The sequence below is a fragment of the Harpia harpyja genome, chromosome 12 (genome assembly GCF_026419915.1).
Source record: "Harpia harpyja isolate bHarHar1 chromosome 12, bHarHar1 primary haplotype, whole genome shotgun sequence".
Classification (NCBI taxonomy): domain Eukaryota; kingdom Metazoa; phylum Chordata; class Aves; order Accipitriformes; family Accipitridae; genus Harpia; species Harpia harpyja.
The window spans coordinates 21,014,253-21,072,745 of NC_068951.1; the positions used below are offsets into that span (position 1 = coordinate 21,014,253).

A 58,493-nucleotide genomic window follows, 5' to 3' on the forward strand; every position below is an offset into this window, starting at 1 on the left:
AAAGAGTCGGCTGTGTTTAGGCACCAAGTTACGCGAAACACAAAATGCGCCTAGCTGTAGCGCTAAGTGATGTATGTCTCAGCTCGGCCAGAAAGAGCCTGTCAGAGTAAAGCTGTGGAGAGCACGGGCCGATCCCGATGCTCCGGTCACTAAAAGAAGGGGTAAAGCTTGAACTGCCAACCAGCTGCAGAATAAATCATTACTTATCGATTAAAATCTCTTAAAATCTATAGGGTACTTCCTACAACCCAGCCAGGTTCTGGCCATATCACACCCCTCGGAAAGGAGAGCATGGTCTGGTGTTTTAATGTGCTGTCCTGGAGGAAAAAAAAAAAATCACACTGTTTGACTTGTAAGGGGATTTTTCTCTGTGTTTGCAAATAAAAAGGGGATTTGTCTAATTTCCTGCAGCTTGGTTGCTAGGAGCAATTAGTACTGAAAAGGAGCGTGTAAAGGGTGATTTTTTTTTTTTCCCCATCTCCTTTTTTCTCTTTTGTTTATTATGGGGAGGAAGCAGTTCAGAGTATCTCTGCTTTTAATGGCCTTTCAAGTTATTTTTTAAAAAAGCAAAAATCTGGGCTTTGGGAAAGCTGGCTGCTCCTTGCCTTCCCTCTGGGATGCTAAGGGTATGTCGGGGTAAGGACAGACACGGTCCAGCAGAGTGTTGTTGTGTTCTCATGAGCATTTCTGAAGACCAAGAATGTAACTGGGCAGGTAACACACGCAGTCGGTTACCTAAGAGTATGCATTTAGATAAAAAATGATGGAAAGTATCTGATCCTCAAACTTAATTGAAAAAAGAAATCTCTGTCTGTATGATTTTATTGTGCTTACATGGCTAGGATTATACAACTCTAGTTATTCCATCAGATACACAAGGCCAAACTCAAGTCCTGACAAGGTAAGGTATAGTCTATAGCATTTATCTCTGTCCCTGAGGGTGCAGCCTCCCAAAGGCTGATACTGGGAAATGGCTGTGCTAGAGGAGATAGGGTGATAATATCCTGCCACCCTGCTTCAGATTGCTTTCAATAATTATTGCTTGATGGGTCTACTTTTTGGGGCCCATAGAAAGTAAGTTTCTGTCTGCTTTTTTAAAAAGTGTCTGATTCATTTCAAGATTTTCATGCCCCCATCTGCGTAGGTAAGATGCAGCACTCAGGGTGAGCTGCTTACAGAGGGGACTGCCTGCACAGGCAGATAAAGGGCTTTGCAAGCAAAAATGAAGATGACAGGCAGAGTTCACGTGTGGTTGGCTTGTTGGATGCTCAAGAACACTAGATAATCTGCATGACCTGCGTGGAAATTATAGTATAAATATTAACAGAAGTAAAATAAATATTAATATAAGTAAAAATCAGGACTAGTGTGTTTCTCAAAGGGAACTTTGATTAGACATGAAAAGAAGCTGCAGCCTCCGATGGCAATAAAGCCAAAAGGTAGTTTCCACTGGCTTGAGACGTTTCAGACCATTTACTGAAAATGTGTCAAATAATCCTTTTGATAATACAAAATTGCTTTAAACTGACCATTTCGTTTTAAAAGTGATGTGATTTTCTAGGTGAATATTGTGGAGTAGGAATTTTCACACCCTACTACAACAAAGCCCAATGAGAGAATATATTGGATGTGAAATTGTATTCTGAAAAGTAAATCCATTAAAAATATCTCTTGAGATTTCATATTTATTTCTAGGTAATTCCTACTGATTTTTCAGAGGAGAAACAAGTTTCCCCAGCAACTGTGTAATTTCAGCCAAGTTCCCAGATGATCAAATAAACAAACGTGCTGCTGCGCAGCACCTTCCCTGCAAATGAGATGCCAAGTGCCTTTGCTGCATTAAATAGTAAGTGAAGAGGAAAGCAAGGGAATGAGATATTTCGGCAAGGCAGAAAGATAGCGAAGGAGCATTTTGCACTTTGCAGAGGTGGAAAACTGGGCTGCCTGTGTAGGACCTGTGGCCGAGCATCCTCGGTTGCTCTCGATTTGGGGGTCTAGTCTGCATCCCTGGCTATTCCAATCCCCTGATGACATCCCACTGTGATACAGCCTGTGGGACTTATTTTCCTAAATTCCAATCTCGTCATTGACTTGGGAGCTTAACGGCACAGAAATCTATTTGCGGATGCTCCCTAAGAGCCTGCAGCTTATTAATTTTCAGCTGGTTGGAAATACTAAGGTGCTGAAGTTCCTTTGAGGAGCAGGCCTTGGATTTCAAAGGCAGAAGAAAGATACTAGCAATGTTAAATGTATTTATCTCGATGACAGCTCTTCGGGGATGTTTCAGGAAGGGTAAATTCTCGTTAAAAAAATTGTGATAGGAACAGTCAAGAGGGAAATGTCATTTGTTCAAAAAAACCAGCTTCTGCTTCTGGCTTAACAGCACAGTTTCACCAGTTGAGGCGTGAAGGATGGGCTGCAGCCTGGAAGAGCTGCTTGCAAAAACGGTAACTTTTGCAGCCCTAAATTCAGTAAGATGCGGGGATTTCTCAGCGCCAGGGCCAGCAGCAGCTCTCTGTGGCACTGTGCAAGGATGACTCGTCCTATAGGACCTTCTGCCAGGGTGGGAGTGGGCCCCAGAGAGGGCAAGCAGGGTGGGGGGCACAGCTGGCTGGGGGGCCAGCCCTGCTGCTGCTGCCAGCGGTCCCTTCCCCAGGGTGGCCGTGCCAGAGGAGATGCGAACATGGGACGATTCATCCCTTTTCCAGGTCTCCCCTGCTCTGCAGAGACAGTGGAATATATAATTTTTAACAATGCATATTTATGTCTTAGAAGGTTTCTGAGCTGGTCTAGAGCTGGTACCTGGTGAGAAGCAGGGTGCCGTTTGGGCACTGGGGGAGCAGTAGAAGTGCCTGCTGAGAGTGTCAAAAACATTTTCCACTAGTCTTTGCTGGGAGAAAAAAACAACATAAATGCATATAGTCCCGATGGTTTCCCTCTCTGCTTCATTGCTGATCTTCTGCTAGAGATCTTTTCCATCCTTCCTGACACGGCTAAAGAAACAATACACTTGTCCTGAGTTCTTCGCACCTCCCCACCTTAATTTAGGATTAATTTCTGTACGACGAGAGCTCTGTTACGCGTGTGATGTGATGATTTGCGAATTTTTGCTGGCAATGCCCCTGCCTTCTGGGTTGGCCCAGGACCTCATGCCCTGGGTCGGAGCAGCTCTCGCCCTGCCTGGCGCAGGGGGGCTGCGGTGCGGGTGTGGGTGTCAGGGGCACCCCGGGGATATGCTCGCCCCTTCTTGTATGGCATCTGGCATACATTTTGGGGGCTAAGTCAGAGGTAAATTTAGGACATATTTTCAAGCAGAAGCACATCTGATTTCACTTCAATTCTCTTTTCCATTTTATTAAAAAAAAGCCTATTTTGCTGCCGAGCTGCCGCAGCAGTGGCATGTCCGGAGGTGGGTGCCAGGGGCTGGGGCTGGGGCAGGGGCTGCAGCCAGCAGCAGGTTTTTTTCTTAAGTTTGGTTAAGTTTTCCTCTATTTTAGCAATGGCCACAAGATGGCACAGGTCCCCTCCTAGTAAAATATGAATGTGATCACCGGAGAAATGGGTTTTTCAGGTAGCCTGAATCCAGGCTGAGCGAAAGCTGACTGAAAATAAAACACAAGCATATGATGCTCATGACACTTGGACTTCAAGCCGTTCCTGGGACGTGCCAGCCAAGCAGAGGGTAAGCCTGCGCCCCATCTTGCTTGGGCATGTACAGAGCAGCCCTGTGATGGAGGGCGGTGGCGATGCTGAAGGGCTGGCGGGAGCTGGGAGAATGTGGTTTCCAGATCAATATCTTGTTCAATGGTTTTCTGTTGTGGTGCCCTGGGTTATACGTCGGGATTGGCAAATTGTTGATCAGGCTGGAAGATGCTTGTATTTGCTCTTGCAGGCTGGCTGACACGGATGGCGTGGTCAGCATCCCTGTGGTCGCCCTGCGGCAGCTCTCGTGGCTGATCGTGGTGGCACGGGGAGTACAGGGCACGCAGCCACCCAGGGAACCAGCAGGAGAGTTTTGCAGGGCGGCAGAAAAGGCAGTCCTCGAGGGTTCTGCAGTGGGTTCAAGGGCAGGATCCCGGGCCACCCAAGAAGATGACATTTCTGTTGGTGGACGCATGAGTGACTGCACTGCAGCTGCAAACGCGGCATTAGCAGCCGGGCAATGCGCAGGCAGCATGTACATGGGTGCTGGGTCGCTGCCACCACAGCTTTGCTGTTGCGCTGCTGTGTTGAATAATGAATATGAAAGTCAAGCTAGTATCCAAAAATGCATTTCCTACACAAAGATTTTGATAATGTCTGGAAAGGGGCAGGGAAGGGATCCAGCCAATTCCTACTGGGTTTCAATACCGTCCGGTTTGTGGTTCCCACTGGTGCATGTCCTGTAAATACCTTGTCCTGTCGTGGAAATACAGCCTGTGTTGTGCGGGCCCTTGGCTGGTACTTGTGGGTCATTAACTAGATAGCGAAGGTGGTGAACGGGTTTCACCCAGAGCGGGGAAAGCTGTCAGGGAGATGTGCTGGCAGGATGTAGGTGGCTGTATGGGAGTCGGGGCTGTTTGCTGGGAGGTGTACAGGGGGGTTGGCTGGAGGAAACCCAGAGTAACCCCTTGCACAGCTATTTTTCAGGTATTTAACACAACAGCACACAGCGAGTCCTGCAGAGATGATGTGGTGGCAGTACACGGTACAGCATGGGGACCGTGTGCGCTGGAGAGCGGTCGTGGGCAGTCCCCGAGGGCCATCCTCTCCCCGAGGGACCCCCCACGGCGTTCGGCCCGAGGGGGTGAGTGAAACCCTTGCAACCCCAGTGACTCCCAACGGCCCTGAACAGCAACAGGAGCCTTCAATGGCAGTGAAGTCAGCAACGTTGTGGCAAACTATCTTTTCCCTGAGTGGTAAGAGAGGTCATAATCCTCCTACTGGACTAATTACAGCCAGTGAAAATATGGTAATGAAAATAACTCCTATTGCCAGTATTTGAAGAGTTACGTTTTACATGAAAAAAGAGGCTTATGTGAATAACGGTTATTGTTTTGTACATGGCTCTCTTTTGTCCCATCTATTCTCATCTCGGCAGATCATGGTGTAATTAATCATATAGGATTAAATGCTGCAGGGAAAGGACTGGGAAATTATGGAGAGGCAAAACTCTAGAAGTTTGTGACTTAAACTTGCGTTATCTGTCACAAAGAACATACTGCCTGCTCTGCTTCCTACCTGCCAGCTCTTTCTCGCTGCTGCCAGAAATCAGTGTGATTTCCCCAAAGGTTTAGCAGTCTGACTGCTTTCTGAGTGTCTCCCTGGGATTGCATGGCTGGATCTGTCTGGATTTGGAGGCAGCTCCCCAGTTCTTTGAGATATGTGTTGGGAAGGCTGGGGTACTCGCCTGCCTTGTCCAGCCTTGCTTGCAAAACATGAGTAGGGGTCAACCAACGAGATGCAGGTTATGGCCAGGCATCTGCTGGAAGGTCATCACCCTGACTGTGCTGGGGTCAGTGATCCCAACGCCTACCAGTATTTCCCTTGCCTGAACTGCACGGGGTTGTCTGCCGATAACGTGTATAAACTCCTCTCACCATTAATTTACCTTGTCCTGGATGCCTGGACTCCGTAATTCCAATTACTGCACCAAAATCCAGCATTTCTTGCCCTTCACCCTTTGGGTTTGGCCAAAGATGGTAATGAAGATGTGTTTTTGCTGGCAGATCAGCCTAAGGTCCTCTGAAAGCCACTCCTCTAACTGCTCGTGGTTGAACATTTGATATGTGTGAAGGATTGTATTGGTTTTGTGTGGCAAGGTTTTGGTAGCGGGGGGGGGGGCGGGTTACAGGGGTGGCTTCTGTAAGAAGCTGCTGGAAGCTTCCCCTGTGTTCGAGAGAGCCCATACCAGCCGGCCCTAAGACGGACCCGCCGCCGGCCAAGGCCGAGCCAATCAGCGATAGTGGTAACGCCTCTGTGATAACATTTTTAAGAAAGAAAAAAGTTGGGACAGACGGTATTCGGCAGCCGGCGAGAGGAGTGAGAACATGTAAGAGAAACAACCCTGCGGACACCAAGGTCAGTGAAGAAGGAGGGGGAGGAGATGCTCCAGGCGCCGGAGCAGAGATTCCCCTGCAGCCCGTGGGGAAGACCATGGTGAGGCAGGCTGTCCCCCTGCAGCCCAGGGAGGTCCACGGTGGAGCAGATATCCACCTGCAGCCCGTGGAGGACCCCACGCCGGAGCAGGTGGGTTCCCGAAGGAGGCTGTGACCCCGTGGGAACCCCGCGCTGGAGCAGGCTCCTGGCAGGACCTGCAGATCTGTGGAGAGAGGAACCCACGGAGCAGGTTTTCTGGCAGGACTTTTGACCCCGTGGGGGGCCCACGCTGGAGCAGTCTGTGCCTGAAGGACTGCACACCGTGGAAAGGACCCATGCTGGAGCAGTTCGTGAAGAACTGCAGCCCGTGGGAAGGACCCATGTTGGAGAAGTTCGTGGAGGACTGTCTCCCGTGGGTGGGACCCCACGCTGGAGCAGGGGAAGAGTGTGACGAGTCCTGCCCCTGAGGAGGATGAAGCGGCAGAAAATAACGTGTGATGAACTGACCGTAAACCCCATCCCCGTCCCCCTGTGCCGCTGGGGGGTTGGTAGAGAATCCGGGAGTGAAGTTGTGCCCAGGAAGAAGGGAGGGGTGGAGGGAAGGTGTTCTGAGATTTGGTTTTATTTCTCATTACCCTACTCCGGTTGATTTGTAATAAATCGAGCTAATTTTCCCCAAACTGAGTCTGTTTTGCCCGTGACGGTAATTGGTGAGTGATCTCTCCTATCCTTATCTCGACCCGCAAGCTCTTTGTTATATTTTCTCTCCCCTGTCCAGCTGAGAAGGAGGGGGAGTGATAGAATGGCTCTGGTGGGCACTTGGCGTCCAGCCAGGGTTAACCCATCACAAGGATCATTTGATATTATCTGTCTTTTTGCTATTGCAGTCCATGATGATATCTCATCTTTATTCCCCACAATAAAGCCTGTTAGCTAATGATTTTCCTGATGGTTGTGTGAGTAATTCTCTCATGTGAACAATCACTACTCTTTGCTATAAATAGGCAGGCTTAGAACAGACTTTTCTATTTGGTCCTTCTTATTCTTGTTTCAAATTTTGGGCTTGTATTTTTTGTTTCTTAAAGATTTTTTTTTTTAATTCTTTATAAATCATCATCTCCTTGTAGGGCTGGTAGCCCCAAAGTATCTTAAAGGGACTTGGTGAGTTTGAACAGTGGTTATGCCTGCAATGAGTTGCTGTCTTCTCTTTATTTTGGTATAGATTGTTATAAATATTAGTGATTGCCATTAGGGAACACCATTAGGATTTTAGTGAGGTGCTGAGTGCCTAGAATGACCTGGTTTTTTAAGCACTCAAATGCTTCCTGTGGGATCCCTTCAGGTTGTCCCATCGAATATATTTTGCTGGTCCTCTCCAGAGAACTTTGTTTCCAAACTTTTTGCTGCTGTGACTGCAGCAGCTTTGGTCTATTTACCCTTTTCTAGCCAGTAATAGTTATCAAATTAGAATGGTTTTAACTAAAACTCAAGCAACAGTAGCCATGGATAGTAACGAAGCCTTTAGGAGCCCTATTAATTAGCAGCCAGTTCCCCCCAAGTTAGCAGGAAGTTAGCAGTGTGTGGACAAATGGCAATAGCTGAAAACATTGACAGGCAGCGGAGATTTAATTAGACGCTCGGGACAAGCTTTGCCTGCGGTAGTGCTGTCCTGGGACACAGCTACAGCGATGCTGCTCCCAAGGATGTCTGTGGGGAGGCAAAGTGCTGGCAAGGTGAAGGTGGGGGGGAGGCAGGAGCAAGCATGTGTGCCTGTCCTGGAGGTCCCCAGCTGGCACAGCTTGCACCGAGCCATCCTGCTGCCCAAGAGCGTGCATGCACATACGCACACACACAGAGTTTATCTGATTCTCAGAAATACTGTCCCATTAAAATGAGACCTCCCCTGGGCTGCAAGTCCCTGTGCCACCCCTTTTCTTTGCCCATTGCTGGTTTGGTGGTTGTTCTCTGTTGTAGTTTAACCCCAGCTGGCAACTCGCTCATTCCCCAACCTTGGCTGGGATGGGGGAGAGAATCAGAAGAGTAAAAATGAGAAAACTTCTGGGTTGAGATAATGACAGTTTAATACGTAAAACAAAAGCCACACACACAAGCAAAGCAAACCAAGGAATTCATTCACTGCTTCCCATAGGCAGGCAGATGTTCAGCCATCTCCAGGAAAGCAGGGCTCCATCACGCGTAATGGTTACTTGCGAAGACACACACCATCACTCCGAACGTCCCCCCTTCCTTCTTCTTCCCCCAGCTTTATATACTGAGCATGACGTCATACGGTCTGGAATATCCCTTGGGTCAGTTGGGGTCGGCTGTCCTGGCTGTGTCCCCTCCCAACTGCTTGTACCCCCCCAGCCTGCTCGCTGGTGGGGTGGGATGAGAAGCAGAAAAGGCCTTGGCTCTGTGTAAGCACTGCTCAGCAGTACCGAAAACATCCCTGTGTTATCAACACTGTTTCCAGCACAAATCCAAAACATAGCCCCCTACCAGCTACTGTGAAGAAAATTAACTCTACCCCAGCCAAAACTGTCACATTCTCTAAATAGCCCCCATGCTACATGAAATCTATGTGGCTTCCAGTAATGTCTCTGGTCTGAGCGTGGTCAGGAAGAGAAATGAGAAAGTAACATACTCTAGCAAGGAAATATTTTGAGGTCTGCTTGATTATACTGAGTTTAGAGAAGCCTAGTGTACCTTAGCCCCGAGCTGCAGGCTCAGCTCTCGCAACAAGCTGCGAGCAGCCTGGATCACTTTGCTTCCCAGACAGTAGCGTTTCAGATGTCCTTGAAAAATCTTGCTCTTGGTGTTTTTTATTAGTGCAGATGTGTAGTCTGTACTCCTCTTTAGGCTTTCAGCTTCACAAGAAGACAGGGTGTTGTGAAAAGGGTGAGCACAGCACTGTCATCCTTATGGAGCCAGCAGAGTCAAGAGATAGCATCCTTCTCCATGCAGGGAAGGGGTCTGGAGAGGAAAGTGTGACTCAGGGAGCCTGGAAATTAAAACTGATGGATACCAAGCCGGAAAGAAGGTTTTAATTTAGCACTGAGAGCAACTAGACACCAAAAAGACAAAGAAAAAGCAAAATAAATTTTTCATTGCTTGAGATCAGCCTGAAAGAGGACCTGGTACAGGAACAGGGTGTTCCCCATGCGGAAACCTCAACAGGAGTCAGGGAAGGGCTTTGGCTGATTGGAGTCACTGACTTCTTTCCTTGCCCTGTGGCCCAGGCAGGTGGGTGCACGGCAGGTGAAGCTCCCCCAGCACAGCTTGAAGGCTACAGCAGAGCGGTGACATGAAAGGGATACCTAGGATGCACTGCTGTAAAAAACCTATCCTATAAAATTGATCACTGACACATAGATTCACAAATGTTGTTGTCTCATATGTTAAAAGGGTTAAATCTTACTTTCTCCTGTTTTTTTTCTTGTTTTCCTTCTTATGTGCCTGTTTTTTCTGTGCAGGAGTAGAAAAATCATGTTCCCCCCAAAATTTCTGTTCCACAACCAGCCTTCAAAGCAAGAGGTCCCCAAAGAGCCTCTCCGGTCTGTCCTGTCTCCCAGTGCCCTGGCGGGACTTCACATAGCAAAGCATTTGTCTGCCCTCAAGCCACAAGTCAGGTCTTTGCAGTGACAGCTGTATATGTTTTGGGATGCAGAAAATGTCAATACTCCCCTCTCGGGGGGGCTGGAAGACCCTGGCTTGTGCAACAAGGCTGGATTCGCATGCAGCCCCCCACGGCAGCCAGGGCAGCATCGGGCAGCGCAGGAAGATTACTGGCATTTAAGGCAGGTTATTGCATTATTAGCCCTATGATGGTCATGAAAGAGATTGTCAAAGAAGAGGGTAGATAAATAGGCTCTGAAAACAAAAAAAAAGCTTAATGACTTTTTCTTTGCCTCTTTTTTCAAGGCCTATTAAGGCTGCTGGAAGTGTGCTAAAAGCCAAAGAGGTCCCTGCACTCTGAGTGTTACAGACATTTCCAGAAATTATTTTTTCAGAACGGGGAAAGGGCAAATAGAGAGGGAGTCTCTCCCTTTCAGCCATCTGATGCTGCTGGGTGCACACGAAGCTGCCCCACTCCCATGGCCATGAGCATCCCCTGTGCAGGGTGGTGCTTGGAGCTTGGGGCAGGGGGGGCACTGGCTGTGGATGTGGCTTGCTAAAAAACTCCCAGCTGAGAGTTAGACAAGGCCGTTTAATAGGTTACCAGATTACTTGCTCGCCTCTTTGCACTTGGCTGCAAAACGCAGGTGAACATGCTGAGCCTGGTGTCAGCTGCCACATTCCCCTTTGAAGGGGGCACACGTGCCATGGCCACAGCGCTAGGCAAAGGTTTAGGGGTAGGTGATGTACAACCAGGGTGTCCTGGGGCACTGCAGCTACACACAGCTGGACCCCAAGAGTAATTCTGGAGCTGCTGATTAACTTTTTTTTGTCCAACTGCAAGTATTTAAAACGTCCTCCAGCACATCCGCACTCCCCAGCAGTTCAGTCTAAACGTCTTTCAGTATGGAAAGGTGAATGTGGTCCTGCGATAATTCTTTGATTTTTCAGGACAACTATTTACAGTGTGTAGGAATTTCGTTAAAAGCAGGAATCACCTCTTTACATTTATATAGACTTTTCTGCTGGGGAGTTTTGAAACTTTGCAGTGGTCACTAAAGCTGTTAGAAGCAGCTGTGCAAAGGGAGTGCTTTCCCTGGGGCGAGCTGTTGAGCAGTGATCTATTACAGCCACTCCTCAATATTAGCTGTGCGGTGGCACTAATGCCATCGACAGAGTAAGCTCTGTCAGCAGCCACCGAACAGGAGGGGATGCTGCGTGTGCGGGGAATGCACAGGCAGGTTCCCAAGGTGCTCGCTGGGTGTGTGCTAAGTTGCAACTTCAGGAGTTTTTCATTGCCATCCCCAGCGGCCTTATCTTGTCCTCCCACGCCACTTTGCCACGCTTCACTGCAGGATCCAAGGACCTTGTCCCCGTATGGCTGGGTTCAGTGGCACACTTCCCTGCACAGCGTGTAGCATCTGCAGGGCTGGGCTTCCCTGAGGCTCAGGCGTCACCAGGGTGTGACAGAGGTGTCAGTAAGAGAGGGGTCTCTGGAAACACAGCGTCTGCCTGCATGCACTGCTCTGTTATGACATTTTCTTAAAATTAGGGGGCTAAATATGTGGCCATCTCTGGGAGTGGCGCCAGGGGCTGCCAGGAAAGGGAGTCAGTGGAAATGACTGTGTGTGTTATGGTCTATAAGCCTCTGTCAGATAAGGTACCTTTGAAGTCTTATAAGTGTAGAATGTCTAGCAGATAATACCCTTTACTGTACTAGAATCTGCAGTATTGCTGCATGCCTGGCAGGCTAGGAAATGTAGATAAATTGTGGTTTACGCACATGAAACACTATACATCCCGCTGTGGTTCAGGTGTCATTTTTCTTATAGGTAAATGGCAAAACAGCCTTAGGCCTCCTGCAGAGCTGGGGGGTTCCTGCCATCAGCTGCACCAGAGGAGCCTCACTTTCAAGATGTGACGCTCGCTACTCTGATAAATGACCAGTTCAAATAGGTCAAAATAAAAGAGTGAATTTCCCCAGAGCCTGGTGTTATTCACACCTAATAGTCGTGGTATTGATGGGAACATCTGCAGACAGACCTCAGTATCTCAGATGAGCCAGTTTCCCCTCTTTGGCTGCATTAAAATTAATTTGAGCCTCTGTTCCCCCAGATGAATTTAACCTTGGTGTCAGCAAAGCACTTTTTAGCTCAAGGTACCAAAGATGGGCACAAACTCACCAGACACATCAAAGAGCATGAGGGCAAGAAGCCCATCCCATAAAACAGAGTGATAATTGTGGAGTTTGGGGTTTGTTTACGAAGAGCTGAAGAGACTCTCAGCAGCTGTAAGTAAATGCCTGCATTTGCTGGGGTTACAATGGGGCAAACCTGCAGTTTCTGGTTCTCCCTCCCTGCACTACACCAGCCCTTGCCGTCTGCTCAGCAGTGCAGCTCAGCTGCCGCAGAGCTGGGCTTGCTCGCAGGAAAATCAACTCTTCTCAGCCCTGAAACTGCCCTGCCAACCCCCTGCTTGATCTCACAAGCAGATCAAGATGGCAAAGCTTTATTAATTTGCGTGTGTCCCCTAGGCAGGAGACATAAACAACAAGGTTCACACACCGTGAGTACCACGGCAGATTCCCGTTGGGTTGGAAATGCTGCACGGGTACTGATTCAACAAGACCCAGGGCTGTAAGCTCTGGCATTTCAAACTTTATAAGTACAGAGTGCTGGCTGGAAAGACCTATCCTGAAATATCAAAAAAAAATACAGCAAAAGCTCTGTCCTGGATGCCAACGCTTCGGTGGGGCCATTGGCTGTAGCAGCTAGGGCTCATCACGTGGCATTGCTTTGGGCACGTGTACAACGCCAGGCGCTGCTCACTGGTAGGGCTGCTTGTGCTGTGTTTTGACTCATGCCAGTCATGCCAGTGTTTTCAGAACTGGGGATTTTAAACCCCAAGTTGTTTTGGGCAGGAACGACTTTTATTGTGTATATGTGTAGGACCTAAAAATAGCCCCAACTGGGTTTAGGACTTCAGGTGCTCCTGCATTGGTACAGATGATTGCCTCCCTCTCAGGTATGGGCTGAACCTTTGCTTGGAGAGAGGCTTGAGGCCGTGGGAGCTGTAAGTACCCAAATGTCAAGAGGAAACATTGCTCTCACAAGGATCTGCCCACACACTGTGGGGCTAACCCGAATTTTGGAGAGGGTGCAAACTCTCACACTTAAAAACTCTGTCTAAGCTGCAAATGATGACACAAAGTTAAAAAATTACCTTTAGACACCTAGTTCAGACACTGTTTTCCCCTGAATATAACCTTCTGGTGACCTGTGTTGTTACAGCATCCAACAGGATGATTAGAAAAATAGTAGTATTAATTCCCCACAGAGCTACTGCAAAATAGCCTGCAAGCGAAATGAAGATTGATTGCTGTTTAGAGGAAAAGCAATGCAATGATCCAAAATCAGGAAAGCAAATCAAGCAGAGATTTCCTGTGACAAAAGGTTTTCAATGAAATGAGTGTAACCGAGAGGAAGAGAAAGGAGGAACCACGACTTTTTGAATTCAGCACATACATAAGCAAGTTGAACAAATAATTTCTTCCCTGTTCAAGCAGAGGACACCATTTTACTTGAATTTACTGGCCCCAGGTATTTCTATATGACGCTCTAGATCTGTCCAGCTGTTAAAGTGTCACTCTGGATTTATGCTAGTGTAAGAGGGAACAAAATACAGCCTGCATTTGGTGTGAGGTCCATGAATTTGGAAAAGTCAAAGGGAAAAGTGTGCTTGGAATAGTCCTGGAGAAGAGGGTTTCTCTCAGAGTGGTGGTTTCTGCTGGGGAGAGCAGTCCCCTGCCTTTGAGCTTGTGCATTAACCTTTAGCAGTAGTAAAAGGAAGCAATCCTCTGGGAAACTACAGTTTGACGGTGGGAAAAAAAGATGAACGGATGCAGGCGCTGTGGGGCAGCAGGTCGCAGCAGTGTGGGGTGCGACGGTGGGAGAGCTTGGGCCAGGGTTGGTGCTGGAGGTGCCTGTCACAGCTTTTCCACCCTGCTGTGCCCAGAGCCCCCCTCCAACCTCGCCCTGGTTTATTCGCTGCTGCTGGCTCCTCGGCACAGGGCATGGGCTTGCTCACACTGAAGGAAACCCTGTCTGTGTGGCTGGTGCCCCTTCAGCGGTGTGCTGAGCCCATGCAGTAGACCCTGCCACGGTGTCACTGCTGAGGGCCAGCTCACTGAATATACACACAGGTTTACATGGCTAAGGTGGACAGGTATGTGCTTGCAGCCACATAGGATCAACGTCCTTCTTCCTATGAGACTAAGGGTTATGGGCACACTAATAGTAACTGTGTTTTAGCAGCCCAGAGTTTCAATAAAACCAATTTATAACTCTGCCACCTTGTAGCAAGTTAGAAAATTGCTTTAAAAATTAATGTAATGTCATCCATGCAGAATTATTTCCTGTACCTGCAAGTTTTTAAACCTAAGGGGAGGCAAAAAATAAATACATCTGACTTTTTGTTGTATGCCTTCTGGCAATGTCAGCAGAAGAGTGTGATTTTTCCTTGACCTTTTACTTCAGGTAGGAGAGGAGATCTACTAGATGAGAGGTTTCATCTGTGTGTGAGACATACTCTACTGTGCTCAAGGCCATGGTGAGTAGAGTAACTGCACATCTTACTTGACATGCCAAAAAGATACTGATTCAGTGAAATGAATATAGCATGTTTGAGGGACTGTTGGAAAGAAGCAGTTGTCTGCAGTCACATCAGCAGTTTGCAGCAGCACAAGTGTCCCCAGAGGTTCCTGCTGCAGCATGACCCAAAGGTTCACAGGTTTGCTCTCTATAAAGTATTGCATTAGAGGATGAATTTTAAGAGTGCATTTTAGACAGTGCTAGCAGCAGATTTGCTGAGAAACCTCAGGTTTCAGGTGGGGATTTCTCATGAGCTTCTACAGGTGCAGCAGCGTTGACATCAGCAGCAGATGGAGACTCTCAGCAAGTAACCCCAAAATGTTATCTCATGAATGGTTAGCACTAATCTGCTAAGACAGGCCCATCGCTGGGAGAGATGTGGAGTGCTTTAACCCATCTCAGATCTCTTGAAGCAACTGGACAAGTGCTAGCAGAGTCGGTCACATCACTATGTTTCAGTGACAGGCCCTGTTGAATAAGAAAGTCAGGAGATACCTGTGATGTTTCCTGAGGACCAACCTCCCACAGGAGGGCTTTCCTTTTCCAAAACCACTAATACTTTGATAAATGAGCATTTTAAACTGTTAAAAGTATATAAACCATTAAAAATAGGGAGACGTAAAGGTGTAGGGGGGACCCAAATAAAAGGCTGTTGTGACTATTACAGCAAAACTTCGGCAGGTCTAGAAGTCACTTGACTAACACCAAGTGAAATCCTGCCCTGAATAGGCAGAAGATGGCATTGAAGTCGTAAGAAGGTCTGTGTTTGTTTATCTGCAGGCTCAGGGTCCGTATCACTAGCATCTGGAAAAATTCATTGTGGTCAGATCTTTGCACAAAGTTGCTGTGGGAAAATTTGCTGCTTTCCTGAGTAGGAAGCTGTGGTGACAGGCTATCACACAGAAGAAATGTAATGGAGCAAAGCAGACAAAACCCCAGCCACCAAATGAACTTTGTAGTTAAATGGGGTCCGGCACAACTTTATGGGTTTCTTGGGTTTGCCTTCCTCATGCACTCCCTGACGCCCACAGCACGCTGTTCTGCACAGCCCCATGCTGATGAGGGCTGCGAAGGAGAGCAGCCACCACCACTGGATGGTGTCTTTTTGGCCAAATTTCCTGCCCAAGTTTTGTTTCTAGACGACACGGAGGTCTTCAAGTGGGAGGCCCATGGAGGGCATGTGTATGCTGGCAAAGCCGTCCCATTTTCAGGGCTTGGGACAAAAGGCTGTCTGTGTCACAATATCAGGGGTTTTTAAGCTTCATGCCACATCATTGAATTCTCACCGGTGATGAGTAGCTGGATAGCACAGAGTAAATAAGCAATTAAGTAAGAGTGAAAAATGCCTTGGTGCAAATCAGTGGCTCTCTGTGGGTGCGTTGCTTTCAGCTCTGCTCCCTCACACATGTTTTAACTGTGAGATGCTGAAAGCCAAGATGTCCAAGCTCAAAATTAAACTCCAGTGGCAGAGTCTGGAGCTGAACTTCCCAAACTACATTTTTCCTTGCTTTGTGTCCATGCAAGGGGGAAATAGGCCCATCTCCCAGAACCTGTGCTCATCGGCCAAGTTCACCTTCTTTGCTCTTTTGCGTTATTCTCTGACCGTAATATGTCAGCACAGCTCCAGAAAAAGGAAATGTTGACATTTATAGATATGCTTATATGCTTCTCTGTCCTATAAAGCAAACAAACATGATCAACTTAATCTTTTAAGATAAAAGGCAGACCTGCAAAAGTTACCAATCAATCCAATCACTGATGTATTACATTTTCTATAAATGCACAGACAGGTCTATAGCTCACACCACCCAGCAGGCTCAGGGTAGCATCATTTGTTTTAAATCTTGTTATTCCAATTGCACAGTTTAATTATATTGAATGCTTGGTAGCATACACAGGAAGGAAAAACCCATTTGTCATCATTAGCTGGTGTGTCCTCTGGCCCCAGTACTTTGGAGCTGTGTAATGTTATTGATGGATCTGGTGTATCTCTGGTAGGAAACAAACAAGTATTTAGCCACTTAATCCTTGACAAGACATTGATCTTCACTGGGACAGGTGCTTACAGTGTTCATGTGTTGTAATGTTCATGCAGGAGGGATAAACACCATGCCTAAGTCCTTCAGCACAGTTCTGTCACATCCACCTTCTGCTGCCAGCTTCCTTGGTTAGGTGGGCACAGCTTATGCCTCACATATAGTTTGGAAATGGATGGTGTGCTTGAGCCCACACATGACTTCACGTGTTGGGTTTTGTAGTGACACTGGTAGGAATTCTGCTATAGATCACCTGTGGTGTTTGGGGGATCAGGTGGAGATCACCACCCAGTGACTCCTCCATGCCAGTCTGCCCTGGCGGCGGGGGCTGTCGCTGACTGCTGGTGCTTCAGGGACCCACCACCAAACGCTCTTTGCCGGGTTTCCACCTCCCATTTGGTGCAGCGTGTTGAGGACGCCGGCCCAAGCACTGCTGAGCAGCGGTGGCGGTATGCAGGCAGCACCCTGTGTGATTCTGTGATGCGGATGCTTTATCAGCCATCACCACTGTATCACTAGCAAGGCTGCCATGTTGTATTATTTAATGCGGTTCTGCAATTTTTTGCTTATCTATCTGCTCCCTTCCTGCGCATGGCTCACCTGTCCAGCAGCAACATGGGTGGTTTTTCTGGTATGCAGTAATGAAGAAGAGATTAAAATATAACTCCTTGGCACTAGTAATCTCTGCATAACCTCCCTCTCTAGAATCAGTTAGCTCCTTGGCCTTCTGAAAATATTGAATCAAAGGGTAAATGAGCTATTCCTAAATTTTCATTTATTAAACTGTATTCCTAAATTTGTTTTCCATTTCAGGAAATGGAAACAGAGCAGATGAAACAGCAGCTTTTTTTGGTACACAGGCATCATCACCTTTCACGACCCAGACTGGTCAGACCAGGGAGTTGTGTTTAATTCGAAATTCCCTCGGGCTAAATTAAGATGAAACGACACCAATCAGTTAAACATTTTATTCATGACAGAAGCAAACTGAACTGGAAGGTCGTGGTAGTAGGTGGCAGGGTTTCTCACAACAGGAATTGGGATAAGACTACTTCTGTAAACCGTGTAACCCAGGGTAACCATATACATCAATTCAGGGAATAAGGAGATCCCTCCCGTTGAGTCATGAGGTTTGGAGCAGACCCCCTTGCTTTCTAGAGTCCTCCTCAGAGAAGGGCCCAGGGGCGGCTGGATCCACTCTTAGTCTCAGATTTGGTCAACGGTTTTATGTCTTAAAGGAATGAGGTGTAGAGATTGTGGAAAAGGAAAGAGAGAAGAAGACAGAGAGAGAAAAAGGAAGAGAGAAAGATTTCACCGGTCCTGGGTCCAGCATTGGTTCAGTCAGCTGAGGGGTCCAGTCCCGGTGGGCTTGTGCACCTGGGGCTTCAGTTTGTGTCCTTTTATCATCCTTGCCCCTCCTTTGGGCAGGCACCCGAACTTGTCAGGCTAGTGAGCAGTTTGTGAACCTTTGGGCTTGGGGGTCATTTGTGGAGTAACTTCTCCTTCCCTGCAGACACGGCCATTGTTTGATCTTTGTATCCGAACAGCTTATCAGAACAGGGAGCTGCGCACCCTCCAGCATGCCCTCCCCCTCCTGTTGCTGATGTCTGAGCTGGTGGGCTTTTCACCTTGGTTCCTTGCTGTGCAGGGTTTGTCTTTAAGCAGAACTTGCCCCACCACAATGTTTGAGACATTAACTCTTTCAGTCTCTCCCAGATGGATTTGAATCTAATTTGTTTTCTCTCCTTTGCAGTCATTGCTAGTTCTTAAATGATGGGATAATTTTCCTTCTGAAAAATGCATGTTTATGGAACATTCTTCCGTGCTGTACCTGTGTGAACCCTCTGACTGCTTTCCTGTCTCTGGCCTCCTGCAGCAAAAGTTTTGCAGTTTAATGCTGTATTGGGTCTGTATAGCAGCATATGGTCATTTGTCCGTAAAGGCAGGATCATCTGAGGACATGGGACCCTAAGTAAGTGGTGACTTTGAAAATGAGAAAATGGCCCCGTATCATTAGCTTTTGACTTTTTTCTATGATCTCTCTATCTGTTCCATTTTGTGTGCCTATGGGTGCACAGTGCACCGTTAGCTCATGGTCTTGAGCAGTGCTGTGCTGGAGCCACCAGCCACCTCAGTACCCAAGAAGGCTAACGGTGTGCTGATGTGCCACCCTTGCACCTGGGACGAGGCAGCAGCGCGTGTGGTGCCTTTAACACTCGCATGTACTACACTGCAGAAGTGAACGCTCCTCCTAGTCTGAAGGTGCCTCCTCTTCTCCTAGAAATGAGGAGGCTAACTACAGGCAAATTACAGACCAGTTGGTGAAAGCAGAGGATAAACCAATTTGTTCTCCTGGGAGCACGACAAGGTCAGGCGAGCACGTGTTACAATTACCAGACCTACCTCCACTCTCCTCTGTTCCTTCCCATTAGCAAATATCAATATTTTTGTGTGTGTGTGTGTGTCTTGTGGTTGAGTGAAAGAGATAAAAAATCTGCTGGAGCTCTTGAAACATCTCCACTCCAGTGCAGGGTGCTCAGAAATAAAATGGTTCTTATACTTCCATAACAGCAAAAGGAGTTTTTTTCCAGCTCACGAAATCAATGATGTGAGTCTATAGCATCAACATTAACAAGGCTGAATAGGCTGGTGTGCAGCCTGAAGAGCACTAATGATACGTCCAGTATGTGTGCAGGTCATACTTAAAATTCATTCAAAACAGAAGCACCTGTATGATATATTTCTACAGCATTGTACAAGTGAGGTACTACTGCAGCCAGCCCTTGAATAAAGCATGGCTGGCTTTACAAACAATGCTATCCTTACATCATCTTTGTTTTCCTTCTCCTTGGACATGTGAATGTAAATTGTAAATAAATTAAGCTTTGAATTTGGAATTTTAATAAAGGTGAAGACCTTCCATATACAAAGGATTGCACAGCAAAGTGACTTTTCAAATTGATAATGTAGGAAAGAAATGCTCGTGGTTGAGGGGTGGGAAGGAAAAAAACCAACCCAGGTGAAGGGCGTTTTTGCCTCGCTGCTGTGGAAAAGGTGGTACCTTCAAAGGTCACCCCAGCTGTCTTGTGAAGGTTTGCAGCATCCCATGTAGGCGTTGCCCCTGTTTCACACCACAACCAAAACCACATCATCTAGTCCTGCTTAATGTACTATATTTTAGCAAAACACAAACAGATGTAATTTGTGTTAGTTTAGCATCCTCCAGCACTAAGATTCAGTGGGAGACTGGTGAAAAATGCCAGGAAAATATACAGGTCCTCAGGAGGACCTGGCATGCACAACCTTCTCCTGTCTTCCTTGGAGGACCAAATCCCTGTGTCCAGGCTAGACAGTCTGCTTGCAGGCAGGTGCCACTGGCCTTACTGGCACAGACCTACCATCTCCCAGTGCTGTTTGGCTGCCACCAGCCAAGAGGCCCTCTCCTGCCATGTCTTTGCGTCCCCTGGCCACTTCCAACCTTTGTGCAGGGTGGAGCACATCAGTCCTGACCGTACGGCCGGCCTGTCTCCGTCTCTGTCCCCACATCCATGGTCTTCTCTGCCAGCCACCTCACCCGCCTGGCCTACAACCCTCTTTGGGGCTCTTTCCTAGGCCACCACCTCCAAATTAGCTGCTTCTCACCTGCACTTCCAACCCTCTACCATGAAACACCCATCCTTCCCTTCTCCCTCCTCCATGGGCTGAGTTCAATCTCCTTCTAGTGCTGGCACTGTCAGCCACCACCTTCTTAATCCCCACCGCCAACTGCAGCCTCATGCATGCTCATGGTAGCACATGAGGCTGCACCAACACCATCACAGCCACCATCTCTGGAGAGGCTCATATCCTCCTCTGCTTGCCAAAGGCTGTTCCCTGCAACACAAAACTGCGGATGCTGCCACCCAGCACAGGGCTGGTAGGGTCTGTCCCCTGGAGGACACCCTGCTCTCCCCAGTCCGTGAGGGGAGCAGAGCTCCCAGACAGGAGGCAGTGCATGTGAGTCCAGCCAGGGATGGATCCCACGACACCTACCTCAGCCGGTCCTTGGGGTTCAGTGCTAGAACAGGTGACCCATGACATCCTGCTGTCTCCATCTGAGGGGGTCACCAAACCATGTGGGAGCCACTCAGGGCTTTCTGCCACACCTAGTGGAGGCTGGGCAGTCAGTCCTGCTGGCAGCAAGGCCAGCAAGAGATGCATGCCCCTTCACAGCTTGATTTTGGACTGCAGCACCAACCCTGTCTCTGTCTCTCAGAGATAGAAGGATGGATACTCAGTCGTCTTGTCTCTCACCTGTCCTCCTAAGACCTGCTCGTGGATGACAGAGCTTGAATGGACCCTGCTGACAGCTTGCTCAATGATCACTTAAGCTATGGGCAGGGTTTCTTCCACAGCCTGCCTCAAACTGTGTTCAGGCTCCCCCAGGGAGACATCTGTGCCCTATAGGCAGCAGGACAGGTGCCCACCACATGAGCCACACCATCCTACAGGAGCTCCCTGGCCCCTACCATGCAGTGAGACAACCGCAGCTGTGTGTAGGTGGGTGGCAGGCATGTGACCTGAGTCACCACTCACCCTCGTCCTGCCTCACACGGTAGGGCTTATCACCAACCTCGCACATCACAGTGATTGTGGGCACCACCAGCATGGAGACAGCCAAGGCCAAGGGCTTTGCTTTCCCTGCAAACACAGGGAGCAGGAGAAACCGAAGCTCTTGTGCCCACCTTGCCATGGAGGCGACCTCTTTGGGAGTGACGGATGGTGGGCACAGCTGCCTTGGGAAATAGAGCAGTGTCAGTATGCATGGGGGCAACCTGCTCTCTGCAGCCTGGTTTCCCTTGCCTAGCACTGACTGAGGTGGCAGGACATGTTTGCACAAGTGTGTATGTGGCAACCTGGATGTTTCCTATGACCCACTAGACACTTTTCAACACAATAATTTGCTGTGCTGCCAGTCCGGAGTACTACCTTGGGAAGGCTTATGTCGGCATCAGAGGCACACTTGACAGTCTTGAGACAGAAGTCCCCTTACACGAAGGCATTTGCATCTGTTTAAGTGACAGGTAGGATTGGAAAGTGAGCTGAGCTGTGATGAAGAGGAGCAGGAGGATGAAATGAGACACACCGGGGTGGTAGCACTGCATGTGTGCACCACGGCAAACCTGATCTGAAACACCTTCATAACTGCCTGGCGTGTTTCACATAGGAGTTCTGTCTCAGCATGGCAAAGGCCGCACTCAGCCCCTTCCACCACTCTCGCGATGCTGTCTGTGCGTCTCCCTGCCCGGCACCCTGCCTGTGGGGCCACCCTGGCAGCTCATGCAGGCAGCGCATGGCGCTGAGCTGCCACCTTGCCCAGCCCCATGGCAGCACCCAGTGCTACCACCTTCTCCCACCCTGGTGCCCCACTGTTGCACAACTCCCCCTGCAACGGGGTGTGCAACAGCCGCTCTGCGGGGGTGCAGGGGTTCGACAGGCTCTGACTCCCTGGCTCTGCCTGGGTGACAGCTCACCTGCACAGCCATGATGGGGGAACAGCCTCTCTCCACAGTGGGTGTCTGGCCCCATTGCGGTGGGGCCGTGGGAGCAGGTCCCCAGCAGCAGGCTCTCAGAAAGGCACAGTCTGGCTCCCGGGGCTGACAGCTGCATTTCTGCAGAGCTGACACTCGTGTGACTCATCTCGATGTTGTCTCACACTCTGCAGACACAAACACACTTGTCAACAAGTCTCCCTTGGAAGGGAAAGCACCGTGCTTTAATGGTTTCCACTGCAGCGTTTCCATCATGCCACACCATCAGACACTGAAGCATCCTGCCACCCTGAAACATCACCCCTTGCAAAGCCCCAGGGAGGTATTTACTCCCTTCCCCACTGGTCTGTGGCTTTTGTCCACTTAGCATTTCAGAGTTCAAAACCTTGTCTACCCATTTGGAAGATGGGTGTCCCTGCCTTTCTGCTTCCCCTCAGTCAGTGCATCCACTCTGCAGCTTCGAGGGGCTGCAGCAAGCACACTCAGTGCAGCATTTCTATTTGAAACTGCTCCTGTCCCAGCCACTGCACCCAGATTTTTTTATAGCAGCACGAAGAGGTGGAGTTGGCATCTTCCATAGGAAAGCTTAGTGTCCTGGTTTCAGCTGGGATAGAGTTAACTGTCTTCCTAGTAGCTGGTACAGTGCTATGTTTTGAGTTCAGTATGAGAAGAATGTTGATAACACTGATGTTTTCAGTTGTTGCTCAGTAGTGTTTAGACTAAAGTCAAGGATTTTTCAGCTTCTCATGCCCAGCCAGCGAGAAAGCCGGAGGGGCACAAGACGTTGGCACAGGACACAGCCAGGGCAGCTGACCCAAACTGGCCAACGGGGTATTCCATACCATGGGACGTCCCATCTAGTATAGGAACGGGGAAGTGGGGGCAGGGAATCGCCGCTCGGGGGACTGGCTAGGTGTCAGTCGGCGGGTGGTGAGCAATTGCACTGCGCATCATTTGAACATTCCAGTCCTTTCATTATTGCTGTTGTCATTTTATTAGTGTTACCATTATCATTATTAGTTTCTTCTTTTCTGTTCTATTAAACCGTTCTTATCTCAACCCATAGGTTTTGCTTCTTTTCCCGATTTTCTCCCCCATCCCACTGGGTGGGGGGGAGTGAGTGAGCGGCTGCGTGGTGCTTAGTTGCTGGCTGGGGTTAAACCACGACACTTAGCCTGCTCCTTTTATTTTCCCTACTGCTGTTCATCTCCTCTCCTTTTACAGCCAGGTCTGCTTGTGAGCTGGCACTCACAGTGTGCTCTTCCCTTTAACACTGCTGACTTACTCAAATGTCACCCCTAACTTCAGGAAAGGCAGGAAGGCGCATCCAGAGAACTCCAGGACAGTCAGTCTCACCTTGATCCCTGGGAAAGAGATGGATGAAATCCTCTTGGAAACCATTTAAAAGCATACTGGGGACAAGAAGGTGATTGGATTTACAAAATCATGCCTGACCAACTTGATAGCTGCCTCTAAAGAGATGACTTTTCCTGGTGGATAAAGTGAGAGCAGTGGAGGTTGTTTATCTCAACTTTAGTGTTGAAAGCCTTACTGTCTCCCTTAATACATGCAGAGACAGACTGATGAAGCATGGGCTAGGTAAATGGACAGTGAGGTGGACTGAAAACTGGCTCAACTGCCAAGTTCCAAGGTACGAAGTCCAGCTGGAGGCCAGTCCCTAGTGGAGTCCCTTGGAGGTCAAGACTGGGGCAAATAATGAAGATGCCAAACAATAATGGCCTGGCGCTAGGACAGAGTGTACCCTCGTCAAGTTTGCAGATCATATAAAACGGAGGAGAGTGGCTGATACACCAGGGGGTTGTGCCACTGTTCAGAGGCACCTTGACAGGCTGGAGAAATGGACTGGCAGGAACCTCATGAGGTTCAACAAGAGGAAGTGCAAAGTCCTGCACCTGAGGAGGAACAACCCCAGGCACCAGTATAGGCTGGGGCTGACCAGCTGGGAAGCAGCTATGCAGAGAAGGACCTGGAATCCTGGTGGAAACCAAGCTGACCATGAGCCGGCAACGCGCTGTTGCAGCAAAGGCAGGCAACAGCATCCTGGGCTGCATTAGCATGAACATTGCCAGCAGGTCAAGGGAGGTGATCCTTCCCCTCTACCTAGCACTGGCGAGACACATCTGGACTGCTGTGTCCAGTGCAAGACAGACATGGACTTGCTGAAGCAGGTCCAGGGAAGGGCCACAAAGATGATTAAGGGACTGGAGTGTCTCTCATATGAGGAGAGGCTGAAAGAGCTAGGACTGTTCAGCCTGGAAAAAAGAAGACTCGCAAGGATCTTATCCATGTGTATAAACACCCAATGGGAGGGAGTAAAGAAGATGGAGCCCTTCTCAGCAATGACACTGAGAGGACAAGAGGCAATGGGCACAAACTGAAATACAGGAAAGTCCATTTAAGCTTAAGAAAAAATGTTTACTCTCAGGGTGATCAAACACTGGAACAGGTTGCCCAGAGAATTTGTGGAGATATATTTGGCGATATTCAAAACCAGACTGGACATGGCCCCGGGCAATGGGGACTGAGCAAGGGGTTGGAATAAACCTCAAGAAGTCCCTTCCAACCTCAACCACTTTGTGAACAAGGCCATCATCCTGGGCTCTCAGGCAAAAATAAAGCATCAGCCTCTGTTTGGGAAATGCAGCTGCAGCTACCACAGGCAAACAGCTCCCGCAGTCTTTGTGGCTCTCTTCACATATGTCTTTTTCCTGGCCTCAAACACCTGCAGTGACGCTCCAGTCCCTCTTCCGTGCTGTGACCCAAAGAGCCACTGCAGTGTTTCAGAACAGCATGCTTCCCTTCTCTCTTCCGCCACAGCACCTCACAAATGCCAGATGGTATCTGAGGGTCTTATCAGGTCTTACAGTCAAACCTGGGAGCTTTGGATGCCTGGTTGCCTCCTGAGGGCTGTGATCAGCACGCACATCTCTGTGGTTATAGAGTGGCTGCAGGGTGCATAAGCCTTGTAGTGGAGCAGAGCCAGTGGGTCTTATCTTCAGGACCTTCTGTCAGGTCCTCTCCCCTGCATAGCCTTGCTGGACAGCTGTGCTGCAGCACTTCCTTTGCTTGATGCCACCTAGTGCCTCCTGAGCCAGGGACACCTGGGCCATGTCAGCATCCTGCCGCCCTTCGCTCACCACACCAGTCCCTGCGTGCTTTCACCCCCAAGCTTGAGCCAGCAGGCTCCTCTTCTCTCACAGATCACATAGCCAGGAGAGTACCCATCGTGCTATTGTATGAGCAGCCAACCACTATTAGCATCACCGCAATGAAGAATTGTTACAGCTGGTCAGGTACTAAGGGTAAGCGGGCAACGAGACAATTTCCCACTAGCTATATTGCACACTGATTATCGACACCAATTAAATAGCCCATCACTGAGCCCTTTGGGGCTTACAGCTCGCTCTCTCCCCCCCTCCACTTCTGTCAATGCAGGGTCTGACAAGTGAGGCTCTTTGCCGCCCATGTGAGATGCCAAGGCCTTGGCTCAGTCACCAGCCTGAAGCGCTCAGGTGCTTTGGCTGTACCTGTGCAGGCTGGAGTGCAGGCTGGAGCCCTGCTGCTGGCCCCATCATGGCCATCTCCTGCTCCATCCCTGCCCCAGGTACCAAACCCATCCCAAGGGTCCGTTTGCGTGCAGCAGTCTCCATCTGAGGAGGGTTGCGGAGACTTTTTCCAGCCTAGAGAGAGCCTACACTACCTGCCAAGCTGCTCAGTGTGCCCACCTCCCTGCCCAGACCTGCGCAAGCATGACTTAATTTAGCACTCAGCTGGAGGGCCCTGCACCTCCAGCTCCATGGGGTGATCTAATACCAGATATCACATCTCCCTGTCCTTGCTTAGCTTAGGTTTCAGCACAGCATTTCAAATCCACAGTTGCTGAGTACCACTGATAGCCGTCGAACACGCCATTTTAGAAAGTGCTGAATGATGAGGCGCTAGACCTCACTGGAAAGCATTGCCACCATTTATTTGGGCACCAGATTGACATTCAAGACCAAACTGATGTAAAATCTTCTATGCAGGAGGAGGAGGTGCTATAGCACCCCTCAAGTACTAGTGAGCTGTTGGTGCTAGGCACCTGCCCTGCGCAGGCAGCCCATGCCTGTCCTCCAGCCCCACTGGCTGGCCCCGCTCCTCCTGGCCAGGATGTGTGGCTACACAGCCCCCACATGCCCTGCCTCCAGTGGGACCCACTGCTGATTTTGTGGCATTAAACCTACAGGTAACATCACTTTATTTCATTCTCTCTTGCTCTCTGTGAACTGCTGGTCAGGGTCCTGCTGTGGCTGGGAGGAGGCAGAGGAGGCTTAGGCACCCGGTTTCTGCAGGGCAGTGCAGTCCGTGTGATGCAGAGGTGCATGCAGTAGATTGTGACTTCTGAGCCTTTCAGTTTCTGTTCTTATTCCAAGGTATTCTCCAGGTACTGCACCTGGAAGGTCACGGCATATTACTTTCTAACAGCAGCTGGGAACTAGAAGCTAAATTCATCCCAACATGGGAAACAAGTGATTCCAAAAGATTTCTTTTTTGTGTAAGTGAACACTTGCATCCCCTTCCAGGGTCTTTCAAAGCAGTTCTGTGGTTAGGGTGAGTACATTACTGTTTTCGAGGGATGCAGTGATAGAGGAGCCTGAAAGTACACAAGTTTCAAAAAAGAAAAGAAAAAGTGCTGTGCCTTAGATCACTGTGTTTGAGAGAGCTGTGAACAACAGCAAGGTCAGAGCAGGCAGTTTCCAGATTTCTTTATGCTATTTGGAAACAGAGAGGAAAAGCCCCTCACTTAAGTGCTGGGGCAGGGCCCTCACCTAGGGCTCTTCTGCCACGGAGGCAGTTTGTCTGCTCACTCTTTCTGTCTGTGCTTCCCTCCCAGGTCAGCTTGCTGCCCAGGGCCTGGCCAGCAGTGCCTGTGGTTAGATTAACACCTGTGAAGTACTGCCCTGTCTGAGTCTATTCTCATACCCGTGCAGCATATTTATTAAATCTTTGCTGACAAATACCCATTCAATTTATAGGAATGTTGGTGAAAATCAGGGCAGTTGCTGTGGAGGTGGCAGGTTTGAAGGCAGTTGATGCAGAAGATGCTGTGCTGTTCCCCACACTTCCCACCCCATTTCCTTCTTCCTCTCCCTCTGCTCAGTTCTGGGTCCCTTCCCTCACCCACCACGGCTCTGGTGCTGTCCTTAGTCATTTCACCCACCACATTCACCCTTCACCCCTATGATACCTGCTCACTTCTGAGCTCTCCCCACAAGGAGGGAGAAGGATTTTACACACAAGACTCTCCCTCCAGTGCAGCTGCTTCCCCACAGGTGTCCCGCTGGGAAAAACACTGGATGGTTGCCACCACAGTGCTACTGTGACACCCACTGTGCCTTCAGCCTCTGCCTTGCTTCTCTTCCTCCAAGCTCTCTGTTAAGGGTCTGGAAGAAGCCTGCTACTTCTTGAGCTGCTGGAGGAAATGAGCCCAGCTCTGGCCTTCTGCCCCAGCTGGTCACCAGCTTCCATGGTGGGGGACAGTTGCTGACCATCTCTCCCCAGTCTACGGTGGTGGGAAAGCAGGACACACTCCATGATACTGGTGACCTTGTCCATCGAGCCCCAGCCTGTTCCTGGTGCTCCAGCAGCAGCAAGACACTGTTTTACAGCCATCTCCATCCTTTTCTCACAGCTATAGATTGCTGCCTAGCCTCTCTGATGCTGCAGCCGTCTCATCTACCCCACCTTAAGCATTTCCAGCAGCCACAGGATACACTAGCTTATCAAACTGCATCTCTAAAGATATTTTGTGCTCAGCCATACCCTATCTGTGCTATGTGGCCTGCTTTAAAACCCTCTGCTCATTTCCTCCCTCCTCCTCCCAGCCTCTGGACTGCCTCGTGGCCTGGAGCACTTGCAAGCCCTGACACTGGGAACTGCATTTGGGACACATCTCCAGCTCCAAAGGCAGTGTCTGCCGGAGCCCTTTCACACTGCAGAGCACACCAGAGTGGTTTGCCTGCATTGTACTTCAGCACAGAGCCTGCTGCTGGCATTGTAGACCAGGGCAAATGAAAAGCAACCTGGGCATCAGCCATGCCAGCAAAGACATCTGCTGCACGCAGTTAGTGAGCATAATGATGTGGCAGCTTCAGCCCTTGATCTAAGGTGTTTCCCTGCTGCTACTTACTGCAGTTCAGAGAGGTTTTCCTCCGGTGACAGCTGTCAGCTTCCTTCCAGGGTGCAGGCAGCAAGCTTCTGTTGGGAAACCCAGACCTGTGCATACAAGAACTGGAACAGAGCTCTACACAGGAGTCTGCTAGTGCCCAAGACACTTACATATCCCCCCCAGCAACTGAGTTATTTGTGTGTTTATCAGTTACTTCAGAACTGAAGTCTGATTTTGTAGGCAGTGCCCTCACCAACTGACCACAAGGTCTGCATTGCTTGCTAAGGCAAATAAATGCTTAACCAGGCATGTTCAGTCATGGTGTCCCTTCCTATATCTCTGAAAGCTGTAGCATTTCACCAGATGCCTCACCACTCTCCCATTAGAGTGGTAAAAAAAACTTATTTTAAATTAAAAGGTTAAATTCTTTCCAAAGTGCATCTAGATGCAAGCAGAAATTCAGTGACATATACACAGAATCATCAGTTCAGAGAATTGTTCCGTGTGCACATCACACAGAGCCACTTTGCACAGGATGGGGTCTGATGAAAGCTGATTTTTATCAGCCCATAAACTCACACTCTTCACACAACCAATACTCTTGCGAAACATCTAGTAGCCAGTGTGACAGAGGCTCAGTACCTACTACTTACATCTCATGGATTTCCCAGGGTGGCAGGATGCCTGCCTTGAGCCGGAACCATCTAATGTAGCCCTTAATGGCAAGTGCCTTGTTTTGCACTGGTGTTTCCTCTTTCAGGTGCGTCTTTCTGCTTTACATCTGCAGACTCGTATTCTCTCCTGGAATGAATGGGCTTAAAATCAGGTTAATCCTTCCACCCCCCATTCCCTTCCCAAGGAAGTGGAGAGCACATGCCTTACTCACTCCCTTAGGGTTTCAAGCACACCTTTGGGATGCAGGAACTCAGATTCACCTCTGTTTTCCTCAGCTTGGAGCAGGAGCTCCAGGTTTGCAAGGCAGCCCAAAGGCTCAGAAACCTGCCCAGTTAGAGCCAGAGCATGAGGATGCCTACCAAGTAACATCTGCTATGCCCTTGCAGCCCTTCATCCCCCTAGTCTGTCTCCCAAGCCAGCAGAACTGGTAGAAGAGCTTCTCCTCATGGGTTGTACTGGTCTTTAGCTTTGGTTGCTGCAATCTCTGCCTAGCCCAAAACCAAGCTAAGGGTAATTTCACCTCGTTTGCACAGCCTGTCTTAAGGAATTAGTGTTCACACTGCCACAGGATGCCCCCACTATCTATGGGGGCTCTTCTAAGTGCTCTTCTGCACCCCCATTCAAGATCCCCCTATTTAATAAAAGCTGTCTGCCATGTCGTATTGGAAGTGTACCTTGAGATATTTATGCATAAACTGAGTAAACATAAACAAAACTTGACAAAGGATGCATCCCAGTTACAGGCTGACTGAGAAAGCCAGCTTTTTAGACTCAAATTCACATTCATAACAAAGTAAATATTTACTTAAATACCTTTTTTTATAGGAGCCACGCATCTGTTAAGAGGTAGGAGGAAAGTCTTACCGTGTCTTTTCCCATTTCAGGTCTCAGAACACCATACAACATCTACACATCAGGACAATGAATGTGTCCAACAACTGCAGTGTCACAAATCTAGAACTGTATCACCATGTTCGTCTCCTTGAATTTGTTCTGTATAACCTCATTTTCTTTTTTGGAGCACTATTTAATGCCGTTGCCCTCTGGGTGTTCTTCTGCAAGATAAAGAAGTGGACAGAAACCAGGGTGTATGTAATCAATTTAGTCTTTGCAGACTGCTTCGTCATCTGCACCTTGCCTTCCATGGCTTATTTGCTCTGGAATAAGTCAACCCGAGAAGAACTCTGCCAGTTTATAGAAGCAATGTATTTTATCAATATGGTAGTGAGCATCTACACAATTTTATTTATCTCCATTGATTGATACATTGCTATAAAGCACCCCTTGAAAGCCAGGACCCTCAGGTCTCCATCAAAGGCTGCCCTTCTCTGTGGGCTTCTGTGGCTCTCCGTGATAATCGGTGCCACCTTACAGCTTTGGCAGAGACATGCCACTCTCTGCTTTCAGAAGGACACCACCTCACCCACTACTCTGGGCCTGCTTTCCATTTTCTTTGTTTTTACTCTTCCATTAGTAATCTTGACTTTTTGCTCCCTGGAAGTAATCAGGAACCTTAAGAAACATCTGAACACAAATTCACCAGAGGAGAAATTAATCCAGAAAGCTGTTCACATTATTTATGCAGATCTGATTGTATTTCTAATATGTTTTCTGCCAGCCTACCTTGGGGTACTTGGCAGGTTCATAATGGAGAGAATCGGAGCTACCTGTTTCCTGCTCCTGGTTATGAAGAACTTCTCCTCCGTGACAAGGTGTATTGCCACGTCCAACTGCTGCCTGGATAGCATCTGCTACTACTTTGTGACCAAGGAGTTCCGTGAAGCCCTTCTGCTGCCCAAATCCAGCACTGAAAAAACAGATCAAATCCACCCCTCGCAGACACACACTTGCTAAAGGAAGGGGGGTGGGGGCAGGGGGGACAAAAGCCACCAAACCCAAAAACCCCACCACAACTCTGTAATATCAAGAGAAGATACACCTTCAGCATTACGGGGATAACTATTGCTCTTTCTCTCTAGGGACATCTTTGTTAAGTTTAGCATTACTAAGTAAGTTCCTTGCGATTTATACTCTATGCTTTTATTAAACAAATGAGTGATTTCACAGAGATGTGTAAAAGTGTGTATGTAATCACTGGTCGTTAACATGTCTCCATTCCACCCTCCAGCACCTACTTGTTACTCATACAGGAAGACAGGTGACCCATGTATGTCTCCCTGGTTTAGTTAATTTTGCAGCTAAAGTCACAGAATCGTAGAATCATTTAGGTTGGAAAACACCTTTAAGATCATCGAGCCCAACTATCAACCATGCCCACTAAACCATGTTCTGAAGTGCCTTGTCTACGTGCTTTTTGAAATACCTCCAGGGATGGTGACTCAACCACTTCCCTGGGCAGCCTGTTCCAATGCCTGACAACCCTCTCAGTAAAGAAATCTTTCCTAATATCCAATTTAAACCTCCCCTGCCGCAACTTGAAGCCATTTCCTCTTGTCCTATCTCCAGCCACCTGACAAAAGAGACCAGCACCCACCTCACTACAACCTCCTTTCAGGTAGTTGTAGAGAGCGATAAGGTCTCCCCTCAGCCTCTTTTTCTCCAGGCTAAACAGCCCCAGCTCCCTCAGCTGCTCCTCATAAGACTTGTGCTCCAGGCCCCTCACCAACTTGGTTGCCCTTCTCTGGACACGCTCCAGCACCTCCATGTCTTTCCAGTAGTGAGGGGCCCAAAACTGAACACAGTACTCCAGGTGTGGCCTCACCAGTGCCGAGAACAGGGGAACAATCGCCTCCCTGCTCCTGCTGGCCACACTATTTCTGATACAGGCCAGGATGCTGTGGGCCTTCGTGGCCACCTGGGCACACTGCTGGCTCATATTCAGCCAGCTGAAGTCAATTGATCCTTATTGCCAACACATACAAAAGACTATATAATATATCATTTTATCTCATTGTGTATTTCGGGTTGTCTGCATTACTAAAATAATCCAGTTCATTTTTATCATATTCCTCTGGTGGGCTGGGGGGGGCGGTTCAGACAGTACCAGCATATTACTAAGTACATGGCCCTACAAAACAGCCTAGACTCTGCTGACTGCCCTTCCTCTTCAAGTCAATGGGTCAGATAGACGTGAATGAACACTTTGGGGATGAAAGCAAGACTTGTCCAATGCCATAAAGGCAAAAAGTCGAGGAGATTTCAGAGCCGATTCCTCCTGCCAGCTCCCCTCCTGCTGCACTGCTGAGCCCTGGCACAGAGACACCTCCTTAGAGCAGCCATCCCCAAGGGACTGCTGCTCCCACGCATGGGGGAGTCCTTTGAAATCTGTCTAGACACTTGCCACCCGTGCATTGCTATTTCCTGGGTTTATGTTGTGGCACCAGGCTGGCCCCCAGGTTCACCCTCCCAGCCGCAGCTCATGGTCAGAGTATCACCCCCCCAGCTGAACCCCCCAGCTGGACACAGCTTGGTCCGGGTTTCTGCAGCCTGCCCACATTGACACCCCTAACGTTTCCATGGGGGAAATGCATTTTTCCATGAGTCAGCAGCCTAGAAAAGTCAGAGGAGATGGGGAGTGGGTTGACCCCTGTTGTGGTTTAACCCCAGCCAGCAACTAGGCACCACGCAGCTGCTCACTCACTTCCCTCCCACCCAGTGGGATGGGGGAGAGAATCGGGGAAAAAAAAGTAAAACTCATGGGTTGAGATAGAGACTGTTTAATAGGACAGAAAGGAAGGAAAAAAAAAAACCCTAATCAACCCCATAATAATAATAAAAGAATTAGAATATAGAAAATAAGTGATGCACAATGCAATTGCTCACCACTTGCTGACTGATGCCCAGTTAGCTCCCGAGCAGCGATCCGCCCCTCCCAGCCAACTCCCCCCAGTTCATATACTGGGCATGATGCCACATGGTATGGAATACCCCTTTGGCCAGTTTGGGTCAGCTGTCCTGGCTGTGTCCCCTCCCAACTCCTTGTGCCCCTCCAGCCTTCTTGCTGGCCGGGCATGACAGGCTGAAAAATCCTTGACTTAGTCTAAACACGACTTAGCAACAACTGAAAACATCAGTGTGTTATCCACATTATTCTCATACTAAATCCAAAACATAACACTATACCAGCTACTAGAAAGAAAATTAACTCTATCCCAGCTGAAACCAGAAAACCCCCTACATGTTATTTAAATGCTCCCTAGGACTGGGCTTTTTTCTTTCTAAATACTGAAAAAAACCCAAAATGGCCTCCGAGCTCTTCTCAGGCAATGCTCAGAGCACTCCAGGAGACAGCGTGCAGGAGTCTTCCCTGCCCACTTACTCAGTTTCCCCTGTGACCTACATCTGCCTTCAGGGAGCCCATGGCTGCTCAATCTGCTGTTGTCACCTTTGGGACCATGAGCTCAGGAGACATGAATTAATGGGACAAATCCTGAGGGAGTCAGAGTCTGGCTCCCGTCAGCCAGCTCACATAGATGGGACTGGAACTGCTGCAGCCAACAGACAGCAAAAGCCATCAAAATGATTATAATATACCACTGGGGCATGTTCTTAAACATGTTTCTAAAGGTCCTGACACCTATGGTGTGCTCACTGCCACACCAGTATCTCTCACCCATGCCCGGTTGGCAGTGACTGTCATTACCAGTTTGGGCTTTCCAGTGATGCTGATGAGCAGTGTTAGACACCTGGCTGCTTTGCAGAGGATGAGCAGGCCCATAACATCTGTCACCTTTCTTGTAAAGACACTGAAGAGAAGCATGCTGGGTCCCCTCACCCTGGGCTCACTGTCACAGGGTGCACAAGCACCGACGTGTCCCCTCGGAAAGGCCACTCTCCCCCGCGCTGCTGCCTGCCTAGGGCATGCTCTGCAACTACACCAGAGGCTGCACGGGCTGCTGTGCTCCCTGGGGGAGCTTTCGCTGCCAGGAGGGCAATTTGCAACCATTACGGATTTTATTTCAGAAATTGTTTTCCCACGACTGAAAATATTAAAATTTAATTGCTAGCTTGTGTGAGGTCAGTGAGGGGGGTGCAGACTGGGTGGAAAAAATGATGGTGAAGCATTGAGCTAATGTGAGTAGAACAACAGAGGGCACCAGAGACTCGACCGTCCCAAAAACTAGGTGATAAACGAAGCACTTTTGGGGAACAAGAGTTCATTTCTGTGTTTCAGCACTCCCGAGCTGTCAACAGCAGGCTCCCAGGCAGCTGTGCCCTGCACGGAGCAGCACTCTGCACTGACTGACACCCGCGGCCCTGACAGATCTCCTCCCCTGCCAGGACACCCACATCTACACTGCAACCTTTCTGAGGACTAAACCGACCTGACAGCCCCACAAGAAGCAGGTAATGTCTTTTAATTCTTCCCACACTGGTGTGTAGCTGTGTGCTCTGCTCAGTACTTCAGGGTGTGCTTTCTCACCTCTTAACTGAAGCACTAGCCAGGGCTGCCTGCTTGCTAACATACGGGTCAGTCCTCAGCTGTACACAGATGCCTCTGTTTCCTCTTGCTTTCACAGCTGCTATGCCTCACTGTTTCACAGCCACATGTGTTTTTCAAGGGGGGGCCTTCATCCCTCACTGCAGTTTCACACCAGTGCTTCTCACCATGCCTCTTCCACAAGCATGTTGATACCCGGCTCCAGGCATGCTGCAGCACGGGACCTTGGGAACTGCCACCGGCTCTGTGTTTACACGGGGGATTCAATGGGGCTGGGATGCCTAGGCCAGCCCGGAGGGCTCAGCTGCTCCTCGGGGCAGTGCTAGGTGTGCAGAGTGGCTTTTTCACTGTGGGATGACCACAGTAGGCTGGCAGGGAATGGCTGCAGGGTAGGTGGTTCCACAGTGCAGCCAATGACCTGTGAGGCTGAAAGCCCAAGACACTCAGGACACCGGCTGTATGTTAGTTCCTCCATAAATTCCACCCTAAAAATGACTGTATCCCTGTCGTTCAGTAATGCCATACCAGTTCTGGTGCCAGGGCAGGTGCTGTGCTTTCCTCCATGGTTGCCAGATCCATCTCCCAGCCTCAGACACTAAAAACATTTCACATGGTTCATGCAATCAGACATTTTCACTACAGTTTAGATGTTGATGTTTAGAAGCTGCTGACTTATAAGGCAATCTATTTATAAGAGATTGTAGGAAACCAGGCATTTTCCTTTCCTGCCTCACTGTAAACACATCCTTTATGAGCTGCAGACTAAGTCTGATTCATCCTCTGCAGCCTTCTTGCTGGTAGCGGATGCCCTGAAATATTTAAAGGAATACCAGGAGATAGTCTAAGTTCTTGGATTCGTGTTTTCTGCTCTAGCAACATTTTGGCTTCCTATCTTTGAAGGCTGAGATCAGGCACGTGTGCTCACTTTCCCTTCTCTCTTTGGAGACCGGTTATCTGCTACGGCTGGTGGTACCCATGCTGAGCTATTCCTCCTCAGGACCCTGCAGCAAGAGGAGTGGGTTTGTGCTTGGTGGCAGCCTGCCCACAGCAGGCACCCACCAGCCTGCAGCAGTGTTCCCACTGCCCCCAGGGGTAATGCCACCTGAGCTACCCCATGGCTGGAAGGGCTCAAGTCCTGTGGAGGTTCACAGGCCTGGCAAGACCCAGAGCAAACCTATGGGGTGGCTTCAGCAGTAAAGCAAGGGCCTTGGAGGGCAAAGGGGGAATGCTGCCCAGCTCCGCTTTGGGCCGCCCTAAAGCCAGTGGCTCTCTGACAACCAGAGCAGCAGCAAAAATAAGCGACCACAAAAATTATCATTCTGCTTTGCAGACCCTTTGCTATTACCCAAACTGTGCAAACCAGGATGGGATGGAGGGCAAGGCAGGCTTAATCCCGTAATAGCTGCAAGAGAGGGTTGCCTCTGTGTTTTTGTGTTAGCTACTGGTGAGTGACAGCGTTACTTTGATGGCTGAGGGATAGACGGTGCTGATGAGCCACCGAGCCCCTCCAGGGGCTGCCTACATATGCAGGGCGGGGGCACGAGGAGCCGCAGAGCCATGAAAGTGGGGACACTGCAGCAGGACCCAGCCCAGAGGACCTGTCCCTGAGCCTGGTCTCATGCCTGCACCCTTTTCTTGCAGACACAGCCCAACATGGAGAACTGCACCAAAGACGATGACATGCTACAGAATGGCATTGTGGTATTTCAAATGGTCGTCTACATCCCAGTGCTCTCTTTGGGTATCCCACTGAACATGACTGCCTTCTGGGTCTTCTGCTGCAAACTCAAGAAGTGGACTGAGACCAGGGTGTACATGATCAACCTCATTATCGCAGACAGTTTCCTGCTCTTTGCCCTGCCTTTCCTGATACATTTTACCAAGTACAACCATCCCATAGACAATCTGTGTTTCACCATACAGAACATCTATTTTACAAACATGCCTATGAGCATCCTTATCATCACCCTGATTGCAATTGATCGATACATTGCAATCAAGTTCCCTCTAAAAGCAAAGATTCTTCGATCCCCACTGAAATCAGCTTCTATCTGTGGGTTCCTTTGGATAACGGTGATAATTTATTCCAACTTGCATCCAAAATTTCATGAAAGAAAGGAACAATTCTGCCTTCGGAAAGAATCTATTCAACCTAATTATTCAACGTTATTCTCCATTATATTTGGGTATTTTATTCCCTTAGGGATTGTGATTTTTTGCTCAGTACAAGTCATCAAATGTCTCAAAAAGAAGAAGGCCACGAGCCCTCATGAGACAAAGTTAATCCAGAAAGCAATCCACATTGTTTCTGTGAATTTGTTTGTGTTCATCGTATGTTTTTCACCTTTCTACACCACACTGCTCTTGCGGTTTGCAGTGGATGTTGCTGGAGCTTGTTCTCTGGTCTCGGAAGTTAGAGCCTCTATTCAGATCTGTGCATGCTTAGCAAATTCTAACTGCTGTTTGGATGTATTTTGCTATTACTTTGCAGCCAAGGAATTTCAGGAATTTCCTTCTCTGTTCCCCACCTATATATCAATGACGTCCAAGATGAACCAACGGCAAGAGTCACAGCCACCCACAGATCAAGTCATGACACAAACAAGGTGCAGTGCACTATAGCTGTTAAGAGCCACAGCACTGCTGAAGTTTTGAGGCAGAGGGAATGGGACCACCTACAGCATTTGCAATCATTGTAGCTATAGGCATACCTGCAAAAAGGAGCAACTGCCTCCAAGGGGTCCGATATTAACTCGAATTTTGTCCTTCTGTCCTCAGTGACTTGACTGCAGCTCTGACTGTTGTCTTGGATTGTAGCATTGCAGCTTCAGGCATCTCCTGGTCAAGAGGGAGAGCCACATGGTACGGAGAATAAATGATAAGGCCTTTGTTTCCACCATGCACTTATTTGTACGTATCATGCAGCTAAACATAGGAAACTGAGCACCCTTACAGCAATACACAAACCCACTTCTAGTACTGTAATATATATGGTCACTTAAAAAAAAGAAAAAGCCCCTGTACTACAATGACAAACCTAATACATCTGTGCTGCTCACATCAAACAATTTGCCCATACAATGGTAGTTTCCTGCCAACCTATATAACTTCAAAACTTGCATCTGTCACCAGGATGCAGCTACTGCTGTGCACAGAATAAACTGCAGAGAGTGGCCTGAGACTGTTGCCCCATTCCTGCCGTATAACACTTGTATTACCTTGTGGCAATGCCCTGGCATTTATGAGACTAAAATCATTGTGAGTATAAATAAAGCCATTGCTGCATGGAAACACTGAGCTATGCAAAGCATTGTGGACCACAAAACAGACCCTTAGCATTGTGCATATCAAGTATAAAGCTGTGAAGATCTGATCTCACCCAAGTGACTACCATAAGCCCTTGTGACAGGTTTGTTGTTGTACTTTAATGGGATCAGATCTTCAATAGGTGTCCTATCTGGTGAGAGGTGATCGCATCTGCCCGCGTTGTCACAGCCTCACACTGCAGGAGTGTTGATGCCCAGAAATCAGCAGTGAGCAACACAAAGCAGAAGCAGCCCTGATCCCTCCCTCACCATCCACAAACAGTTTTCGGGGGAAGTTTGGTGAGAGTGTGGCGTGTAAGGTCCTTCTGCAGAGATAGGGCAGACCCATGGCTGAGGGCTTCTCGGCATTGCCCTGTGTGATGAAGCATTGCTTTGGATTTGGGTTTTTTTCTCTTCCAGCTGCTTGGACAGTGCACAGTGGGGGTTCAAGAGCTCTCCTGCTCTTCATTTTGAGACGTTTAACTCTTTCCATTCGTTATACAGAAAGCCTTGATCTATCGTAGCTGGATCCCGGACCAGGCATCAGTTTTAATGTCCGGCTTTCCAGGTACCAAATTCTTCTATAATATCTGTGCTTGCTGACTATGAACCATGTATCCTCCCACCCCACAGGGAAGTGACAACAGAGCAGCTCAAATCAGTTAAGCCACAAAGGGAGGTCTTGGGGCACCAGAAGGAAGCGACCCATAGAGAAACCTGGGCTGAGAGGGAAGCCAGTGCCAGGGCATGACTACTTTGTGTTTATCTGCATAGAACTTTCATCTAACATTTTACCACATAGTCACTTCAATAACTTAAAGTCAGCATGGGAAACATAGAGTTTTTGAAATGTGTGTGATACCTGTATCTCGGTTGGCTTCATGGTCCTTGACTTTCAGTGTCTTCTGACTTGTAAACCCCTAAAAAATTCCTCCAGGGAAGGCAAACACATATTCTGCTCACTTAAACCTACATACAATTAACTGTCTTAGTGACAACTTACAAATAGTTCCCCTACAAGTGGCCTGTCACCTTCTAGTGTCTGCAGACCACATGCTGAAATCACTGTCTAGACATTGGCCAACGAACATAGGAAACAACTATTCCCCTCACAGAAAGTACTCCCCATCCAAATGTTAGATGTACCTGCTTTGTGTCAATACTTTGACAGAGGTCCCAGCATGATGGAAGCTGCAGTGAGTAACCACAGCATACGAATGGATGAAATTACTCAGGTCATTCAGTTGATAATTTATGTCCCAATTTTCTTCTTTGACATATTATTTAATGCTTTGGCATTACTGGTATTTCACTGCAAGCAGAGCAAAAGGCCTGTGCATGTATGTGACCAACTTAATCCTTGCACACTGTTTGGCCCTCATTCTGCCTTTTAAAGTCTCTTTTCAAAGACAGGAAAAGATACAAGAGACAAATAATGCCTGATCTTAAAAACCATCTATTGCTTAAGGAGATGCGTGAGCGTTGTCACCCTTGTAGCTCTCAACAAATATGCTGCAATTAACCATCCTCATAAAGCAAAAGGCTTAGGGTCCCCATTAGCGCATTGTCCTTTATGGTGTGCCATCAATCTTCATGACAGGCATCACTTACATGTCCAGACAAGTGGTGTTCAGCAAGGAAAAAGACTTCTATTTTCAGAAACAGCACAGAGGGCCTTCAGAAACACTTTCGGCTCTGGGATTTTGCATCTCATTGGTTATAATGAATGCCTGTTCCAAACAGATTATTATGAAAACTTTTATTATTTTTAAAAAAGATGAAGGTCGATTCATATCAACCTGTTATCCTACTATTAATCCAGAAAGCAAACAACTTACTTTTTTTGCAAACCCAGTCATGTTCATGTTTTCTCCCTGTTAACACGGGGCATCTTGTTCAGTTTACAATGGCCTCCAATTAGGTCGTCTGCTCTGAAATACAAAACAGTAATGCTTTTGTGCATGTGGCCTCATATATAGGCCTCATATGGTATAGCAAGTACTAACTGCTGTTGAGATGCCATTTGCTACCGTTCTGTAACCAAAGAATTTCAGAGCACCTTCTTCTTACCCAAGCCTATAGTATTTAAATCAAGGAAGGATCACAGACAAGGCACTCTATTAAACTAAACAGCTGCCGTGGTTTCACCCCAGCCAGCAGCTAAGCACCACACGGCCCCTCACCTACTCCCCGTCAGTGCCAAAAACCGTACAACAGCTGCGCTAAAGGCTTTATAGTTGCAATTTCTATACAGAGCTAAGCTTACTGCATATAGAGCTGTATGAAGTGAATGGTTTTTCCTTGTAGGAAGCAAACTGTGGTCTCCCACCCTTCATTAATTAAGTGTTTCTTTTTCTTATTGTAGAGTGGAAATTTGTTGACTTCATAATCCCTGTCATCATTAAGTAATATTTTTTGTTGTTTGTACTGAATGCTACAAAAAAGTGAAAATAAAGCTATCTCATAGTAATATATCTATAAATAAATATTCATTTATTACCACTATATATCAGAGTCCTCTATTATTAACACTAAACCTATACTGGAGATTGTGAGAGGAGACTTAGCTACCATGATATAAGATCTGCCTTACAACAGGATATTTATAGTGCAACCCAAAGATAAGCAAAGAACTTTCTGATTACCTGAAGATATATGTACTACCTTGGACAAAAATTATTGTCTGGTTTACATGTCAAGCTATAACGATGTTTATGATGGGTTGCCAACATCTTTCTTCAGCCTGAAGAAAACCTCAGCTCCCTGAGTGCTCCCAGTACATGGAACAGATTAATTATCAGCACCTGGGCCACAACAAACTACCAGTCATCATACAACACTGGACTAGCAATCCATGAGGACAGCAACATGGTTATTCAAAAATCTTTCCCATTTCCTAGCACAAGAGCCTGGCTAACGATAGTGGGAAGCAGCAGCCACAGTCCATCAGCAGCTCCAACAAGCAGGGCTGGACCACTGCATTCTGCTTACATTTCAGCAAGTTATAATCTCTCTGACTCTTAAAAGAAAAAGATGCTAACAATGGCTTAAACTTTAAATGAGCAAATTAATGCTGCAGTCAAAATTTAGGCTTGAGAGAAAAAAAACAAAACAAACAAAACACAAGGAAAAGCCTACAAAGTAATCCAGAATCTTGCTTCTAAGTGAGTAGCCATTAGATTTAGCATTTTTGGCAGGGAAGGCAGTGCCTGGCATAAGACAGTATTTTGCTGTTTGGTGGCATTTGGGCAGGCCTGACATCTGAGTTCTTACTCAAGGTTTGGGCTCCAGCAGCACTTCTCTGAAGGACACATATCAGGGAGTTCTGCCTTTTAGCGAGTTGGGTGCTGCTTTCAGGTTTTGGAGGTATCTCTGTGGTTTTGGTTTCTCAGTGCACCACAGTTGTTCCAATCGCAAGCATTGCCTGGCAGTGTCCAGGGTACTCTGCAAGCACTGAAGCAGCGGTAGGCAGCTGGGAAGCACAGGCTTTGCCATGCCCTCCCCAGTGTGTTAGCACAGAGATACACAGCTGATCCCTTCAATGTTGATGCTGCAGGAGTACAGAGAGGGCTATAGTACAGAGAGCCCTGCGAGTGTGTTATCTGCCATGGCTCCATTCCCGAGTGGTGCTAAGGCAGGGGAAACTGTCTCAACAGCCAGGGTTGTGTAAGGCTGATGCAGTTAGCCTAACACTGCCATTTTACAGGCTTTCCATACTAAAAATAAGACTGACATGTTCTGCTCCTAACCCTGTAGTTCCGTTTTCATCAAGATCTTCTGTTGCAACATCACGTCTTCCCATGAGAAAGCCAGGAAAAAAACCACACGGGGCAGAAGCACTGCAGAACCCAAATGCCGCAGGGTAGCGTGGTGTCCCGTGTCACCCTCACACACCTGGAGGGGGTACCGGTACCTCTCTCACCTTGCCAGAAGCCTTGTCCCATTGTGATGTGCCAGCAGCTGTAGCCAGCAGGGCGCAGGCTCTGGGAGGCAGAGGAGACAGAGATATTCCCTGGCAGGGAAAGGAGGCAGGAGCTATCCTGAGCTGAGCTGTCCTGTCTATTAGCAATCTGTACCAGAAGCACAGGAAAACTTCATGAGAAGTGCTTTCTTTGGCTGGGAAACAATCTCAAGCAGGACGTTAGGCAGAGCTTAAAAGGGAAGGAAAAATGATCATGCAGAACAGAAATAAGTCTTAGAGATCAAGAAGTGTAAAGATTAAATGGGTCTTAGCATATTCTTCCCTTAGATATGAAAAACTACCTACAAATTACAAGCAAAGAAGAGATCAGCCAGTACTGCTGCTGATAAAAACAACAAAATTGTCCAGGTATGTCCTGAAAACTACCTGATTACTTTGTCACAGCTTTCAGTAAGGATGAGGAAACCAAGTAGTCCAGAATTTTAAAGGAAATGGCACAGGGAGCAGAGACCACCAAACACAGTCCCTTCTCTAGGATGGAGGAAGAAAGGGAAGGGTCTGGCCAGTAACAGCTCTACTATGCTCAGATCTGAAAAATGTGCAGTTTCACAACATCTGAATAATATTAAATGGGAGGGAACAAATAGAAAGGCAAAAGTTAAGTGGTGCTTTACCTTAGAGGACTACTTTGCCTCACTGGCTTCTTTCACTAATGTCGTGGTTTAACCCCAGCCAGCGAATAAGCACCACGCAGCTGCTCGCTCACTTCCTCCCCACCCAGTGGGATGGGGGAGAGAATTGGAAAAAAAAGTAAAACTTGTGGGTTGAGATAAGAACAGTTTAATAGGACAGAAAGGAAGAAAATAATAATAATTATAATAATAAAATAATAATAATAATAAAAGAATTGGAATATACAAAACAAATGATGCACAATGCAATTGCTCACCACTTGCTGACTGATGCCCAGTAAGTTCCTGAGCAGCGATCTGCCCCTCCCAGCCAACTGCCCCCAGTTCATATACCGGGCATGACGCCACATGGTATGGAATACCCCTTTGGCCAGTTTGGGTCAGCTGTCCTGGCTGTGTCCCCTCCCAACTCCTTGTGCCCCTCCAGCCTTCTCGCTGGCTGGGCATGACAGGCTGAAAAATCCTTGACTTAGTCTAAACACGACTTAGCAATAACTGAAAACATCAGTGTGTTATCCACATTATTCTCATACTAAATCTAAAACATAACACTATACCAGCTACTAGAAAGAAAATTAACTCTATCCCAGCTGAAACCAGGACAACTAAGAAAATCACTTTTCCAGCCAAGGTGTGGTAGACACTGGTGTCAGTAAAAGGTCCTTTGGAGCACTTTGAGAGCGGTAATGTACTTTGTACAGGCACTGGTACTCAGCAGTGCCGTAGGCCCCCGGACTACCCTGCCGGAGAGCTGTCAGCGAGTAAGTGAGAAAGCAGCACATGTGTTACCTGCATTGCACCACGTGGTGACAGCACTCACGGGGCTGAGACAGGCTAAGAACTGCAGAGGCAGGGGAAAATACCAAGTGAGCATCATTGGTCCATGACAGAGGTGATAAAACCGGTGACTGGATGGAAGAAGGGGGCCATAAGCAGCTGCAAGAGCCTAAAGGGTGGCTGATGGGGAGCCAATGTGCAGAGAAGCGAAGCATGAGGATCCTGACCCAGCGGTGTCCAGGAATCAGACAAGGACCCGAGAGCCACACCAAGAGACACGTAAGTTCTCCGCAGATAATAGTTCATTGTAACTTTGCCTATGAGTATCTGGTGCTGAGTTGCTCTGACATATCCCGGTGAACCTGCTGATCACAGCCAGCTGCTTTATGCTTGGTGACACGGTTTGTCCCTCACTGGGCTGATGGGAGGTAGAGCTGCCCTTGTCTGGTGACCACAGCACCAAGCCGTGGATGGGAAGCCTCACGCTGGAGAGATGCTATGAGCTGAGCTCCCTCCAGGCTTAATTTTGACTGCTCACAGTTAATGCCAGTAGTGATTGCCTTGACATAGACAATAGGAGTGTGTGGACAACACTTGAGGATGATGCAAAGTGAGGTGTTTTCTGTACAGTGGTGAAAGTATCACAACCCAGGAGCTGGATGACTTAGAAAACTAAAGTACTAATGAGGACCATGACATGAAGATGATGGTGGGTGGGGATCAATGAGCTCGATGTACTAATAGGTCAGTAACTACTTATAACCATCCACCAAGAAGCAGCCACAAGAAAGGCAAAAGCAGTCCCTGGAAACTCAGGAGAAGTATTTAAGCTAAGCTCTATACTGACTATACACTGGCAAGGAATTAATCGCATAGGCTGGTTTGCAATGCACAGACAGACAATGCAGAAATACTCCTGAAGCTGCTCTAGATGACCTGGAAAGTGGGAAGGGGAGATGTGTTTGCCCAAGACAGCAATTCAAGGTACTAACAGCAGGACCTTTGAGCTTGTTGATCAACTTGTTTGACCTCTTCTTGTAAATGGGTTGCAATGGACAGCCAAGGAGGAGCCCCTGGCCAGCAGGCACATGCAACCACAGAGCAGTCACAAAGTCAGCAGGTCACAGGGTCACAGTGTCACATTTTCTCAGAATTACTGGCTGATGAGAACTATGGAAGATGAGAGAATTACCATGATTCAGAGTGAAACCCATTATAATAAGCACAAAACTGTCTGCAAACCACAGCCCCCACCTCTCCAACAGCTCTGTGAATGGGACTGGGGGCCTGCCAGGGCTGCTCTGTCCTGGGGCTCAGTGGCGTGACTGCAGGTGGAAGTCCCCGCTCCAGCCCCAGCAGGAGTGGCAGTCTAGAAGGCAGAGAGAAGACCTCAGGATCCTCCAGGACAACGGGTCCCCTCCAAGCAATGTGCACAGCCTGTTGGGTGAGGAAGGTCAACGGGCATTGCCCAGGGAGACATCAGGCACTGGAAAGTAAATCAAAGGAAAAACCCAAAGCCATTCCATTGCCGGAGGAACTGCTGCAGGGCCGCATGGCAGATGAGTATTTCACCTCGCTGCAGGGCTATTGCAGGCTCCTTAGTCAACAGGGGGTGGTACGAGCCACACCAGTGGTGACAGAGGAAGCTCAACTCCGGGTAAATGCATTGAGGAGGGGCGGGGGTGCTTCCTCCACCAGCGTTGCTGCCATCACAGCCACTGGCAAATGGTCCTCGCAGGACACCTCACTGGTTGAGTGCCAGGGGCACTGCTAGGAGGGCTCATTGTGCCTGCACATCGCACCGCAGCCGGAACGTTCACTCTCCAAGGACAGCGAGCGAGCAGGTAATTCCTCTTGGCTATTTGCTGACCTGGTGGTTTGAGCTCTGCAAGGCACTGCCTTTCCCCAGCCCTGGTGGAACACCAAAATGGTGGTGGAGAAACTGAGAGAGGGCTGGAGCCTGTGTATTTTCAAAGACTCATTTTGATACTGGTCGCATTAGACACGTTTTAGATGCTTAAGGGTTGTCTCAGCCTTTGCTAGATCTCTCTGTTGTCTGTTATGATCTACCCTTATATCTTCTGGGCTCATAACTCATTCCTTGTGTCCAAAGCACAGACCTGCTGCAGGTATCGGCTGTAGCATATTCCCTCACCTCCAAAGAGGTGTCCTGGCATGATTCCTCAGCAGCATGATTTTCAAAGCTAGCCAAGAGCTGCAGATACACACAGATGCTGCAGCACTGCCCTATGGTTTGCTCGCTCGGGATGCTTTTAAGCCCCAGGAACCTGCTCCTGTGGAGCCATGCTCCCCTTGCAGGGAAAATCCAAAGACAGCTCAGACTTCCCAGGTCTTTTCTGTCCATGAACAGTTGCACCTGGAATACACTCCTGCATTAACTCCTCCAAAGCAGGAGGGAAAACAGCAATATTGCTCTTAGACCCAAGGTGATAAAACCACCCACTAGACCAGATACAGCTCATCTCTCTATTTCATGTGGCTGCTGACCACATTTCTTGCCATGGCATTGGTTTTTTTGTCTTGGAATTGTGGCAGATCGCTCTAACACTTCTGAGACAAAGACCAACTTTCACAATCCTTGAAAGACAGCATGCAGACCCCAGTACTTTGATTCTTGCTGCATACCACTAAATGCTACCACTGAGTACAGGATTCAATGGCAGCTAAAACTAATGAGAGATGTACTAATAATTGCTCTTACCACTAATGAGAAGTGATGCAGAGACAACTCAGGACTTAGGGAGAGGACAGCTGTCCTTTTGCTGCACATCTCCTGGAGCATTTTGAGCTGTGAGGATGCTGGCTGGCTTCTTCTCAGCACCACTACAAGGGAAGGGATGAGAGCTGGGTTTAGGCATCCTCTTTCCATTATCAGATGGTTTTAACAGCTCACATAACTCCTAGCTGCAGGATACCTGCTGCTGCCTGAGCTGAGTCTGGCCCAAAAAAGAGGCCCAAGCACTTTCCCCTGCTGCCCTCCACGAGCAGTCTTCCCCGCATGGGACCCAGTGAGAACCTGTGCTTTTCTCTCTTCCACAACTGATCAGGCTCATGTCCCACTCCCTCCCCTTCCCACCAGGTACCCTACAGCCAGCTCTGCTCTGCAGAGTCATCTACACGGTCTGGTTTTCACTGTTGGTAAAGCCCTGAACTATCTGAATTAATCACCGATTCAGTCAAGAGTCTAGCTTCTAAAAGGTTTAATCTGCTTTTGCAGGAGCTGTGCCTCTTAATATCCCCAAAATGAACCTCAGCAGCTGCAGTATCACAGCCTATGAAAGCTTTCTACTTGTCCAGCTGTGTGTTTACATCCCGGTTTTGCTTTTGGGCATTTTGCTGAACGTGTTGGCGCTGTGGGTGTTCTGCTGCAAACTCAGCAAATGGACAGAAACCAGGGTATACATGGTCAACTTGGCTGTGGCTGACTGCTTGCTGCTCTTTACTTTGCCTTTTAAAACTTTATCCCAGTTCCATCAGCTGAAGGTAGGTAGATGGTGCCTGGCTCTGGAAGGTGGCTATTTCATAAACCGCTTAATGAGCATCGGTATCATCACTGTTGTAGCAGTTGATAGGTACCTTGCAATCAAGCACCCTTTGAAAGCCAAGGTGCTGCGGTCACCGCAGAAGGCAGCTTTTGCCTCTGGATTTCTTTGGATAGTCATTATCTGTGTGATGTCCCTCATTAAAAAGTTAGAGGACCGAGGACAAGATGAACTTTGCTTTGAAAAATCTTCCCTTAAGCCCTCAGTGATCACACTGTGTGCTATTATTGTCGGGTTTTTCATACCATTGATCATCTTGAGTTATTGCTCCATACAAGTCATTGCAGAGCTCACAAGAAAGAAGAATGAAAACTGTCACAAGGAAAAGTTAATCAGGAAGGCTGTCTACATCGTGTCTGCAAACATGACTGTGTTCATCATATGCTTTTTACCTCTTCACGTCGGGCATCTCCTTCGCTTTATAATGGACTCCATCAGCTCCAACTGCTCTGCAATACAGAGGGTTAATAATTTTGTTCACCTCGCCTCAGTCCTCGCAAACACAAACTGCTGCCTGGATGCTATTTGTTACTACTTTGTCAACGAGGAATTTAAGGAAGCATCTCCCAAGCTAGCAAAGTCCAAATCCGAAGCCAGTGAAGAAGCTGAAATTCAGCTCCCACACATAACACATTAGTGCAAAACAAAACACATGCAGCACACATTTTATGCTTGCTACATTCAAGTTCAACTGGGACTCAATAGCAGGCTTGCACACTTTCTTTTTCTGTGAGTGGGATGGAGGGACTTTCTGCTAATGGGAAGGATTCAGACACGTGAATATTAGCCCCGATTCAGACAACCACAGCAGTCCAGATCCTGATGTAATGACCTAGGTTGCCACTGATAATTCTCTGCCATATGCAAATTTGAGTAAAATGATAGCTCTCCCCTGCAAAAACTGTCTTTCATTTTCCCAGAAAATGCAAAACAAGTACAGCCAGTGGTAAAGGGTTTGGGGTTTTTTTTGTCCCTTGCCCCCACCTTGGATCAGTTTTTATGCAGCTGTAGCTGTGACAAAGAAACGGAGGTTATTCCGAACATCAAAAAAGAAAAAAAGTCAAAGTGAAACCACTGCAGAAAAAGAAAGAAGGATGTTTTTGTAAGTCACAAACATCTTGTTTTCAGTTGGTAATGCACGATCACAGTAGCAGAGGCAGATTTAGCCTGCTTTAGACAACTTTACAGCACTATTCGTACTACACAACAGCTGCAAAATGGTTATCAGTTGCAATACAAGGTCAGAGGAAATTGCAATTACTTATACTGGGGAAAAAATTTACCTCAAAAGTGTTTGAGTCAAATGGCATTAAAACTACTATCCAAAGAGTTGGGGTGGGGCAGTGGGAATAAGGGGTCTGTATTAAGGGTCTATTCAACCTTATAATGTAAAGGACTGTCTAAAGAAAGTGGCAGCAAGCTGTTCCAAAGAAACTAACATAAATAAAGTCACGTTACTGGCACAGAGCTCAGTCTCTTAATGAGTTAAATGGAAAAGGTGGGAGATCGGGCAGTACAGGACCTGCTCTGCTGTCTGTCCCCAAGAGGGACAGCTCATCTCCCCGCTGACCAAGCAAGGGGCAGGGGGTGTGATCCACAACAGAGACTGGGATTTTCAAAGGCAGAGTGGTGCATGCCACCCTGTGATGCACTTACCCACAAACAGCTAAGTAGGTAAAACCACTAACTAGCCCCAGGCCACATGCCCTTGGATGGGACGTACCAGGCATACACCTCCATTCACACTTCCCAACCCCAGGCTGAGCTTCCATCCGCCTGCACGTGCTGGGCCAAACCCTGCTGCCACCTAAGCAGCCTTACAGCCCCCATGTCCAGCTCAGCCTTTGCATCTCCTCCTACTCAAGGAAAATGCCAAAAGGAAGAAACCCCTCAAGAAGAGACCCTGCTGCAGACAACCGTTGAGCAGAGCTCTCCATCCACCAGGGCAGTGGCTGCACTGCTGCCCAGCAAAGCCCATGCCACCTGCACAGGACAGTAGCAAAGCCCTGACAGCTTCCCGAGGGGATATAGGCTTCTCACCACGCTTGCCAGAGATTCAGGTAGAAATGGGGATATCTGCTCTGTCATCAGCAAAATCTGAAAGCAGGATCTCACCTTCGCTCACTGCACAATGGGGAGGGGGAGTAGGAGAGGCTCTGGCTGCAAAAAAGACCTTTTAAGGAGGTTGATGTCTCCTCTTTTCTACCTCTACATTTTCTTTGAAAAGATCAAAGCAGCAACTAATAGCACTGTGCATGCAAAGATGGGTATCTCATCCTGGCTCAGCCCAAGGTGCAGCATGGCCCTGGCACCAATTTCACATTGCTCAGCCTGGCTCAGCAGGGCTCACGCTTTGCCTTCCCCAGCCCTGGGTGCTGATGGGTCTCCTGCACTGCTGTAGTAACATAGGCACCTTTGTGACTTTAATTTGATGGACTGTTCCCCAATAATGCTAAACATACCTTTAAGATTTCCTCCCTGGTATGGGATTTGTGTGCTGAGACCGCAGTGATTTGAGAGATGACCTGATGCCAGTGTGTTTTTTCTACACCCCCAGTCTCACCAATGTGGGTGCAAGATCTTTAGATGTGAAAGGGCTGCACAAACCAAACTGCTATTTTAGATGTGCAGGCAAAAAAATACTTCTCCTCCAGTAACCGCTAACTAAATGGGTGGAGGAGATACAAAGCAGCCTACAAACAAAGCATTTCTTAGCAGATTCTGCTAAGCCACCTCACTCTGAGTAACACCCCTTGCTCTACCAGCCATTTGCCCAGAAATACATACCATGAACCCTTGGCCAAAGATAGCCAAACTTCATCACCACAGAAACCTCACACCAAAGCCCCTGTACAGCAGCGAGTCCTCAGGTGCTTACTAAAGTTTGGAGGGGGACGGAGCCTCGAAAGGGCCGTGAAGGAGACAGTCGGGTTGAGCCAGTGCAGGATGGTGCTGGGCAGGGAGTGCAGGGATGGTCCTCACTGCCACAGCCAGCCTCCACAGCAGCTCTGAGCAGGACCACTGCCGCTCCTAATGACTGCCCAGGAGAGGCTGGTTAATGAGGGCAAAGAGGCAGGAGAACATGTTTCACTCTCAGAAAAGAGGTGTGATAAACTATCCCTTTGACATAGGACGAAAACCTGTTCTTCACCATTTGAGCAGGGTCTCCAAGTACAGGGCAGTCAGGGATTTGGAAGTGCTGTGGCTGAACTATGTGGCACAAGGACCAAGAAACTCCCTCAGGCTCCCCAGCTAGAAAACTGGATTATGGTATTCTGTTTACTCACTTTATTTTTGCTTTTTCCACCTGGAGCTCTTGGGATGATTTAGTAGAAGGAGTGTCCTCTAAATTCATAACCCATCTGGCCAAGCTCTCCTACACCATATAGAGAAATGCTAAGGGATGAATTAAGCAGTGAAGAGGCAGCAGCAGCCTACAGCAGTAGACACTTCTGGTGGGCTCAGCAACCTCCAGGAGACAAGGCGGATCTGAGCACTTGCCAACAAGATACTGATTCTTTCACCATTGCCTGGAAGGCAGACAGCCCCCACCCCACGCACAGACAGATCGTAACTATCCGGGTGGAGCAGACCTTGCCTGGCTTGCTTTGATCTTGCTGCAAAAACCTATGTATCTCATCACATCCACCCAGCTTTCAAATATGTGCAGCTTAACCTTCTTAGCATAGGACACACTCTGTCTTTCAGACTTCCCAGATTTCTCTGGAGCCAAGCCTGGACAACATCAACCTCATGTTTTCCAAGTGATGAGGGTACAGGTGTGAGGAGGGCTGGAACCTACACCTTGTAGGCTGGCCAAGGCAGGTATCTCCCACCATGCATGACCGCGCCCTGCCCTCATCAGGCCACGCTGCCCTCCCAGCAGCTGCAGGACACAGGTAGACACAAACATCTTGCACTGGCATCTCCTACATTATATTAATTCTAATTCTATGAACGGATGACAGAGCTGGATACAGCCAGTCTAAACCCCTTCGCAAGCACCGAATGGACTTGTTACAAAAACAGATCACTTGAAAGCACAAGTGGAGCTGCTGCAGCACACTGGAGGTGGCTGCGCAGGCGGGACACACACACAGAGCATAGGAACACATCCAAACCTCCCTCTAACTTTCATGTTGTTGCTCACAGAGGTCTGGTAATGTCTCACACCAGTTTTATTGCTTGGGGCTTTCCATTTCTGTTGCTGTCACATTTTAAATAACCCTGCTGCCAAGTGCTGAACCAGGGCAGCTGACCGAAAAATGAGAGTTCAGCTGAGTGTCAAGTGTGGGGAGGAAGTGTGAAAGCTGTCACCAAAAAACTGTGACATACTTCAAAGATACTTTCATCGAAGACAGAAGAAGAGGTAACTTCTGGGGGAGTGAAAATCAGGGTGGCTCATTATCGTTATCTTGAGATAGAAGCATTCTTATGTCTCTCAGTTTCTGAATGAAGGCTCAGAAACATCACCAACTCACTCCAATGGGATGAGCTGTCCCGTGTGGGCACTGCACGCACCAGCCAGGGACAGCGTCTGACACCAAGCACTCCTCATCTTCAAAGGTGCTAAAAGGCTGCAGCATCTGCAACACTGTCCATCAGAAACCCCAGCAGCAGTCTGCCAGCAGCTTCCCAACTTCAAAACTCCCACTTCATTTCTGTCTGCTGACTTTTGTCTACCAAGATGAACACTTCATACTTCTGCCTTTCTGGCCCTTGGCTTTCAAGCCAGGCTCCCTGCTTTCGTTTGGTAAAAATTTGGCACCGATATTTCAAGCCTGACTTTTATCAGCCTCAAAATTGCCAGAGCAAGTCTGTAGGTCTCTTGCCCTTGGTGGGTGCCACAGCCCACAGTCACTTGTTTAACCCTTGCCCTATGTTGCTGTATAAAAACGGGCTCCAGAAACATCACGTTTCCACCAAAAGTCACATTGCATCAACCAGGGACCGAAGGACCAGTTTTCCTCAGTGCCCCAGCAGAGAGACTCCGCATCATGTCTCCACCACAGAGCTGTCACATTTCAGAAGGGCAGGACACCATCATGCACACTTCATGTGGGTCACACAGCTCCTCCATGTTGCCGCAGCTATTTCATGACCTGCTTAAGTTAACACATTTACACTTCTGCCTTTCACAAATGTTATTCAATAATTTCTTCCGAGAAGAGCCCCAGGAAGCGGAAAGAAGGCGACTGCATAATCTAATCTGGTTTCGCAGCAGAGAGGTGGCAATGGACAATTGCTCACCAGCCACTGCAGACAGGGCAGGCAGAAGAAGGTCAGGAGTGACCTTGGGGCAGGAAGGAAGAGATTCTTGTTTAAGCTATAATTTAATGGTAAATTAGATCTTTTACTGCTGCTCACTTCCTTTCCTTGCTATTATTCTGGTGAATGGAAGAATGTGGCTGATGTTAAATACCTTTCTACTCTCCCAATGGCAACTGAGTAATCATGAAGAATTAAGCCCTTTATTTTATCACTTCAAGGTTGCTATCTTTCATGTTCTGGGCACCGACCATACCAGACTTGAGTGGCATTTAACATGTCCTTAGGGGCTGGCTCCCAGTCCCCATTGCCTGTCAGCCCCCAGTAACCTGCCGTGCCACTCTGTGCCCAGAGGCCGGGGGGGAGAGCAAGCTCTGTGCCTGGGAGGAGTGCACCCGCCTGCCGTGGCCCTTTGCCATCACTGGGATCTTTGCTCTCTGCCACTGCAGTTACACATTTTCATCTCAAGTGACACGGCTATATTCACAGTGTTTTAGCAATTTTAGAGGGGGGGGGGGTTGGCTTCTGTTTTGTTTTTAAAGAAACAGAACTTTGAAAAATTTCAAACGTGCAATAAACTGTGCAATGATAAAAGATATAACTGACTTTAATAACATACCTGGAATTTTTCTGTTTTACTAACTGGCTGGACCCAAATGGTGGATTTTGTCCCTTTGGGAAGAGCAGATGATATTTTCAGTAGGCAGAAAGCAGCATGGGGAATCTCACCTCCTGCTTTCTGGAGGGATGATGGTCTGCAGTGGTGCCAGCTTTGGAAGAAGCGACAGGAGAGCTCAAATACAACAGCAGTGCTCCAGTATGAACATTTGGGGTTTTTTTGTTTTGCGGGGGTTTTTTTTTAAGATTCTTCTGTTCTCACCTCTCACATCAGGGACGTCAGAGCTATTTTAGTCCCATCAGGAAGGTCTCAGTAGAGGCAGATGCTTGACCAACTTCCCCACTAGGTAAAGCAAAATCTAGGAAAAGGAGGCCCTGCCAAAAAGTTCCCGTGGAGGCAATGCACTCCCCTGCATCCAGGTGCCCACCCCCTGCTGTGCTACCCAGGGCAGGGCCAGCCCAGCACCTGCCTCCCTGGACACCCACTGCCTTCCCCTAGCAAAAGGGAAGTGGATCCCACTGTCTGTCTGCCTGGGACAGGGAGCCTAACCAGGCAGCATCCCCCACTGGTTTTCAAATAAATAAAGTTTTAAAAAAAAGAGAAAAGCCTCCCAGGGAGATGAGAGCACAGCAGAAAAAGCACTCTGTTTCAAAAAGGGGGTTCCCAGATTTTGCATTTAAAGGCAGACCCTGGGTTCAGACTGTGCTGCTGGTGACAGTTTATCCACATGATCATTGTGAGGCAGATTTAAGGTAACAATACTGAAACCAGTTACAAATTCCAGCACATTTCTGGTTTTTGACTAATTCACATTGGCTTTATTTTTTGCCACTGAACCCTAAGCTAATTTATTCCCACTGGTGTATTTCAACACTTTCCTCTTCCTCATAAACACACAAACCCCTCACATCTTACTCTAGTTTCCCTTGAAACATTTCCCTATTTAACTTTTTAAAGTTTGGGGGTTTTTTTGTAAAAGCGACCAAAGGAGGAATTGGTGTTCTGCTTTCAGATAGGACTGCGTAAGCCAGATGCTAAAGAGCATGCGTCACTTTTGTGGTTGTCCAAGTTTCTTCAGTTTCCAGCTGCACAAAGGCACAGCACATCAGTCAGCATATACAGAAGACAGAAATCACAAGAGCTTCTTCTGTGCACTAAAACCCCCACCATAGTGCTGGCGAATGCCCCGATGATGCGAAGGTTTCAGCTGGTGTCAGAGGAGCAACGGGGACATGCAGCTTCCTGGTGCAGCACGCACAACTGCAACAAAACAGCCCTTCTTTGCTCCATCGCTTTCGGTGCTGATGGTGCCAGTTTGCAAGCCATGTCCCCAGCACAGGGACTGGCCTGTCCTCTCCCGCTGCGTGGTTTGTATCTGGATCTTCACTGGAGACATCCCACAAACCTCTCCTCCACGGAGGAATGTGCAGGGGAGGTCTAGGAGTCTTTCAGGCCCATCTGTGATGCAAGAAATGCTCTCCCTTGGCTCCAGGAAGTGTGCATATACCTCCCCTTCCTCCTCCAGACTCTCTGGCATGGGAATCCCCCACCCCAGCGCTACTCCCCATGCCCAGCCTGCCCCAGAGGCCTGCTGCAACTGGAAACTGCCTTCACAACTTATATTGCTGTGATGGAGGAAAGAAATGGGGGTACAAGACCCACATGAAAATCTAGCTTTAGAAATTGCTGTATTGGCAATTACCCTTTCCAGAGAGTGAACTGTGCTGCACAGCTCTGCTTTCTTTTTACCTTTCAGAGGCTTTCCCTCCTCAGATGGCTCCATCCTCAGCAAAACCCAGTGCTTGGCAGGATCACCCAAAGCCTCTGTCCAATGTCACTGCAATATGCCACAAGCTGGACTGGCCTACCTGCGAACGGCCACACAGAATGCAGCTGCTTAGCAAAACCACCCACCGTCCCCTGCCATCAGCTGCAGAAACAATGGGTTTCCCCTCCCCTGGGAAAGGCTGGACATGATGAGGGTGAGGTGATGAAAGAGGACAGGCTACCATGGCTGGAAGAGGCAGGGAAGGTCCCATGCCTCCAGGGCAAGCTTTTTCCAGAAGCCCTGTGATAACCCCAACCCAGCCTGACAGTACCCAGCACAGCTCTCAGTGAGGAAGCACATGCACCACAAGAATTTCCATAAGTGCAAGGAAAAGAGGGAAAGAAAGAAAAAAAAAATAGAAAAACAAATAAAACCCAAAACAACACACAAACCCCCAAAACCTCAACAACACGCAAATTAACCAGTCTACCAGCCATAGAAAAGGTGACTCATGTGACAAATTCTTGGGTGCGCAGAGATGTGGCCACCTAACAGGGAGGAAAGAGGTGTGCCTTAGAAAACACACCACTATTTCCATCAGCCATTTGGACTCATCCTTTCCAGGTCTTAGGGATTTTTTTTTCCTTTTTTTATTATCGTCTTCTTGTGTAAACAACCCCAGAAGCAGCTCACCCTTTCCAGCAGTCATAGGGGCACATTCTGATGGCCAGAGCTGGTTCCTGCCACTCTGAGTTATCTTGACCAGTGCTGAGCATCCAGGCCCAGTATGGGCCAGTCATCCTTGCCCAGGGCATTTTTTGGTGTGTTATCAGCAACAGCAAAAATGATCTGATAGAAAGCCTAAAAAACCCCTAAAACCAAGCAAACAAACAAACAAACAAAAACAAACGCACACACACACAAAAAAACCTTTCTGCAAGAAGTACCCAACTCTTATCTGTCTCTTTGGCATTGTCTTTTCCTTTCCCTTTTTAAGAAAAAACATTCCTAATCTAAAGCCAAGATGCAATGGTCAGAATACGTTTATTACAAAAAGGACCACCAAAGTCAGGGATCTTTCCATAAGGCCTGGCTGCCCTGTGTACCTACCACCCCAGCTGTCAAACACCTATCGGAGGTGTGAGCATGCTTACAGCCTGAATCATCACAATGAATTTATACCAGGGCAGAAGTTGAAACCACAGCATGAGGACACTTTTTTAACTGTGAACTTGCAAAATACTAATCTGTGCAACCACATTCCTTTCTGCAGCACCTTTTGCTGCCCAGCCACCAGGTGCTCCGCTGATGCTGTAGATTGTGGCACTGCTGTGAGGCAGGGGTGTAATGAAGAATAAGCAGCAGGCTTGGCAAACAGCAATATTCTGGGCGAAATGCATACAAGTTAAAAACATATACTTTCTCTTATCAGCAAGATGAATTCATGGATAAAAGCAGCAGGTGCCAGAGCTTTTCCTCAGGCCTGTATTTACCCTCTTGTTGTTAAACATGTTTATAAGCTGTGCTGACACAGGTGGTAGGGAGCCTTGGTTTCATGAAAACCCAGTGCTTTTCTCTAAAAGCAGCATTTACTGCTAATTCTGATGCAACCTCACCCACCTTTCCAGTGACAGCAAAGGCCGGTCTAACCCCTCCCAACAGGTGCCAACACAGGGACAGTGTGGTTTTGCGAGACCATTAATCACCCTTGGCTCAAGCAGGCACTGGGAAAGCTGGGACTGGGCAATCAGACTGGCTTGGTGCTCGGTGACGTCCCTTCGCTGCCACAGCTTAACAAAACAGCCCATGACTGAAGAGAAGAAAGGCAGCCAAGAGAGGAAGGTGAGTGGCTAATAGACCCCAACCAGCAATCCTCTCCCCCAAAGGGAGCAATGATTATTCAAGGTCTGCTCCTCCAACCCATCCGTGCAGGAGTGACAAGCCCAACAGGAGAAAGTCCCTAGCCCCAAGGGCCAGGTTCCACCCTCTGCACGAGCATCCCTCACTGACCCATTTTATTACCAAGCTTCATAGACAACTTGGCACCAACCTGCAAAATGCAGGAGGAAACATCTTTCGCCTTGCTCATCTGACCTTTTGCTTCTCCACCTTGTGCCAGAGTAGGCTGTCTCTGATCAACAAAGCATATGCCATTAAATGATTTCTAGCCTATCTGACTCAATAAATGACCCATACAAGAGCAACAAACCCTAGATGTCAGTAACTTAGGGAAGGTCACAAAAAAAGGAAGAAGAAAATAATTGAAGACACATTTTAAGACAACAGCTAAAGAAAAAGACTCCGTGAGTCATCCTCTATCATTTCTAAAACCCTGATTTGAGAAGAAACATTGTGAACACAACCTGCAGCCTCCAGTTGAAAATTAAATAACATATCAGCGCAGAGAGAAAATACTCCCTTTTTCTGCTTTCTTCCCTGTGCTGGTGACATAAAGTAGCAGTGTGACATAAAGGATGTAAGGGGAACAGAAAGCCAGTAGGCATCTAGGAGAGACACAGTGATGGAGAAGTAGCAGTGGCTGCGGCATGCAGGAGGGGAAAGCAAAAACTTCTTCATAAATTTAGTTCCTGATGCATTAGGCTTGTAAAACCAGAGAAATTAGGAATTCTCCATGACCATCGGGACTTTTCTGCCTTCCATGAGCACACAGAATCACTTTTTATACCTGTAAAATTATTTAAAAAAATTAAAAATCTAAGCACACCATCGACATCTCTTTTGCAGCGTAGTCAGCATGTCCCTGTACCTGCCAGCACTTGGTGCAGCATCACACCAGGCAGAGCAAGAGGAGCCACCTGCAGCCAGCGCCCAGCAGGTAAATCCTGAGCTGGATACTGCTCTGAATGGAAAACCTCTGCAGCCACCTAGAGCTGCCAAAACTAAACACTGCTCTGAAACTTCAAAAGGCCCAAGCTAACAGTAGTACTACAGGGCTGCACAGAAAGTGTCAAACCACTAGAGGGAAACGTGACCTCTGTCTGCAACAAACTCTCCAGCACACCTGGGAGAGGAAGGGCAGAAGGTGGGTGGCCTTAGAAAGCAGGAAAAGGTGTTTTGGGTCAGAGGTCTGCTGGGCTGCCCAAGGGAGAGTCCCTGGGAACTTAGACCTTTGCTCGGATGTCTACAAAGACATTTAAAAACACTCATGCAGCAGTATGTCTAACACATCTGGAAGAGAAAAATAACTTGAAAACTTATTTGCTAAATGCTTTTCCTCATCCTCCTTTAGCCAGTTTCTTTGTTCCCACAGGTGTTTATGCAGGCAGCCTGGGAGACCTCAGCTCTCCTCAAAGCCAAACAAATGGGATTTGGAGGAAGAAAGAAACCCGATTTGGGGTTAAATGAAAGGGAGAGGGGAAAGAAATACAGGTATGAGGCAAACTATCCATTAGTATCAGTTTTGATACTTTTGAAATGCATTCAGCTCCTCTGAAATGCCTTTATACTCATGCTCTTACTGTGCTCACTTCAATGGGGGACAGGATGGGAAGCAGGGACTAACCTTAACCAAGAGATGTCATTTTTCAGTGGAATTCCCATTCTGCTTCAGAGGGCTGATCTAAAAAAAGAACAATTCTCACAGACATTTTTCCACCCCTGGTGATAAGCAGGAAGGTGCTAAGTCCCCAGCTCCCCATCCCTCTCTGGGGATGGGCAGTCACTGCAGGGGCAGCCGTCCTCCTGCAGCACTCCAGCTCCCAGGGCAATTATACTTTTGGAGACAGCCTCCTGGAAGGATGCAGCCTTTCATCAGGTCAACACCTCTCCCATATGCCAGCATTGCAACTGGCCACACACTTCCCCTTTGTTGGGGGAAGAGAGGAAAACTGATGTGTTTGGCTTCTGGAAAAGCTTTGGTCTGTGATGAAAAACGTCCTGCACACAGAAAAAGAAACAGCGAAGTAGTTTTGGGAAGGCCTGGCATGTTGCTGTATCTCAAGAAAAGCCTCACAGAAATGGTACTTTCCTGTTATTGTCAGTCATATGGGCTGTGTATGCTATTAGAGATATCAGGGATGTTGGATTTGAAGGTAATATTTCAACCTGGCTGCTCTCCTCAGCTGAAACCACTGCAGCAAGCTGAAGTGATGCATGCAGCACTCAGCTAGCACCTGCACCAGCAGCAGCTTGGGCCAGAGGCAACAGCACTGGCTCTGAAGGGCTGGGGCCACCAGACCCAGGCACCTTTGGCCACAGGTGAGTGCAGTGAATTGCAAAAGCACCTGGCCACAGGGGTGCTTTGTGGCAAGCAACTTCACAGGATGAACCACTCAAGTCAGTGAGGTGGTATCATGTCCTTTATAAGTGCCTAAAGTGACATTGATAGGGTTAACAACTGATAATGCACGTAACACCGGCTTCTATCTCATAGTCTGTAAGCTTTTTAAAAATATAAGTAAATAA

At 48.1% G+C, this 58,493-nt stretch overlaps 3 protein-coding genes across 3 annotated transcripts; all 3 read left to right on the forward strand.

Annotated features, from left to right (window-relative positions):
• The first annotated feature begins 13,940 nt into the window (after nucleotides 1-13,940).
• On the forward strand, nucleotides 13,941-30,821 carry LOC128149489 (G-protein coupled receptor 35-like). Its single transcript, XM_052804760.1, is given in 2 exon segments — nucleotides 13,941-14,301; nucleotides 29,638-30,821. A coding segment is annotated over 1 exon segment (933 nt). The 5' UTR covers nucleotides 13,941-14,301; nucleotides 29,638-29,674; the 3' UTR covers nucleotides 30,608-30,821.
• A 3,069-nt stretch (nucleotides 30,822-33,890) lies between these two features.
• LOC128149089 (G-protein coupled receptor 35-like) lies at nucleotides 33,891-39,929 on the forward strand. The gene is made up of 2 exons (XM_052803881.1): nucleotides 33,891-34,060; nucleotides 35,796-39,929. The coding sequence occupies exon 2, from the start codon at nucleotides 35,808-35,810 to the stop codon at nucleotides 36,774-36,776; it is 969 nt and encodes a 322-aa protein (XP_052659841.1). The 5' UTR covers nucleotides 33,891-34,060; nucleotides 35,796-35,807; the 3' UTR covers nucleotides 36,777-39,929.
• Nucleotides 39,930-43,797: 3,868 nt separating this feature from the next.
• LOC128149613 (G-protein coupled receptor 35-like) lies at nucleotides 43,798-47,866 on the forward strand. Its single transcript, XM_052805007.1, has 2 exons — nucleotides 43,798-44,694; nucleotides 46,089-47,866. Exon 2 carries the CDS (start codon nucleotides 46,115-46,117, stop codon nucleotides 47,048-47,050), a length of 936 nt encoding a protein of 311 aa, XP_052660967.1. The 5' UTR covers nucleotides 43,798-44,694; nucleotides 46,089-46,114; the 3' UTR covers nucleotides 47,051-47,866.
• Nucleotides 47,867-58,493: the final 10,627 nt, after the last annotated feature.

What these genes read in the sequence shown, in the direction of transcription:
- LOC128149089 (XM_052803881.1), top strand. Translation starts at nt 35,808, where the DNA reads ATGGAGAACTGCACCAAAGACGATGACATGCTACAGAATGGCATTGTG.
- LOC128149613 (XM_052805007.1), top strand. Translation starts at nt 46,115, where the DNA reads ATGAACCTCAGCAGCTGCAGTATCACAGCCTATGAAAGCTTTCTACTT.